This window comes from Eptesicus fuscus, chromosome 22 (genome assembly GCF_027574615.1).
Source record: "Eptesicus fuscus isolate TK198812 chromosome 22, DD_ASM_mEF_20220401, whole genome shotgun sequence".
Classification (NCBI taxonomy): Eukaryota; Metazoa; Chordata; class Mammalia; order Chiroptera; family Vespertilionidae; genus Eptesicus; species Eptesicus fuscus.
In genome coordinates, this window is record NC_072494.1 from 6,512,566 (window position 1) to 6,582,925 (window position 70,360).

Below are 70,360 nucleotides of genomic sequence, written 5' to 3' on the forward strand. Positions count from 1 at the left end.
TTAAAGGACGGGGTCGAAAACCAATAAAAGGGATGAGGAGGTGGGATCATTGCTTTCCGTAGCCAGAAGTACCGTTACAGGGCACACTTTTTGTCCAATCAACGCCTCCAGACTTTGGCTCAGGTGACCACAGAGTGCGCGGGGCGGAGCTACAGCCTGGCGCGAGGAACCGTTAAGACGGACAACGAATGTAACCAATGAGGTACTCCGACTGAGGCGTTGGGAACCCAATAACAGCGGCCGGGCGGGCGCCTTCCCGGAGCGCGGGGAGATGTAAAGACAGACAAGTAGTTTTCCCAATGAGACTGTAGAAGAGGGGAGCTACTTGACCAATGGAGGCTGCGGGGCGGGATCCTTTGCAGCGGCGGAGCCCAAGATGGCGGCATGCGGTTCCGCTGTGTGAAACCAGCGCGGGGCGGCGGGTTCCTCAGCTCCGCGGAGACGACCTCCGACGACCCGCAACAATGAAGGGGAAAGAGCGCTCTCCAGTCAAATCCAAACGCTCCCGCGGTGGTGAGGATTCGACTTCTCGTGGGGAGCGGAGCAAGAAGTTAGGGGGCTCTGGCGGCAGCAATGGGAGCAGCAGCGCTAAGACGGACGGCGGCGGCGGGTCGCGGCGCAGCCTTCACCTCGACAAGTCCAGCAGCCGAGGCGGCAGCCGCGAGTATGACACCGGCGGGGGCAGCTCCAGTAGCCGCTTGCACAGTTACAGCTCCCCGAGCGCTAAAAATTCCTCGGGCGGGGGCGAGTCGCGCAGCAGCTCCCGAGGTGGAGGCGGGGAGTCACGTTCCTCGGGGGCCGCCTCCTCCGCTGCTGACGGCGGGGAGTACAAGACGCTGAAGATCAGCGAGTTGGGGTCCCAGCTGAGTGACGAAGCGGTGGAGGACGGACTGTTTCACGAGTTCAAGCGCTTCGGTGATGTAAGTGTCAAAATCAGCCACCTCTCGGGCTCTGGCGGCGGGGATGAGCGCGTAGCCTTTGTGAACTTCCGGCGGTCAGAGGACGCGCGGGCGGCCAAGCATGCCAGAGGCCGCCTGGTGCTCTATGACCGGCCGCTGAAGATAGAAGCCGTGTATGTGAGCCGGCGCCGCAGCCGCTCCCCTTTAGACAAAGATTCTTATCCTCCGTCATCCAGCGTGGTCGGGGCCTCTGTAGGCGGGCACCGGCACGCTCCTGGAGGAGGTGGAGGCCAGAGATCACTTTCCCCTGGTGGGGCGGCCTTGGGATACCGAGACTACCGATTGCAGCAGTTGGCTCTGGGCCGCCTGCCCCCTCCCCCGCCGCCACCATTGCCCCGGGACCTGGAGAGAGAGCGAGACTACCCGTTCTACGAGAGAGTGCGCCCAGCATACAATCTGGAGCCCCGGGTGGGAGCTGGAGCAGGTGCTGCTCCTTTCCGAGAAGTGGATGAGATCTCACCGGAGGATGATCAGCGAGCTAACAGGACGCTTTTCTTGGGCAACCTAGACATCACTGTGACCGAGAGCGATCTAAGAAGGGCTTTTGATCGCTTTGGAGTCATCACAGAAGTGGACATCAAGAGGCCTTCTCGGGGCCAGACCAGTACCTATGGTTTTCTCAAATTTGAGAACCTAGACATGTCTCACCGAGCCAAACTAGCAATGTCTGGCAAGATTATAATTCGGAATCCTATCAAAATTGGTTATGGTAAAGCTACACCCACCACCCGCCTCTGGGTAGGTGGCCTGGGACCTTGGGTGCCTCTTGCTGCCCTGGCACGAGAATTTGACCGATTTGGCACCATACGCACCATAGACTACCGCAAAGGTGATAGTTGGGCCTATATCCAGTATGAAAGCCTAGATGCCGCTCATGCTGCCTGGACCCATATGCGGGGCTTTCCACTTGGTGGTCCAGATCGTCGCCTTAGAGTAGACTTTGCAGACACAGAGCATCGGTACCACCAGCAGTATCTGCAGCCTCTGCCCTTGACTCATTATGACCTGGTGACAGATGCTTTTGGACATCGGGCACCTGACCCTTTGAGGGGTGCGAGGGATAGGACACCACCCTTACTATACAGAGATCGTGATCGGGACCTTTATGCTGACTCTGATTGGGTGCCACCCCCACCCCCAGTCCGGGAACGCAGCACTCGGACTGCCCCTACTTCTGTGTCTGCTTATGAGCCACTGGATAGCCTGGATCGCAGGCGGGATGGCTGGTCCTTGGACCGGGACAGAGGTGATCGAGATCTGCCCAGCAGCCGAGACCAGCCTAGGAAGCGAAGGCTGCCTGAGGACAGTGGGGGACGGCATCTGGATAGGTCCCCTGAGAGTGACCGTCCTCGGAAACGTCACTGCGTTCCCTCTCCTGATCGCAGTCCAGACTTGAGCAGTAGCCGGGATCGCTACAACAGTGACAATGATCGATCTTCTCGTCTTCTTCTCTTGGAAAGGCCCTCTCCAATCAAAGACAGGCGAGGTAGTTTGGAGAAAAGCCAGGGTGACAAGCGAGACCGCAAAAACTCTGCATCGGTTGAACGTGATAGGAAGCATCGGACTGCTGCTCCCACTGAGGGCAAAAGCCCTCTGAAAAAAGAAGACCGGTCTGACGGGAATGCAGCCAGCACCAGCACTGTTTCTGCAAAGCTGAAGTCCCCTTCCCAGAAACAGGACGGTGGGACAGCCCCTGCTGCGGCAGCCTCTCCCAAGCTCTGTTTGGCCTGGCAGGGCATGCTTCTGTTGAAGAACAGCAACTTTCCTTCCAACATGCATCTGTTGCAGGGCGACCTCCAAGTGGCTAGCAGTCTTCTCGTGGAGGGCTCCAGTGGAGGCAAAGTTGCCCAGCTCAAGATCACTCAGCGTCTTCGTTTGGACCAGCCCAAGTTGGATGAAGTAACTCGACGCATCAAAGTGGCAGGGCCCAATGGTTATGCCATTCTTCTGGCTGTGCCTGGAAGTTCTGACGGCAGATCCTCTTCCTCCGCCACATCAGATACTGCCACCTCTACGCAGAGGCCACTTAGGAACCTGGTGTCCTATTTAAAGCAAAAGCAGGCTGCTGGGGTGATCAGCCTCCCCGTGGGGGGCAACAAAGACAAGGAAAACACCGGGGTCCTTCATGCCTTCCCACCCTGTGAGTTCTCCCAGCAGTTCCTGGATTCTCCTGCCAAGGCACTGGCCAAATCTGAAGAAGATTACCTGGTCATGATCATTGTCCGTGGTGCGTCCTAAAGTCCATGTGTAACTTGTATTTACTACTTTGACATGGTTCCTGTTTTGTGATGTATAATGGGATACAGCATTAGGTGAAATTTGCTTTTTAATTAGTTGTTTAGTTGTAGCCTTTTTCTTTTTTATATTTTTATAAACCTTATAGAAGTCAGGATAGTTTAGTTATTAAGTGAAAGGGATGCCCTGAAGGTAGCAGGCAGATGGATTTACTTTAATTAGCAGTTCCCACTCTTATGAGTAACTTTTTTCCTCCTCTTTGGTTTTTTTTCTTTTTTAACCTTGAGCTTAAAAAAAAATCCTCAAAGTTACAAAACCAAAATTTTGAAGTCAAAAGCTGGAGGAAAAAGCCCATTGGTTATATAAAGATATACACCGAAATATGGCTTGATTGGTATGTAGGTACATAATTTCTGTACCAGAAATATTTGTATGAAAAACTTTGATCAGGGACCTCAAAAAGTATAAGCTGGTAAATTGTATAGCTATGTAATTATTTTAATCAGGTATTTGAGTATTTCTCTTAAAATACACGGTTTATTCCCAGAGAGTTTGCTTTAACATAATGCATCTTTATCATTAATTCTTGAGTTCTGTATCCCGTATATGCACTTTTGGTTTGTAGCTGTAACTGTTCAGTAAAAATTGAGGAGTATGTTACAAACCATATGTCTTATGCTTACACTAGTATGCAAGTGAGTAGGTGCTTTTAAACTCAGAATTCTTTGGTCAGTTATTGGTGTGTGGGTTGTTTTTACTGATTTTTTTAGAGAGGTGTAGCAGGTACATTTCTAATTGTGCATATTTCAAAACTCAAGTGTTTTTCATCAAAGATGAGTTTTTGTATTCATTCAAATTCCTGATTTCAATAATAGAAAGAAGAGTTGTCTGCAGGCTCATAAGTCATCTTTTGTTTCTATGGGCATTAATCAGCCATGTCTAGATTGCAGAATTTTTTAGTCATCGTGAAATGCCTTTGACATGCTCTTAAAATTTTGCTTGTATTCTTATTTTCATATTTAAACAGTAGCGATGACATTACATTATGGAAAATGTTTGGACTGTCTTTGAAATCTTGGGCTTAATATTTGCACTGGTGTCCAACCACAGAGAATTAAAATGTCAGTGTAAGGAAAACTTTATTGTTTTATTTTCCCAGACATCTGGAATTAATTCAAAATAACCCACCCTCACGGTTTTTTTTTAAAGTTGAAGATTATATTGACTTCTGGTTCTTAACAAGGGCTTTTGCTGCTTAGCAGTAATGGATGATTTTTGGGGTCTTTTTTTTTTTTTTTTTTCATCTATTCCTTAGCCCCCAATTCTAGTTTCTCAGGTCATTAGTATATCCACTCCTCCCCCTGCCTCCCCTCCCCCAGGCCCCCGATTTAAATACTGAGAACTTTGGCTAAGGCCCTTGATATTTAACTATGATTAGAAACTTTAGGACCTTTTGGTTCATGGTCATGCTTCTATTCTGTGAAAGTGACTTATTGAAAGCCTGGCAGAACCCAACTGTTTTCTTTCTGTTATCAAAGCTGGTAGTTTAAAATAGCACCAATAATAACCCAGGGAAGTGTCATGTAATTTTTTGTTTTTCATTATGACAGGTCTCTAATGCATGTCAGCATGAAAGCCTCACCACTGCTGTGTCTGTTTTGTTTGGTTTGGTTTTCATTATGCATTCATAAATATTCTTTTTAGGTTTAGAGATTTGTTTGTTTGTTTGTTTTTAAACTGGAAAGACTAGTCATTTTGAGGAAAGGAAAGTACTAGGCTATGAACACAAACGTCCTTGGTTAGCCTGTAGGGAAAATACCTACAGTCCTACAATTAAAGCTTTGGGTGATTTTTGCCCCCCCCCCCCCTTTTTTTTTTTAAATATTTTTATTGATTTCAGAGGGGGAGGGAGGGAGAGAGAGAGAAAGAAAAACATCAATGATGAGAGAGAATCATTGATTGCCTGCCTTTTGCATGCCCCCCACCGGGGACCCAGCCTGCTACCCTGGGCATGCACGCTGACCAGGAACATGCCCTAATAGGGGATTCAAACCGCAACCTCCTAAGTTCATAGGAGGTTGGCGCTCAACCACTGAGCCATGCCTGCTGGGCTGCTTTTTGCTTTTAAAAGGCCAAGTGTGGCATGGTAATATGGCATAGACACCTGTTCAGAAACTAATGCAAGTGTGCAGTCTGTGCATACATGGGGTCAAAGTACAGTTTGGCTAGATACATTTTTCCAGTTTAAATCTCACTAACCATTAACTTTTGGATATCTTGTGATAAGATGGCTGGACAAATAATTTTGCTCCTTTAGGGAGTGAAGTCCATGACATCTAATTTTATGATAATCCAAAGTGTGTGTGTGCTTCTCTCTCTCTCTCTCTCTCTCTCTCTCTCTTTTGTGCTTGCTCCATGTTTGTGTGAATTTTTATTTGACATTTCAGCTTTTGTTAAATCTGGGAAATTTGTGCTTCAATGTTTTAGGAACAATGGCTCGATATCATTTCTAAACGTATGTATTGTAAATACCTAATTATGTTTTGTTCGGTGCTTACCTACAGAGTGCCATCATTCAGATGAATCTCTTATTTGTGATGCCCATTCTCGTGCAGTTTTATAATATTGGTGAACTATTGACTTAAATCTTCAGAATGGAATGAAAGCAAAAGTCTAAAACTGTCTGGTCTGATGCTGATTGGTCAGAATTTCATTATCTCAGCATTGGGTGTTCTTTGTAACAACCAATTTTTTTCTATTTATATACTTAAAAAAAATACTTGTTTAGTTGATGTTTCTGGAATTCGGTTCAAATGAATGGAAAGAAAATTTCTTCAGTGTATCACTTAATGACTTATTAAGTATTACTGGTGAAAACATCAAGCTAATTAAGACTTTTTGGATCACCACTTCAAAGTTTATGGAAAATTAAGCGTTCAGCTCCTAGCCAGTTTTTTAATATTATTTTGTTGGTTGTAACTGGGATTCTTAGAGTTTTCCACACAAAAAATTAAATTCCTGGTTTAAGATGTATACTTTGACTTTTAACTGAGCATAGATAGACTCCCTTTAAAGATTACATCTTAAAATGTCCATCCTCTGGCTTGTATAAGTTTTTGACACATTTTGAAGGTAATATGTTTTGGCCCTTCTCTTAACTAGATCATTTGAGGTACAGTAGTAAAAGTAAGGTGTGTGTTCATTGCTTTCAGAGTCAAACACGGTTTAGGTTTATTTTAAAACTTATGAGTAGGTTTTCACTGACATTACCTTTTTTTTTTTTTTTTTTTAATTTTAAATCCACTGTTTTTAGACAGTGAAATTGCTCATTATATAGGTGTAGCTTGAATTGCAGTTTGGAACCATTCACCAAATACTCTGTGGTAACAGAATTAGGAAATCCTCTTGAGAAGAGGGCCTTTATGACTTTTCATGTGAAAAAAATTTTTGGAGAGAATTTCTGGACATGTTTTTCTGTCTCTGCCACAATGCATGGTTTTGAGATAGATAGAAAGTTACGTATTAGAACAAGCAGAGGAGACGTGGATGTGACCCTGTTAACATTCTGGTTATAGTGATGTCGCTAAGGGAGGGGAGAAAAAGATTCAGGTAACCACAGTGAGCTGTCCATCTTAATAAAAAGTTTTATGTGTGATTTAAACAGCACTGAAAAGTAAAAGTCCTAAAATGTTCTTGGCTGTTTAGCAATGGGTTTATGTGAGTGTTTTTCTTAAAGTAACAGCTGCTGTCTTTGGTAACACAGATGAAGGTGGATTTTTAAACGGTTTTGTATCTTGACCCCTTTCTATAATAACGGAGCAGTTCTGTATTGCTCCATATAAATTACAGAATGAAAATAGAGGGGGTAAAAGTTTAAACTTTACCGTTTTACACTTTCATGTTTTAAGTTATATGTAGAATATATTGATTATAAACTTGCTGTCTTCTGAAATTTTTTTCAGTATGTTTTACTCAGTTACATGAGTATAAAGGATACTTTCAGTCCTATAATCCTCACTTAATTGCAGTCTTTAAAAAAAAAATCCACCCTATTCTACTTGTTATTTGTCTGTTCATACAGTAAATTCGTTTCAAGGTTTGTGCCAATGGGTATTATTGGTGCTTTTTGAGGTCAAGGTGGACTATCCAGGAAGGGCTTGTTAACGATGTGTTCATCTATGATGGCATAGGGAAAATATATATATTTTTAATATTGTAAACATTTTTACTGAATAACCTTTTTTTCCCTCCTGCAAGCAAAGCTGGTGAACAGTGGATGAAGATACGGAAATCAAAGCTCTAATGGACCTTTTCGAAGAGAAGTTGTGGCTTGTGTGGAGTTTACATGGGCCTCTTGATGGAAGAAAGCTAATCTGTTTAGTATTTGTGCATTTTACTAAAATGGCAGCTTAAAGTTGTGTATCTGCTATTGTGATGCCAATGCCGGTGTTTTAAGTGGAAAAAAAAAATGACCTCTTGCTTTGTGCTGTGTACACAAGATTTCTGGAAAAGTAAAGAAAAACCCTTTTTATGGCTCACACAGCTTAAAAGTAGCTGTCACTCAAACGTGCGCTCACAGTTGAGCTGCTTTTGTTTTATTCTAAATAAATTGTTTCTTTTGAGGAAAATGTTTTTCTGCCTGGAAGTGAATTGACGGCAAACCTTTGACCCCTTTGTTTGCAGCCGAGGCGTTACTTGCTGCTGCTCAGATCTTGTCTGTCTTGAGCAAGAAGCAGGGAGACCATCATTTTGACTTATCGCGGTGTGTCAATTCTGAAGGATCACTAGTGTTACTGTGACCCCCTTTGTTTGCAGCGAAGGGGATCGTTTGCTTCTCGGTCCTCAACTTGATGAGGAAATGGTGCTGTTGGCTGGCACGCAAGAAGCCGGGGCAAGCACCGTAAGCCTCACCACAGTGCACGAGTCGGGGGCTTTGCTGGTTTGAAGAGCCGGAGTTGCTGAAATTTAAGTTTTGATTTATTTTGTTCACCTGTCACGTTTGGCCTTAGTTTCATTTTTAATTTGAAGAGAAGTTTGCAATTGCTTTATCTTGCACTTAACATTTGCACCAAATTGCCAAAAGAAGGAGAATGCTCCGTTTGCTTTTTAAATGTTAATGATGATGTTAATAAAGCCTTTCCTGACACATTTGAGGAGCTCCTTCGTCTCCAGGGGCTTCTCACCAGAGGTATGCAGTGATGGGTTTAGTTCTGAATGGATGAAGAGTTCCTGAGAGCTAGCGTTTGTAATTAGAACCGTCACTTGGTATCTGTGCCTTACTTGACCTGTGGTTCCACATGCCTTGGATGTGCATGCACCGTGACGGTTTCATAGGTACGAACGCACACTCAGGCCCAGACACCTCGGTTGGTAGTACAGATGGTGAGGAAAAAATGGAGGCATCCTTAAGGAGGAAAAAGTGTTTGCCTTTAGTTCCTGCATTATCCTGCACAGGGGGTCCTGAGCTTTGGAAGCTGTTCCCAGTACAGGAGAACAACTCCCCTCTTTGCAGCAGGAGACTTCGGTGCACAGTGACAACGCTGGAGCTCAAGAGGAAGCCAGCAGTGCTGCACCATTGGCCTCAGACACCATTGTTGTTTGCCAGTTGTAAACCTAACTAGTTGCAGACGAAGACCACCTTGAAATGCAGGCTTGCTGGGCTTGTTTTGAATTTTAACCTCGGATGGAAGAGCCTAGTGCTGTCTGTCTCCATGCGGGATGATGATTACTTAGGCAACAGGTGATTACCAACAAAGGATGCCACGCTTATACTCTGCAAGGTGGTGTTCCAGTGGCAAACAGCTGTCTAGACTCTTGTAAACAGGTAAGAGGGTTTTTAGAGGTCGAAATGCATTATAATTAATAGGGTGAGGGATTTTAATGTTGGGGGTATGCTTCTCTGGAAATCTTCAGGCACTGCCTCCCCGTCACCAAAGTATTGTGTTTGTAAAATTCCAGGCCAGAACTTTTGTTCTACTGGTATTTTTATTTAAAAAAAAATTATTGTGGGAGCCAAACCATTGAAATCTTGGTTATGGATTTGGGGCCTGCAGCCTTGATATCCTTTAAAATGTTGACATTTTCCATTAGCCACGACCTTCACCCTTAGTGGTGATTTACTGGTGCTGGAAGAATTTCCTGCTGTAAACCTCCAAGTTAACAAAGTTATAGTATGTAGCAACAACAACAAAGAAATGTGTACCATCAGACTAGGAATGATAGATAATTTAGCCAAAAAGGTTAGTTTTTTGTGTTTTCTTCCTTGTCCTACAAAGATTAATTATAAAATTTGGCCACTACAACTTGAGGGGAGTGAATAGACAATGTTGACAAGGCTATTACATCATTTTCATGGTCCATTTAGTCTTCCCAGCCTTCTGAACCCTTCCAGCTCCTCCCCCCAACATTAATCAAGTGTGGGATTTTGGCAACTTAACACAAGCACAATAGTTTCATGTATAATACAATTTAGGTTTTCTTGATTTATTTAAAATGGGATAAAAATTTTGAGCATTTTTTTAAATGAAATTTTTGTTTATCTCTTACAAAGGGGAAAGGTGTTTTCTTTTTCTTTTTTTTTTTTTTTTTTCAGGTTTTCAGTGTGCCTTACAAGAGTTGTTTAAACATCTGCTTATGAGTTGGCTGCCATCTAAAGCTTTGCTAAATGATTGCTTACCTACATGTCTAAAGGTTTTTATACCTGTTAGGAATGTCAATTTCCAGTGCATTTTCTTTCTCTGGCTAGTTCATACTGAAAGCCCATTAAGTAATTTTTCCAGTTATTAAACAAGTATTTTAAATTAGTATAGCAATTTGAGGAAGATTATGTTACACTCTACATATTTCTGCATATTTGGTATCTTTCTAAGATCTCAGGGTTCCTTTCTCAGGAATAAGAAGAAATGTTACACCGAGGCATTTGCTTATTTGTATATGAAACTATATGCAAAATGGAAAGGTACACAGTATGGCAATTTTGAAATTAGTTAAGTTTTATTGCCAGCTACACTGGGAAAGAAAAATTAATTAGGTCGACTGTTAGATCTAGGGTTCTGGTTTTATACATTGGAAACCGCCCTTTTGGAATACTGGTGTGGTTTCTCAATGTCTTTCATATGATCTAAATTTAGGGTTCTACTCTAAAGGAAATAGTTCCATGACCATCTCTGAATTGATTTGTGCTCATGTTGGGAAGCCTGGCTGTGAGTGTAAAATTGAAAATAGGGATCACCCTGACTTTGGTAAATCAACCTTGATTTTATTAATTGCCACTTCTGTAGGTTAAGTTATATTGTTGTTTCCAAATTGTTTATCTTAGGCAATAAATTTAGTACTTATGACTTGTATAGCATCTATTTTCTTTGTGCAATAGGATATCTGATTATGGCTTGTCTGACCACCACCTTTATCTCCCATCTTACTCTCTTTAAGCTTCCCTGGTTAAAAGACCCTTTTACTTAATAACTGGAATTATAACCTAGTTTTAAATTGTTAGCAGAGGAATTTATTGAATAATAAAATTCCTTAAAACCTCAGACAAGATTGTACTTAGCAAGTAAGAAGAGATTTTGACCTTGAAGTAAAATGACATAACCATAAACAGGTAAATAGTTAAATATCAGGGGAAAAGTTCACAGTTTAAAACAACTATAGGAGAGATGTCACGATATTTGAGTTGGTTTACTAATGAATTTTCACAGGTGATATGGGTATATGAATGAGTAGATGAAGTTTAAGGTTACTTTAAGCTAGAATGGTCATAAGCCTTACAAAAGAGTTTGTTAGTTGGAGAAGGATGTGGAATGGGGGAGGGAGGTTGGGATTGAGATATCAGGAGGACAAGCATGAATCACAATCTAGCAGCCTGTTGATTGATGGAAAAGATGCAGGCGGAAGCTTGGAAAAGGAGTAAAATGGTTGGGTCAACAAAAGCAGAATCCTGAGGGTAAGCCAGTTTGAGGAAGGCAGGGAGTGAGGATGCATAACCAGTTGAAACGTTGATAAAAAGTAACAGTATTAATAATAGCAATCACTTATCAAATACCCCCTTCAGGCCAACATTCTGCCAAGTTCTATTACACATTGTCTCATGTCTCACCACAGACCATAATGTGATAGCTAGTAAGTGATAGAACCAGGATTCTAACCAGGCCTTTATTGTCACTGTACTGTCACACTTCGCTACTCTCTGCGGGCTGGGATGGGGTTGAAGCTATAAACTTAAGCATATGGGCAATAGATTTCAAGCTATGGAGTGTATCAACATTCGTAGTTCTTGGGAAACATACAGGCCCTTGACTCCAATCCCAGACATTCAGGGATTTGTTAGGGCCAGCACGGCCCAGGAGTCTGTTCTTTCCCAAGCTCCCGGGTGAACTCTGCTGTAGCCTGTGGTCAGTGGCCACGTGTTGAGCAGCACTGTCCCACAGTGGAGTGCTGAAGAATGTACATACTTAAGACATGGGAAGGGAACATAGTGCTGGGAAAGAAGCCCCGTAGGAGAGCCAGAATCTACTGTTCTGTCTCTGAAGCTGAGACGAGGCACTTCCAGATGATGAATTAAAGTGTTGCAGAGACAAGCAGAATGAAACGACAAATGCCATGGAATTTATCACTAAAAGTGTCACTTAAATAACAGTCTTATAGTCACATAATTCTTTCTCCAAGGAATTCAATCTTGCTTAGTGTTTAATTTTGCCTTATAACAGTCTGTGAAGAAGGGCCACGGTTTAGTTTATGATATGCTAAAGGGATACCAGAAAAGGTTGTGACTTGGCTAAGGGATAAACAGCCAGGAAAGGATTGAGATATCCTTGAGTTTTCAGATGTTAATCTAAAAATAACGTGACTATAGTCTAACTTAAATTAAAATTGCAGGTGACTCTAGGATTGCATGTGTATGTACACATATAAGTTATTTTCCATGAATGAACATCACCTGTCAACTACCTTCTAACTAGGTTACCAATAGGATGGAGACAATGGAATTATAGGTAAAGTTGAGTGTATCTTTGACTTGTGAATAGTTGAAAGATTTCCTATTTTGAATTATGTATACTGGGTTGTCTTCAATTAATGTAGCTAATTCTTCAAATATTTAGTTACCTATTTTATAGCAGGCGTTATTCTAGATCTTGCGGCGGCGGGGGGGGGGGGGAGTGTATTGATAAAGAAAACAGACAAGTTTCTCTTTTCTCATGGAACGTACTTTCTGATGGAAGAAGGGAGATAGTAAACCATGTTAGGGCCTTGTTGCCAAGGACAAAGGGTTTGGATTATTTTAGTTTAAGGGCTGAGTGCAATGGAAAGTTATTGGAGGTTTTAAGCAGGAGTGATGTGATTTGATCAAGATTTGACTACCTGTCTCAGGAAAGTAACACAAATTTCCTTATATTATTTCCAAGATCAAGAATAACGCCTGACATATAATAGGTGGCCAAATATTTGAAGAATTAATTAACTAGCTATACAAATTGAAGATAAACCAGTATAGGTAATTCAAAATAGGAACTCCTTAAAACATTTACAAGTCAAATTTCCTTCAAAGATAAATTAGCATTTCAGATTTTCTGTAAGACTGTGTTCTTCAGAGATCCGCAGTGTTCCATATTTAAATACCATAATAGAGATTTTATTTCTTCAGGTTCCTAATTGTTGGCCACCTCGAGGTTTCAGAGCCTTCTTTCTTCTCGTATCTCATTTTCTCATCATGTTATTTCTTACTCTATCTGCTTTCATCAGACTCATGACAGTTTCAGCCGTAGGCATACGTAGTCATATGTAATTTCTGCTATAACACATGGACCATGCTTTCTATATTTCATAACTTGCCATTTCTCCAGCAGTATCAAACCAAACTTCCTTACTAAAAGTCAGTTTAGAGGGTCTTTCTGTAGAATGGCTGTCATCCTATGCAAACCAGATACATGTGTTTATACAATTTTTTTTTATATATATTTTGATTTTTTACAGAGAGGAAGAGAGAGAGATAGAGAGTTAGAAACATCGATGAGAGAGAAACATCAATCAGCTACCTCTTGCACACCCCCTACTGGGGATGTGCCCGCACCAAGGTACATGCCCTTGACCGGAATCGAACCTGGGACCCTTCAGTCCGCAGGCCGACGCTCTATCCACTGAGCCAAACCGGTTTTGGCTGTTTATACAATTTTTAAGTGCTGAATTGGTATCTGATCTTTCCCAGATGACCAACAGATTTCCTTTTACCCAGGAAAAGGACTTCATACATTTATGTTCAGATTAGAACTGCGATCACAGGCAAAATTAACACTTTGAGGTGCTACATACATACATATTTTAAGGCATCTTGGGAAAATTGCTCCATATAATTTTTATTTCAGCAAATAGAAACTGACAACAGTTTTACTTTGCTCTCAAGATAAGCATCTAGTGTGTGTATATTCTTTATATACAGAAACACCTCAATAAATTAGGTACCTTAATTAGAATTTTTCTGAGTTCTGTATAGCAGAGGTCTTAAACCTGGCTCCACGTTAGAGTCAACTTTTTAATACCAATGGCTGGGACAGTTGCTCAGAGCTTCATAAAAATTGATCCTCCGTCAAGTGGGTCTCTGCCAAGTTCCCAGTATTTGTTTTGTTTTCAGTGCCCCAGGTGACTATGTAGCCAGGGTTGAACACCACTGCTCCAGAAACAAATGTTAAACATGGGTTCAGTACAGCAGGGATATTGCTTAGTCTTCTACAATCCCTGCTATTAAGTGTGTGGTCCAGCAGCATTAGCGTCACTTGGAAGTTGGTTAGAAAGACAGAATTGCAGAGCCTCACCCCAAACCTGTTGAATGGACCCACATCCCCAGGCAATTGGTATGTATCGTACTTGAAAGATTGAGAAGCACTGCTTAAGATGTAGATACATAAATATTCTGTGTAATAAAAATAGACGATTAAACTCTTATCCCTTACAAGTAAGATTCTCAGATTTGTGCATTAGTCAGTGACATTTACTTTAAAGAATTTTAAAAAGATTTTTCAACAAGAAAAGTAGGCACAAAAGAGTTCTTAGTGAGCTTCTGGCGACCAGAGACCAGTGGTCTCTGCCACCAAGACGGGGGAGGGGTTACCATGGCCCCTCCTACTTGGTTCTTGATTATTTTATGTTTATGTCTTTTTTCTGTCTTTCCTGGTGTGTTCTAGTCCACTCTTTTCATTATGAGGTAGAACATGTTACTTTTTATAGGTACAGATGAGGTTATTTGAGACTGTTTGATGATAGGTGTCCCCTAATTTAGAAAATTTGGTCGAGGTAGGTTGAGCTTTCAGTGGGGAGATGGATATGGACAGGACTGGGGAGTGGTTCCTAAGGGCCTTTCTGTTTTAATTTTAATACAGTAACTTCATAAGTGAGCTGATTTTTCTCACATAGCAATAAGAATAAAAAATCTAATTTATATTCAATTCATCTTAAAGTTCACAATAACAAATAATGTAACAAATGTTAAATTTAAAATTCACACATGCTAACAGGAGTGGTCCAGTATGAATGTTCAAAGAATAAATTGCAACGTATCAGTTTAGACACAGGAATGATATTTTTAATGTGTTCATTTTTACGATTAAAGACACTGAAATACATTTGTCAAGCAACCATGTCGATACCAAATGAAAAACTGACGTATGTGGTTTTTTTGTCACGCACAGCACTGTCAGCATCTCTAGAAACCTTTTCTAGGGTTTATTTGTGACTTACAGATTTCTCCTGAGACCTGAAAGGTTCGTTCTTAGGGGAGACTTACCTATTTCTCCTGAGAAATTTCATTTGTGAAATTTACCCTCTGCAGTGTTACAATCTCACTGAAAATTCATTTTACAAAAGGAATGAATTCATCTGAACTTTAAAGTTTGGTGATTGAAAATATTTCTGTGACACATGAGTGGGTTTTGCTTTAATGTGTTGGTTTAAAGGTATTTTGAACCTTCAAAGACACTTTTGCTTCTGTTTGCTGCTTCTGAAGTTTAGAGATATCTGAAGGTCTAATATAATTTTTTAAAATACATATAGTATTGGATCTACCTCCTCTACTTTAATAGCCAAGTTTAAAGGAGGGAGCATTTCTAAGTACAGTAATTGGTTAAATGTCTTTTTTTTCCTCCTGGGTTTCTTTTTTAGGAACTACTGAGAATCAAAAACCTATAGCCGATTTTGGGATATGGCTTTATTATTCAGCAGCTAAAAGATGAGTTCTAATTGGCAGACTTCTGGCATTGGCACTTGTCCTCCTGTTTCTATAGAAACGGTTGGAAGTCAGAGCTGCACAAGGGAAAGGGTAAGTGTCTTTTAAACTCCATATTTATAAACCCATATGTTATTGACTGTGGCATGGTGTCATCTTCCACATAAAGATCCCCATCAAGGAACTAGAACTTAAATATGAACTACTGATTTTCACTTGAGTGGAAACTGACATCAAGTCATTAAATATCAAGAGGGTTTAAATATGGATTTATTTTTCTCGTGACTCTGACTTCAAGTTTCTTGAAGCAGTTAACTCAGTATAATTTGCATGTTCCGTTATTTCTAATTTAGGGGGTCATAAAATTGATTTTTATCCTTTTAGATCTAATTCTGTTGTACTTTTCAGTAAGTGAACATTGGAATATAAAATGTACAGAGGACATTTTAAAGGTCCACATGAATTATAAGTCTCTTCTTTGGAACAGACTTATTTTTTAATATATTTTTATTGATTTCAGAGAGTAAGGGAGAGGGAGAGATAGAAACATCAATGATGAGAGAGAATTGATTGGCTGCCTTTTGCATGCCTCCCACTGGGGGTCGAGCCCGCAACCCGGGAATGTGCCCTTGACCGGAATCGTACCCGGGACTGTCAGTCTGCAGGCCTAAGTTATATCCACTGAGCCAAACCAGCTAGGGCCAAAGTCTGATTCTTTACATGTATAACAAGTACTGTACTGCTGACCAGTTTTTCAGCCTCTCTCTCTCTCTTATCCAAGCAGGAAGGGGTCATCTGCTGGGCACAAACATTTGTTCTCATCCAGGCAGGCTCCCATTATTCGTAGAACCTAAGACAGCTGCCAGTTGGTGAGTCATCTTATAGCTGTGGCTTCAGAGGGCTGTGTGCATAGCTGGGGCATGTAGGCTTGAAATTGTTTACTAAGTGTGAAAAACTGATCTACAGGTTGGTGTATATAGTGATTTACACTAAACTGACTCGTTTTGAGATATTGGAAGATAGTATTAGCTCATGTCCTTTAAAACATACTGTCTCATTTCCTTGATCCTGACATGCTACTCTCAAGTATATTGTCATAGACTTCTCTTTTCCCTGCTAAATGAGCATTAATGTTGGTTGACACAAACCACAGAATGGGACATCTTGGCTTTATTTCAACTCAAATAGTCAGTTATGTAAAAATAGCATAAGAAGTGAAAGTTGGACGTTTTTCAGTGGGAAAGTGAATTCACTTTTAAAAATTTCACTTCATCAGTTAATGCCTGAAAATAGATTCTTACAAAAAAATGTACACGTCTCTTCCTTAACTACTGTGTATCCTGTTCATGTCTCTTTGCTCACTGTGGCTTGAATGAGGCAAAAATAGAATTGAATTTGTGATTTTTGAAGGGAAAGTGATTAGAAAAAATTTAGTTTTTGTCTGTGTGCTGTCCAGTATCTAGAAGGGGTTCTTTGGTCCTTAGTGTCAGGGTGGCTAACTCATCCTGGTTTTAAAACTGGAAGTCAGAGTTCCAGGAGCTCCCTCATTGTCAGCCAAACCCAGATCTTGGTCACTCGATCTTAGTTTATTCTCTGCGTCCCTGAAAAGGCCTCTCTAGGTGTTATTGATCATTTTGGAGATTTCACAATATACTGGCTTCCATCAGAATGTACCAGGGATTAGGTTCTTTTTTAGAAATTATTGTCATATTTGTTTCAGTAATACTAGGTAATGCCAGCTTACCTCTCATAGAAATAATACATACATTTTAAACTGATTTATTTAAAAGTGGATTTTGAGGACTTTAATTATTTTTTTGTATATGTTAAGACCATCTATATATATAAAAGGCTGATATGCAAAATGTCCCCTTGGGAGTTCGACCGGGAGTTCAATTGCTCACTATGACATGCGCTGACCACCAGGGGGGCTGCGTGGACCAGCGGCAGGGCACTGAGAGAAGAAGGAGGTGGGGAGGCAGGGGGAGGGGGAGGAACCGTGAGGATGGTGAGGGAAAGAGGAGGCTGGGAGGCAGGGAACCCTGATTGCCAGCCAGGCCTAGGGACGAATTTCCTTTACCGGGCCTCTAGTAAGTGATCAATGTGAAGACAACTGGGTAGGTATTTGTGGCAAATGTAGCCAAGTGAGGCAAATAAGTAGACAGAAAGCCTCATAGAAGTTAGTTCTGGCTTAAGAAATGGTTAGGGGTAGAAATATTAATCATGCTGTGTTAACCACAATTGTGTTCTGATTAGAGAAAGTGCATTCTAACCTGGCTGAGAGTTGTACCTGCCTGGGACTTGGGAGCGAACCTGGATTGGGTCCATTCTCCTTACCTGAGAACTGCCTTTTATCACGGAACGAGGTGCCTGCCCTTTGTAACCCTCTTGCCCATGTTGCCTGTGACCTGTAACCATTATATCCATCCTTACTCCCTTTGCCTACCCCATGCCATCTTTGTCCTTCTACCCGAAATAAGCAGCTGGTTTATGGGGCGGAGAGGCAGAGGGTAGAGTAGATTTTTGTGGATGATCTGCCGCTTTCCCATACTGCCAGCATTATTGCGATAAACGCTGATATTCGACTCAACCCTATCTCTGCTTAATTGGCTCAAGCAGTGACAGGCATCCGGACCCAATGGTCATCCCATTTCAAAACTACGCAAAGGTTTTTAAAAAATATTGAGCTTTGGTTTTATATTGAGGTAGTAGAGAAACCACTGTCCACGTTTTGTATTGTGTCTCTCTTAAAAACAGTTAAAATCCAATATTAATAGACTGTGTTTTTTCTCCTATGGAAAAAGCTGATTTTACCGTTAGGAATATTTATTCACTAAGGAGCTAATTTTTTTTTAAATGGTGTCATTCAGATTTAGACATCCATTTTCTTTTTTTAAATATATTTTTATTGATTTCAGAGAGGAAGGGAGAGAGAGAGAAAAACATTAATGATGAGAGAGAATCATTGAACGGCTGCCTCCTGCATGCCCCCAAACGCGGATCGAGCCTAAAACCCGGGCATGTGCCTTTGATGACTGGAATCGAACCTGGGAACCTTCAGTCTGCAGGCCGACGCTCTGTCCACTGAGACAAACCAGCTAGGGCAAGGAGCTAACTTTGTGTAAAGAAAGCATCATATATTAATATGCCTAGATTATTTGAAAAGATCACAAAATTACCACTAGTCCACGTAAGTATAATTGTTGCTTTTATTGAATTTTAAACGAGAGAATCATTAAAGAAGAGAAACCAAGGGCCATGGTCTAACGAACACTGGTAATCAGGTTTCAGAATTGGCTCTCTCCAGGACTTTAGGCAAATGACTTGGTTTTCATTTGCTTTTGTGCCTTATTTATAAAATAGAAATAATGATACATTTCTGGCTTCCTCACAGGATTGGCATGATGATAATGAGGTGATAGGTGGGAAAGAACTTACATTTAAAAGTACTGTAAGGTAGGTTAGTATTAGAAATAGTATTTAATGACCTATATAGAAAATTCTTCAGCAGTGATGGTATGACAGTGAGCCAATTAAGCAGAGACAGGGTTGAATCTTGTATGAATGTTGACTGCCCGCAGTATGGGAGAGCAAGTAGGTCATTCACAAAATCTGCTCTGCAAGCCCCATAAGCCAGCTCCTAGTAGAGGGTGGGACAGGATTACGTGGGGGAGTAGGAGGCTAGGGTGGGACTCCATTGTTTGGGCAACAAGGTTGTTAATCTTGCCATGACAATAGGGCAGTGGTCGGCAAACTCATTCGTCCACAGAGCCAAATACCAACAGTACAACGATTGACATTTCTTTTGAGAGCCAAATTTTTTAAACTTAAACTTCCTCTAACGCCACTTCTTCAAAATAGACTCGCCCAGGCCGTGGTATTTTGTGGAAGAGCCACACTCAAGGGGCCAAAGAGCCGCATGTGGCTCGAGAGCCACGGTTTGCCAACACTGCAATAGGCAGTTAGTTGAGGAATGAGAATGGTTCCAAGGTTGACTCCCAGGTCCTGGGGGCATACAACTCCCAGCCAGGTCAGAATGCCATTTCTTTAACCAATACAAGGCAATCGTGGTTAACAGAGCAAAGTTAGTATTTCCCATAACCATAGCTAGTCCCCAGTATTCTGTTTTTGCCCCTAACAATTTGAGTTAGAACAAACTTATTGAAAGATAACTGCTTTCAATTAAATTAGCTTCATAAACTCACGGTAATGCCAAGAAGCCAGGGTGATCTAGAGAGGAAAGAAAGTGAAACCGGACAAGAAATGGGTCCGGGCTGCCTATCACTACTGGAGCCAGTTAAGCAGAGACAGCGTTGAATCATGTGAGTGTTTATTCCAATACTGCTGGCAGTTTGGGAGAACAGCAGGTCACCCATGAAAATCTGCTCTGCCCTCTCCCTCCCCCCCATGAACCAGCTGCTTATATTGGGTAGAAGGACAAAGATTACATGGCGAAGTAGGTAAGCGGAATAAGAATGTATGCAAAAGGAATAAATGGGTATTACAGGCATGGGAAAGTAGGCAAAAGGAATAAGAATGGGTAAAATGGTTACAGATTACAGCAATGCTGGAGGTTGCAAGAGCATTGTTAATCGGCAACAATTAACCTTTCCGAGAGGACAGGCAGTTCTTGGAGAAGGAGAAGGAGAATGGACAGAATTGAAAGGTTGACTCCCAGGGCCCGGGGCGTACAGCTCCCAGCCAGATTAGAATGTGCTTTCTTTATCAGAACAGAGCGATCACAATTAGAGTGTGATTAATATTTCTTATAACTATAGCTAGTCCCCACTATTCTATTTCTGACTCTAACAAAAGCATAGGGTTTTGTGTCCAGTGTGTTTGAATTGTGACTCCATCACTTACTGGGTGTTTACTTTCTTGATCCATTTGTTCATTTGTAAAATGGGCATTTCAGTGTCTGCTGAAGATTAAGTAAGATAATATATAAAATGTGCCTATCTCAGTGATTAGTATGTATTAGATGTTGAAATAAAGTTATTCACCAGTCTACCACTCCAAACACACTGTTATAACCAAAGTCTAATATTTGTTTTCCTCTTTGTCCCCTAGGGATCTCTTGAGGGGCAAGACTGGAAATCAGTTTATTATTTTGCTTTTCTTGAAACAGACCTGGGGTAGTGTTTCTAGATTGTGGATTAGAAGTGTGTCGACATCTTATAATATTGTCCAAGAAAAGTAGTAAAAGAACAGGAACATGATCAGTTCATTATAATGTCTGTATTAGCGATAGTCCTATAGTCTGCACATTATTCAGATTTTTCTTAGTCCACACCACCCAGATTTAGGGGGACTATTCCCATTGAGTAGGATGAAAACAGCTCTGTTGCATAAGATTCATAAATCAATTCAACTAGGAGTTCTTTAGTTGGTTCTGCTTAAAATGTATGGTCTGCTGTCATAGGAGGAAAGCAGAGGTACCCTGGGTAGTTAGAGGCTCTTTTGAAAACAGTTATCGTTCAAAAGGGAAGGGGCATGGAGGAAAATGGTTTCTAATAATTTATTGATTTCTTTTATTTTCTCTTTTGATATATAAAGCAAAGAAAGGAAATTAGAAGGTCCTATATATGAGGGCTTTTTTTTGGCTTGGTACCAGTATATTTTCCCTTAACCCACACAATATACCTGTGAGGTAGGTTGGTGATATCCTGGTTTACAGAAGAGGAAATTGGTATTTAGAGAGGTGGAGAAACATATCAGGTCACCTGGTAACAAGTGGCAGAGCTGGGATTGAATATTAACTATGTTTGCTGTTTGTGTGTGTGAGAGGAGTGGTGTTTCTGGTGGGTTTTTAAGAATATATATCTAAAATTAAAAAAAGAAGTTAGATATTTACATTTAAAGGTAAACCCTAAACATTTTAAATAGGGCCAACTACTGTTTTTAAGATAACTGAGATTCCAACCCAGATTAATTTGGTCCAAAGTTTCTGCTGGGCCTTGGGGAATGCAAAGGTGAATAAAACATTATCCACCTGGTTGATCTTTCAGACTGACGGCGGTGGTTGACATGCAGGCTCACATGGCACTCTGTTAAAATTTAGATGGGGTTCCAGGTGAGAGAATGCTTTCATGCCAAGAAAGTTTTTCAGAGGAGTGGCCTTTGAGTGAATCAGATTGGGAAGGATACCTGAGCCTGTAGGATTGTAGCTGGTAGCAAACCTTGCACAAAGGTGTCCACAGGGAGTGAGAGGGTGTGACACTTTGGAGCTAAAACCAAGCTTTCAGTTTAGGATTTTTCTCTGTAGGAGATCAATAGCTATTTTAAAGCAGAAAAGGATGGAAAGATGTAATAATAATAACAATGACAACAGTAATAGTTAAAGGAGCATTCTGAAGGAGATGCTAAAGGAGGTTGGTGTTAGTGAGAACTCTAGGTGTTTTTTTCCTTCTTAAAATCACCAAGTAATGAAGGGCTCTCTATTGACATGTAATTTCTTAGTCTAAGTGGCATTGTTAATTAGTTAACATAATTTTTCCATATGTAAGAAGAATCTTTTCGTTTAAGGATATCTCCCATTAAAAGCCACCTATTTAATTTTCATGTAAAACTTGTAGGTCTCAAGAACCATTTAGATAATTAGCTTGAATATTTCAGATAATTAGATGTAGGGAAAAAGTAATATTGTTTGGATGGGCAGGAATGCTATGTAAATGAACTTGAAATAAAGGGTATTTTTTTTAACAAAATTTTTTTTATTACATAGCAATACATGTTTATCAAAGAAAATTTAAGAAACAAAACAATGCAAAGAAATAAAAAATGCCTCTAATCAATAAGCAAAGATAAACTTTTTGGGGTATATAATATTATACTCACTAAATATTCAGATTTCAGACTTCTAGTCAACCAATGGATATATTTAATACCTTAAATTAAGGAAAATGGTTTCTGCCTTCACTTACTTTATTGACTGAATTACAATGCACAGTTGAGAGTTTGGTTATTATTACAGTACATTCTGATTTTCATTTAATAACTAAGGTGGCTGCTTTATCTGATTAAAATGATAACCTATTAAGTACTAACAAATGGCATGCTTTCAATGGCTACTACCCCTTTCTTACCACCAATCATTCTTAGGAATGGCAAAGGAAAAGGGAACCTTAAAAACTATTTGGTTTGCCTTCTTATTTTACAAATGAGGAAACTGTTCTTCTGAGTTTTTGTGGTGGTAACTTATTCCTGTAGGTTTTCTTTTGTTTCTAATGACTTACTAATTTAGCTTTTCTTTTGCTAAGCTTGTACTTGATTGCAGTCCTCTCTCCTTCCAGTCAGACTCTGCTTTTCCATCGTTCAGCCAGTGGTACAAAGAAAAGGGAAACTGAAGAGAGGAGGTAGCATGTGCCAGAGAAGTAGAAGGAGCCTGCGTATGTCTGGGTGTAATCATATAACCAGCCTGGAAGGAAGGAATGGTTTCTGTTAGCCAAGCAAACCTTCCCGATAGTCATTCTCAGCCATGAACCTAACCAGTCTGTGTTGTGACCTCTTAGAAAGTTAGTCCAGCTCCTTACCTGTCTTATTTCTAGTGACGGAGTTACTTACCTCAGTTTCACTTGGTTTAGGGACTCAACCCATGGAGACAGTCATTGTGGACCCAGAACTCATCTCTGGTCTTAGAATAGAAGTTGGGGAAAATGAGGGACACCTACCATTTCATTTTCTGATGAATTTTATTAGAAGGCACCATTCTTAACAAAGAAAATAATTGTAAATTCCTAATGTTTTCCAAAGAAAAAAATTAAGAGAACTGATTCCCCCTACCCCCCCTCACTGAACAAATGTTTGAGTAATTACTATGTTCCCAGCAATGTGCTAGGGGTTGAGGATACAATAATGACCCAAAAGAGACACGGTCCCGGCTCTCGCAGACTGTACAGTTTAGTCGGGGGTTAGGTGTTAACCCCATAAATTGCAAGTGATAAGGGCTTTGAAGGGAAGGTTCAGGACACCCTGAGAGCATATGAAAAGGAACTATTTGGTCAAGTGAGTTAATGATGGCTGTAATTCTCCCTGACATGCTCTTTCAAAGCATGAATGGGGAGGGGTCCTCGAAATCCTTAGGCTAGTGGCACATACTAGAACTTAAGTGAAACCCCTTTTAAAAAACAAAACAGTTCTGACCTCACAGACTCCCTGAAAAGGTCTCTGGGGAGTCCACTGACCACACTGGACAGCCCCTTTTCTAGAGAGTGTATGCATTTCATGTTTGTAAAAGCAAACTTACATTATGGCTTTTATATTTAAAATCCAAAACACTTAGAGAGTTAAAGCTGTTATTCTCATCATTTATTAAAAATTGTTGGTGCTGTACGCTGGCACGGTTCTGGGGATGTTCCCAGGAACAAAGATGGACGTCTGCCCTCGGGGAACTTACGTTGTGTCTTTTGATTTTTGTTTATATCTTGGAACATGATTTCTCACTGGAAGGGTAGAGTATGCCCTGTCCTCTTTGTTCTCTTATTTGGCTCTGAAATAGACGTCATGTTTTTAGTTATGTTTCATTCGCTGTATGTTTCTTGTTCGTAATGTAATGAGTGAATGGAATGTTTTATCGCCTCTTAAATTCAGCTAACTTTAAGTTGCTTTTTACCTATTGACTCCTTTTGATCAGTGACCACAAGTGCTTCTTGGAGTTAAGCAAAAGAGTGGGTGAAACCTACCAGGACAAGTCCTTGATGATTGTGATTGACCTTTATATTATATACCTGAAAAATAGCTGACCAATCTCTCAACTTCTAGAAATTTCTAGGAAGGAGGGAGTGTGAAAAGCAACCACACTCCCTTTTATCTCTTGTCATTGTTGCCTTAGTCCAGTGGTCGGCAAACTCATTAGTCAACAGAGCCAAATACCAACAGTACAACGATTGAAATTTCTTTTGAGAGCCAAATTTTTTAAACTTAAACTTCTTCTAACGCCACTTCTTCAAAATACACTCGCCCAGGCCGTGGTATTTTGTGGAAGAGCCACACTCAAGGGGCCAAAGAGCCGCATGTGGCTCGCGAGCCGCTGTTTGCCGACCACTGCCTTAGTCCCACCAGTACAGCAAATTTACCAGTATATATATAACCTGTGAATTATGAGACAGCAGTATTAGAAGTAATACTCTGGGAAAAGACTAGAAATTCTTGGGTATGGCGATAAACAGTGTTGCTAAAGGTCAGGAGAGCACAGCTAAAGGTAGTGAAATGAGTTGTTTTTTTAAGAAATCCAGAGATCCTAAAACATTTTCAGAGAAAATGCTTATAAGCCTTAATTTCACCCACATACACACATTGAAAGTTAGAATGTTGCTTTAGAAACATGAAAGATTAATGAAATAATTGGTTTTAAATCTGTTTTTCGTCTTTATACTTGATAATTGAGATGTTAGTATATATGTTTTTTTATCCTATCTCTATGACCCAGTTGCCATTCAGTAGGATTATAATGTACAGTTGAGTATTTAGTTTTAGGAGTCTATTTATAATAGCAAATATGAGGTGAAATGTAGGATGCATTATTGATTGACTATGAAAGTATTAGTTGTCATAATCAGCTTAGCTTTACGTGGCTGCTAGGTAAGTTAAATTCAGAACTTGGTTAACATTGAAATATTTACTTTATTTGGTTGGAATAAGTAGCCTTTCTCCACCACTGAAAAATAAAAGAACGCTGTATAATTGGTCAGATTTTATCAGATCTCTGTACTTTTTAAAGAATAGTATGAAAAATCTGTATAAGAGTGCACTTTCAACTCTACACAGTTTAATGCTTCTAAATATATATTTTTAAAAGAAATTATTGTTGGTAGTTCAAAAGCCACTGTTTTAAATGGAAACACACACATGGTTGACATTCAAAAGTCTGGGTTCCTTTGTGGCTGAAGCAAAAGCATGTGAATGGCAGAGAAAGTCTTGAATAGATACCAGCCACAATTCAGGAAAGTGTGTGTATGTCTGTCTGTCCACTCCATGTGAGGCCACCCCTGAGGTACGCCAGCAACTTCCTAAGCTGCTGTCCCCCAGTGTCTCCAGACACCCGAGATGCATGTTAATCGCTCATTGGTTCCCCGAAAGGGTACATCCTGGCTGGTGCCCAGTTGATTCTTAGGCACAAAAACTTGTTCTCCAAATCACTTCCTTTATCTGTAGCTCTATAACCCATGTTTTGGGCAGGAATGTCTAATGTTTCCTATGATCATTTAAAACAACTAAGAAGATAGGGCTCAGCTTCCTTCATTAGTTTTGCAAACCAGTTTCTTAACAGTGAACACAGAAGGGATTAGAATAATATGTCAAGTTTGATTTGTAATCTAGGGTTTTAAATTCATTTAATAAAATGTCAATGTTTTAAAACTATTTAATGTTATGGGTTAAGCCATGCATGTTTATGAAAGATGAAACAGAGGGCCGGAGACCGTGGGATACCAGGACACAGGCTTTATTGGAGATCGATCACCCTGCCGGCCGCCTTCCAGAGGGGAAAAAGGGAAGAGAGAGAGAGAGAGAGAGAGCGAGAGAGCGAGCGCGAGCTTGCCGGGGTGAGAGTGCCTTTTAAGGGGAGGAAAAGAGGGGACGGGGCTTAGGGCACTCAGCACACGCTGATAGGTGGTTTCATGTAAGGTACATGGTTAGGGGCCTATGGATTTAGGAATTGGGGGCTTAGGGTATATGGCAGGTGCTGATTGGTGGTTCAATGTACAGTCCATATAAGGTGTTCAGGAATGTCCGGCCGCAGGTGGAGTTTATGTCATACTCCGTCCATCAGTTGGAGGAAGGGAGGATCTATCGGTTTAAAGATGAGTTTAACAACCTGTCTAAAAAGTATTCATACCTATAATATCTTAGAACTTGATTGAGCTCAGTTATTCATCTTTTTTATTAGGATTAGTACTATGAGGTTTACTGTTGGTCACCTTGTGAAAACTTGAAATATACCCAGAAGGTCCTTAATTCCAAAGTTCCTTGATGCTAGTTCAAGTTAGTGGTTGAGAATTCTCTAAGTGACTAGCCGGTGTTGAACCAGAACTTGCAGCTGATGGGCTGCAGCACAGCATCCAGCTTCCAAGGGTGTACTGAGACAGTGATCTCTCATCCCCAGGTCACCGGAGCTGCTGGCTGGCCGTCAGCAGCTTTATTGTATTCGGGTATACTATAACGTATTTTGTATAAGTGCCATGATGGGAAAATACATAGATGTTTTCAATAATCTTGGGAAGTGTGGTTTAGCACCACATTTCAACCTCAGTGTCTTTTAAGACCATAATTCTCCAAACGCCTTATGATAGAAACTTGCAGTAAGATTTATTGGGTGAGCTTTGGGCATTGGCTCTGTGCTGTGGGTTTTACTAAAATGATTGTGGTCTGTGTTAGGATTTTGAAGCTTGAATCCATGGTCTTGCAAAGGAATATATTTGCAAGGGAAGGACTAACCCTCCTCCTCTTTTTAAACCACACTAAAGAACTATTTGGGATTCTTTTTTTTTTTATGTTTTTTTACGGAGTCATCCATCCTGGAAATACAGAATCAAAATAAAATTTCCATGGGCATTGTTTGTGGGTAAATCACTGGATAAAGAGATGATTTACATGGTTTTCCTTTGCCTCTTCAGGTTATAATATATCCCTCCGGATTTAGAGGACAGACAAGCTTTCTCTGCTTTCTCACTTGTCCCCCACTTTCTCCACCCTCCAGGGATTTATAGCAGACCGAAAGGTTGAGTTGTTTTGTTTGTTTGTTTTTCAAATACCGTTTCAGGCCATGGAGAAATTCCCAACTGATAGGCCAAGATGACTTATAAATGTGGAGCGAATGCTTGATAACAGATGGAGTGAGGACTGGGCGTAATATTTGCTTAATATTGTATCTGAAGTGAGGAAGGAAGAGACATAGGAAATGACCTATTATTTCATGAGGAGGTGAACTTATCTGTGTTAGTGGGGCAGAGGCAAACTTGGATGAATTTTCATCTAGCCACTGTCTTTTCTTATAAAACACAGATGAAGAGTTAGTGCAGAATTACCAATTTCACTCCATGGTATTTTTTGTAATAGTACGAGAGAGATGTACTTCTCCTTTAGGAACTAGTTAATTTGAACTTGTGCTGGTGTACAATCAACTTATAATTATTTGGCCTTAGAAATAATTTTTTGAGTTTGTTGAAAAAAACAACAAACACTTTTGTGAGGTACCCGCTGGATTGAGTGATGGCCATTCTTTCTATACCACAGCTCAGAAAGTCTTCATTTAAAGGTAGGAAAATGGAGACATGGCTTAACCTAAATTTTCTGTTCATGAAGTGGAAGAAGAATGCACATTGTATTCTCAGTGTTAGAGGTTTCAGATTGCTGGTTTTATTTTTATTTTAAATTTTTAAAAAATATATATTTTTATTGATTTCAGAGAGGAAGGAAGAGGGAGAGAGAGATAGAAACATCAATGATGAGAGAGAATCACCAATCGGCTGCCTCCTGCACGTCCCCTACTGGGGATCGAGCCCACAACCTGGGCACCGGAATCGAACCCGTGACTCTTCAGTCCCCAGGCCAATACTCTATCCACTGAGCCAAACCAGCCAGGGCCAGATTGCTGGTTTTAGGATTGGGTCCTGTCTGTGTATGTGCCATTACTCAGTGAACAATGGAGGAGCATTAAGAAAAGATTGTCTTCTCTGTATCCCACGGAACAGCTAGCAGAGAGCTGTGCTAATAAGGGGCTTGGTAATTATTGAATGAATACTGAGCTATCAAATAATTGTTTCTGGTATTTTAAGGGAGTTTTCAGAAGATAATTGGGATTGATGTAAATATATATTAGCATAGTATGTACACTCATCAGTTGGGAATGGGCGGGTATATGGAAGAGAGGGAAAGTATATTCAATTCTGTTTTATAGGCAGCCAATAGGGGCCCTTGGTTTTATTTTTACATGAAACTGAGCCTTTAACATTTTGAGCTCACACATCAAATGCCTTTGGATAGAAGATTAGGAATTTCACATAAGCAGCTTACATTTGACTGGTATGTTGGAGAATATGACTATATACTTGATTTATTTATTTACTTATTTACTTATTTATTTTTGCCCAAGGCACTATTTTTGTTTTTATATTGCTGTCTAAAGGCCTACATTTTTTAACAGGGTGTACTAGAAATATAATAATGCTTTAAAATAGCAGTGCTTTTTATTTTCCCACAACTTTCCAAGGCTTCCATCTTGGTGCCAGCATGTAGATCTGGATGCAGCTTCCAGCAAAAACAGCAGTTGGGCCTGGCTGAGTTAGGACATTGGCCTATACGGAGGTCTGCTGAGCACCCTAGGTCAGAACACCCCCTAACGCTGGCCTAGTCTGCAGCAGGCCACATTATTAACCAGGAATTTGTCACTAAGTATTGGAAAGGAACAGGAGGGGCGGGCTGTGGGGTGCAGTGGGCAGGGGCGTGGCTTGTGGAGGAGGTGTGTTGTTAGGGAGTAATTTTAAACTTCTCTCCTTTTCGGTCCCTATTGATAAAAGAATTTTGTTGCTACTATATTATCATAATCATGGTTTTAAAGTTGTATAAATAATTTTTTTGCCAAATGCTCTATTTACATTTTTAAAAGAAAAAAAGTGTGTTTTTAAGAAACTCAAGTATGATTCATATGGGTTTTCTTTCTGTGTTTTATTAAAATATGCTGTATATGACTAACTTGCTTTTCTTTTTCATTTCCACACAGGAAAGAGAAAAATATTGTTCAGATAACCGATGTAACCATTATTAACTAGTGTTTGGGGATTCTGTGGAGTTTTACTGTTTGCTAGAGTCCTAATTTCAAATGCCTGTAATCTTTTATAGGAATTTCAACTTTTGCGATTTGGTAATAACAGATCTAACAGGTAAGTAAAAAAAATGAGAATCTCATACAATTTGAAGATCTAAGTTTGGTTGAGAATTTAATATTTTGTAACCAGAAAGCCTGTTGATTTATTTAAAGCTAAAGACAGTAATGGAACTGCCCAGTCGTGTTGAGAACTGAGTGAATCTTTAAGGCAGCATTTCTGATGTTTCTTTGGTAGTTGCTGTTGAAGTCAGAATTTAGGAACAAACCTAATGGCCTTTGTCAAGTCCTCTGTCATCTCACAGAGGAATGAGTTACAGAGACAAAGACTTGCTGAAGTTTCTCCTTCCCACCGAGTGCGCAGTGCAGCGTTGCGGTCAGGGAGAGGTCCTGGTTTAGAGAAGGACATTTAACCACTTCTATGTCAATTATCGTCATCTTGTTAAGGTACTGCGAGCCACTCTCAGACCAAAAAATCTATACATAAGCTTTCAGCAGCAGCCTTAACACTTTCTTTGACTTTTTTTTTTTTTTTTAACTTATAAAATATATAGTTGCCTAAATAACATGCTCAGAATTAGCAGGTAGAAATTTCACCATGAGCTTCCTTTCTCCTCACAGCTGGGGCATTGTGGACTTTGGGTAATAAAAGGCTCGTAATTTTTTTTTTTTTTATTCACTGATAGCAAGAAACGTACTTTGTATCACATATACTTATAATACATAGGTATGTGTGTAAAATAAAAGTTTCCCAATAAAGTGATGCACTGTTTTCTAATCTGCTCTGTTGTAGTCTATCCTTTTTCATTCAAAGATAAATGAAAAGATCATGACCCAAGACATTGATTTCAAGACCCACACACACATCTGCAACTTTTCCTTTTCAGGTAGTGGTCCTCACAAAACATGCCTTGTCTTCTCACATACGGACCTCTGAATATTTTAAGATGTGTACAAAAACTGGAATGTAAAATCTCTAAACATGTCGTATGTAGTTCAGTTACTTGCCTTTCTCAGTTGCATGAGATGCTCTGTGCACTGGAATTGGTTACTGCCCTATGCTTTTGGCCTGCTAGGCTGAGAGTTCCAGGCATCATTGGACCCAGTGAAGAGGGATCAAGATGGAAAGAAATGCATGAGCAAACTGTACTTGGGCTGTTTTCTGAACCTCACTGACCTGGGCGCTGGCCATAAAGTAGTTCTGCCAGGTGTCTCTGGTGTTTGGTTTTCTTTTACCAGTTCCTAGAGAACAATTCTGGCTTGACTCTTATATCCTAGCCTGCTCTCCAGGTATGAAGTATAGACTGAGTTGGACAACATGGGAAGATGTGTGTTCATACGTGCAAATAAGGATTTGGTTGTATATTTGTACCAATTTTAAGAATGATAGTGGGCAAGATCAGATCCTTTTTCTGCCTCACTTCAGGACTAAAGGTGGCAAAAGTAAGTTTTCAGTTGAATTCCTTTTTGTGGGTGTTTGGAAATGCTGTAGTAATTTCTACATTCCAATATATTGAGAACTATAGTTTGGAAAATACTGAAGTCTGTTCCCTATAAGTAGTTAGACTTTTAATAGTCTTGGATTAAATGTCCAGTTAGGTAGAAAGCGAGTAAAAAAACCAACACACTTCAGTCTTAAAGCTAACTTACATGATCAGAACTCCCCCAGATTTTACTCTGCTTGTGTTTAATGTTCACCAGCGGTCCCACAAAGCATCTCCACAGAGATTGTGGCCTTCAGGCCTAGTATCCTCCCACCTTTGGTACAGACACAAAGTGAAGGGCCTCCATCCCTCTTTGACCATCAGAGATGTTGAGCCCTAGCCAGTTTGGCTCAGTAGATAGAGCGTCGACCTGGGGACTGAAGGGTCTTGGGTTCGATCCCAGTCAAGGGCACATGCCCAGGCTGTGGGCTCAATCCCTAGTAGGGGGTGTGCAGGAGGCAGCCAATCAGTGATTCTCTCTCATCAATGTTTCTATCTCTCCTCCCTTCCTCTCTGAAATAAAATATATTTTTAAAAAAAGATGTTGAGAAGAGTTGCAGTTTCAAGCTCTATAAAAGTGACTCCTGTTTAGGTAAAAATGGTAGTGGTTCTTTTTCTTTTAAGCATCATAGGTCTTTGAAAATTTGGTAAAACTGTATTGTCTTCCCAAATAAGGAGACATACGTACAATCTCTGCTCTAAGACGCCCAGGAGGCTATAAGAACCTGCTTACTGCACATCTGCTGAATTCACCCTCAGTTCTCCTGGACTGGCGATGGAGTGGGAGGGTTGGTACAGGAACAGCACAGATTCCATCCGTTTCTGTTAGCCTGATGTTGTCATTACATGTTCCTGTTAATCATGAGTCGGCATTTTCTTTCATTTGCTCAGAACATGGCTAAACGGTTACCTGCTATCGGTGGTCCAGAAAGGACAGCTATCCCAGCGAAGAAACTGGCAAGTCCCATAAACCTGTGGACTGCAGAATTCCCAGACAGGTCAACCTGTAGGGATTAGAATTCATTGTTCGCCAGATAGAGGGTGAGATTCTGTGCAGACCTGTGCCTACCAGGGGACACATACTGCTGGTCATCTCAAACTGAACCGTTGGCTTCTGGGGTGATGTGGGTGGCCCTGTGCTCCGAATTGTGAAAGAGCTGAGGCAAATGGGGACCAGAAGTCTCGCTAGGCAGGTAGTGTTTCCCCTTAATGAGTAAGGAACGTTGGTTTTTGTTAAGTCTTTTTGGGGGCTTGGGTACCTTTTCCCCTGAACCTCGCTGCTCTTCTCTGTTAGGAAATAACATTTACAATCTAGCTGACAGTGGGATTCTTGAATCCACCTGAGACTGAGCACCAACCATTGGTTTGTAAGCAATCAGACATTATGCGGAGTTGATTCAACTTGAGAAAGTTTGGCTTTTGCCTAAGCCTCGTGTATTTCCCGCAGCACTTAGTAAGCTAATGTGGCCGTGAGGCCAGAACTCGCCCAGGGATTGTGTTCTGGCACATTGGGGACTTGGTGCTAAGGAGAACCCAGAAGTTTGTATGTCGGTTCCACTTGGGTCCAGGACTTGAAGTCGATTGGGGGTAAAAATGGAGAAGAGTGTTGTTGTTTTTTTAAATGCCTCTGTTGAAATACAGAGCTCTCTCAACAAGAGAGAAGCCACACTGGTCAGGAAGGCCCTTTTCTCTCAGGAACTCTTCAGGGTTGTGTCTTAGAGGGAGCCAAGGAAGTTTCCGGAGCTGAAGGAAAGAAGTGAACAGAAGCCTGACCTGGGAAACTGGTCAGCAAAATGGAATCCTGCTGCTCCCTTATTGGTTTCCATTTCTTTCTTGTTCCCTGTGGACAGTCCTCCCATCATTCCAACCCCGAGGTAAGATGAGTAAATGGATTAGGGCAGGCGTCCTCAAACTACGGCCCGCGGGCCACATGCGGGTGTTTTTGCCGTTTTGTTTTTTTACTTCAAAATAAGATATGTGCAGTGTGCATAGGAATTTGTTTATAGTTTTTTTTTTTTTTTAACTATAGTCCGGCCCTCCAATGGTCTGAGGGACAGTGAACTGGCCCCCTGTTTAAAAAGTTTGAGGACCCCTGGATTAGGATATAGCTACAGGGTTTCTGAGGCCTTGGCTGTGTGTAATGTTTTTTGTAGTTGCAAAATTAATACAAAATATGTATTCTCTTTGGGCAAGATTATTATTCATCCTTGCTTTTACTAAATGGTTTAACAATGTTAATGAGTGTGTCTACTCACCAGAACAGGAAGTATCAATGCCAGGTAACCACCGGAGAAAATGGCAAAGATGACAGTGTAGGTCATCAGTAGTGGGAAGGTGGTGGCTAACGGAGCAAGCAGGTTAGTAACGCCGCAGAGTGCGAGGTAAGACTTGTGGTAATGGTACTTGCTGGTCCAGTTTTGATCAGCAATCCATCCAGAGAGAATCTGACTGACTACCTCAGTGATACCTAGAAGAAGTTTGAAAGGTCTTATGAAATCCTAATTCCATTTTTCCCAGCCCCTTTGAAGAATGTAAATGCCTAAGGCATCTTTTCCTAAGTAATATGACTTCATCCTTAGGCTAGGACACACGAGAAAAAAATGGTTTCATTTGCCTATCAGTAGATTATATCATTTACTTAAGTACTCCAGACACATCTGATAAATTACCAGAAAGTTCATACCACTGAGCTGGGAGTCCCTGGTTACAGAGGACCCGGGCTCAGGGAGCCTTCCTCAAAAAGGAAGTGTGGGTTTGTAAAGACTAGTGGGCCTTCCGGTTGTGTCCTGGGGAAGTCAGAGGGTGGATGATGAGTATAAATAATAAAGCCTTATGTTTACAAAAAGAAAAAGGAGGTGGGAGTCTGTTATAATTGCATATGAGGATTTGAAAATTAAGTCCTTCTCCAAAGGTTGTTATGCTTAACTTGAAAATATGTAGGAAGTCTGGAAATGGGAGGTCATATTTTGAACACTGGAGCTAAGATGTAACTTGAACAAAATGTAAGAACCACAATTTCGCTCAATTTCATAACAAAAATTCTTAACCTTTATCCTATTAGAAGCTAATGTAGCAGTTAAATACCAAGAGATTTTACCCAAGAGTAGCATGAGCTGTGGTGGTTTTATGTTTCAAATCTTTCCTACAGTTCAAACATAAATTGCTCCTCACACACACATTAAAAGGAAATAAAAATACAGAATACTACCATTTCTGTATTTTTACAGTTATTTCCTAGGATACATACTGAGTTTATGTTACGTTCTTTTGTTCCATTATATAGCCCTAATCTGATCTAAATTGATGCTACTAGACATTTTAGTGAGAACGTCTGTTGAGCTATGTATCTTTTGTGTGTGTGTGTACATACATTTTATTTGACTGAGAGTACCTTTGTAGTTGGAGGCGGAGTGCAGTCAGTTTTGTAAGGCTTGGTAAATAGTCTTGCAAGAGGAAAGTCACTGTGAGCTACCGAGACTTTCCAGATAACTAGAGCTAACCAGTTCCATTTAATCCCTTCTCATTTTTAAAATATCAGCCAATCCATTAGTGACTAGCCTCAACAGGCATATATATGTCTTAACTATGAGTTCAAGTGGAAAACGATTAGCTACAAATATTAGTAGACATGATTGCATGCTTACAATGGGCCAAGCATAATCTTAAACCTCTCATACGTTACTTTTTTAATCATAACCTTATCAGGGTAGGTAGGTACTATTAGCCCTATATTACAGATGAGGACATTGAGGCACAGAGAAAGCACATAACTTGCCCAAGGTCATACAGCTCGGAAATACAGAGCACAAACTTGAACCCGGAAAGTCTAGCTCCAGAATCAAACCTTTCAACCAGTGCACTATGCTATCTACCTGGGATTTGTTTTGCTCATCGGGTGGTGGTTGCCACTAAGCACCAGCTTTTAAAAACACTGTATTTTCCAACAAATACTTTATGTCTACTGTGTCAGACACCAATGAAAAACTAACCAGACCTTCCTGTTTGCTTGTCTGAGTGTGAGGTTGCAGTAGGCTTTCTTACCAGCCACAGAAACGAGGTAGGAGGCATCCATCATGTCGATCCCCAGTGTTCTGGCTCTGGCTACCAGGTGGAAGGTAGGGATCAAATATGCCAGCTGACTGAAGAGAAGAGACCAGGTAAATATGCAGAAGAAAGGGTTCTTTAAGAGAGAACTATCACAGAGGTTTTGTTTACAGCCCCACGAATTAGCCTTCTGCTGGAAACGTGTGTCTTTAGGTGTCAGGAGCAGTCTGTTCCCGCGTGGCCCGTTGACCTCTTCGTTTTGGTGTTGGGAGTCTATGAAACTTGCACCGGCGTGTCCAACCTTCTGCATAGTCCTGTCCCTGGTGGGGAGCTCTGGTGTCTCGCTGCAGTGTGACGTGTCGGTCCCACGCCCTGCCTCTGGACCACTGGCAGACAGACGGCTACCTTTATCTTTCCTGCCAGAGTTGCTCCCGCCTGTGCTGTGGATGGCTCTCAAGAGCATACTCGAAGGCACCAAGTTCAGGATGATCGCTCCAAATACCATAAGGGCACCTACGGAGAGAGAAATCGCCAAGTTGTTAAAAATTACCCCTCTCGTTTCACAGTGCTCTGTTCTCGGGCTCAGAACATTCACAGTGTTGCTAAATACTCATAGTGCGGTAATTCCTTGAGATACTACTTTGTCTCCTGATTTTAACTGGAAGTATTGGAATCTGATGACTTCACCATGTGAGCCGCACACACTGCCGTATCCTTGTGAAACGGTGGCCTTTTGCAGATAGGATATCAGAAAGCTGGCCTGGAAGGGGAGTTATTTGTGCTAAAGGAAAAGAGAACAAGGGTTTCCTTGGAGGAGCCGGGGGAGCTATTTCAAATGTTAGAACATTACATGGTGTTTTGAAGAGGGACGTGAAATGTTCTGAAGTGGGTGTAAATTTTGAAAGAAGGCAGGTGCCAGTTTTGCCTCTGAAGCCGAGTAGGTAGGTCTTGATTTCTGCGTGACTGAAGCTGAGGGGTGTGAGTTGCTCCGAGAGACAGGGCTGGCCGCAGGTCCCGCCATCCTGTCCTGGATTTGTCAGCTGGGCCTGTTCGTGAGACTCCTGCACAACTGCTCTGTGAATTTATGTCTCTTTCTGTAGAAGTAGACATATATATACATATGTGCATATCATGTTCCCAGGAATGTAAGATGATTTAATCCAGATATTTTCTGTAAGGCACAAAGAAAATGGTGAAGTGAATGATTTTCATTCATTTGTGTAAAAATATTAAGGAACATAATCTTTTTACCTTTTTTTTCTCTTTTCTTTTTTTGGTTCTGGTTTAGTGAGTGTAATGGAGGAGGCATGTTTTAATGCAGATGTTTTTCTTAAAGGGAGAATTTGGAAAGAATGCTTTGGTGGTGGCAGGAGAGGGTGCCCTTGTCTCCCGAGCGGTATTGCTGTCCCTGCAGGGTGTTTCCAGCCCACAGAGGCGCTCTCTGCCCCAGACAGGACCCTGGGCTGAACGCGGAGCTGCTGGTGTGGCTGGCAGAGCCTGCAAGTAGTTCAAGACCTCGCTGCTGTGTATTCCCCAAGAAGGAGCATGATTCTTTAGAAATCATTTCTGCTCTGGCTCCATACACCTTCACCTCCAGTCCTCAAGGGGAAAAACTGAACTTGAAGTCTTGCAGAGTTGATAGGTCAGAAACTTAGAATGACTCACCTGACCAGTCATATAGATCTATCAGGACTTTTGCAAAAGGTGCCAAGAGAAATGTCAGTCCCATCCCTGAACGGGCAATAGCTGTAGAAAGCGCTAATCGTTTTTTGAAGTATTTGCTCATCACCACCATGGCTCCTTGGTACAAGAAAGCGGAACCCAAACCTAAAAAGAAAACCAGAATAGGTTGGAGTCACTTACATGAGGTGCCCTGTACCAGCCCAGATATTCTCCCGGACCGAGATCATGAAACTGGGCCTTTTGGACACGTGGCCAGTAAGAGGGAAGGTGCCTAGTTCCCATTTTCTAACCTTTTTACAGTGGACTCACCAGGTAAAACTCCCATCGTCACACACAGAAAGGGGATGCTCGTGGCCCAGCTGCTGATCACATATCCACCAGAAACGAGGAGGGCCCCAAGCACGGAGGCAGCCTTTTCTCCGTATGTGTCACAGATAACGGCAACCAGGGGGCCTTGGGGAGAAAGAAAAGCTGGTGCTAGGTGAGTGCTCAGCGTCCCTTATCCTGGCGTCCGTTGAAATGAGCGGCTTTAGGAAGACACTCCGGAGTGTTGTGTGTCCTTCACAAAAGTACCTGTGTTGGGTTTTCCTAGTCCCAGTCCACACTATTTGCTTTGTTTTTTAAGGAGAAAATTCTAAATAAGCAGGTTTGGAGGTGAAGCTTACTGAAAAAGCATTGCAAAACCTCCACACAGTGAGAGTGCGTCTGGTGGCCTATGACTAGAACAAGTTTGCTCCTTAACCTCTGCACCACGCTAGGCTCCAGACAGAACTGCGGGAAGCGGAATTGGTTCCCAACGTGTTCTGCGAATGCTTAGGTGATCAGGTCAGAACTCCGAGGTCTGACTTCCCAGCGGCCAGGGTGGCTCACTGAACCCAGGGGAAGGCACTGGAAAGAAGCAGGGCATGCGGAGCCATGCAGTTAGGTGTTGGACCCCCTCTCTCTGTTTGAACTGGGTGGTTTTCCCAGTTTCACCAAGTCAGGTGGAGGCTACACCGCAGGCTTTTCCTCCTCTCGGCCGCCGGTATTGATAAACGGCCTGAGGGTGGCCGCGCTTTGCCCTCTGGGCCTTTTCCTTGGCCAGCCGGCGAGCTTATCCCTGGCCTTCATACCTGCGGAAAAGCTGAGGGAGGACATGATGGAGCCAATCCAGCCAGTTTGCTCTGAGGTGCCTTCAAATTCTTCTTGAAAAACCACGAAGAAAATTGCAAAAGTCTTGGTCATCCCCAGCACAAACATGTTGACCTAAATGAAAGCAGAGAGTCCAAGTCAGGGTGCAACAAAGGGGTTACAGCTGCTCGGGGTTCGGTTCCCCAGCTTGCCACCACTTAACCGTTCATACATTTTGTGTTTTATGGGGTGGTCATCCCTGAAGAGCTGCTCTAAGCACTTGACATGAGTGTCCCCTTGAATCATCAAGGCTGGGGAGTAGGTGTCACGATTGTGCTAGTGATCAGGAGATGGGGGTTTAAAGAAGTTGCTGAAGATGGGGGTGCTGGGGCTGAGATTTGAACCCAAATCAACCCCTACTCTACTGTTCTATGACATTAGCATCTGTTAAGCACAGCCGAGTCCAGTTACCTTTGTGAGAGATGCGTGTTGGTCCAAAAGATGAATTGTTCCTATCAGTTCCTGGGTTAGCTTTGCTTTAACTCTGCTCTTGAGCTGAGTACCATTCATCACCTGATATATAAGTAGGATGGCCATATAGTAATTTATCCAAATTGAAACACTTTTGAGAGCAAAAGGGAGCACTGTTAATTGTGCCAGGACAAGAGTAAGCCAGGTCACCTGGTTGGGTCACATGGCCACTAGGAGGCGCTCTCCTTTGAGGTCAGGTTTTCTTTCTGTGGTGTGCTAGTATATACTAATATGCCCATAGACAGTCACTCTCCCAGTTTTAGCTGCCACCCACGTACTCATGGTGAGTAGTTAAGTGCCTGTCTGCACAGTCAGCCTCCTTGGCCTGAGTCCTGGCTCAGCTTCCTACTAGGGGTGTGAGCTTGGGCAAACTATTTCTGAAATAATCCAGCTGGGGGTAGAGTTAAGCTTCGTACATTTTATATTTCACAGAAGTTAAGCTTCCTCTTTTGTAAAGTGAGATGAAGTCAATGTTAGCTAGCTCACAGGACTGTGAAGATTGAGAAAGTTCTGGCAAAGTACTTAATACAGATGTTTCTCAACTTGTGCTGGGGTTACACCTCGATAAACCCATCATGAGTTGAAAATATTCTTAGTTGAAAATGCATTTAATACACCTGCCCTACTGAACATTATTGCATAGCCTACCTCAAAGATGCTCAGAACACTTACAATAGCCTACTAAGTTGGGCAGAGTCATCCAACAGACGATTTTACAATAAAGCATTGAATATCTCATGTAATTTATCACTTTTGCACCATTGAAAAGTTGAACAATCGTTTAGTCAAACCATCAATTCAGGGGCCATTAAGTAGCATTTAATACTCAAATTATTAACTATGATTTTGTTATCTTTAACCGTTAATATAAGAGTTTCAAACTTGTTTATATAACTGTCTACCATGTCTAACTCATGTCAACTCATCCAAAACGGAAGTCTTTCCCTTTCCAATGCCCACTTTTCCTTCTCATTTCCCTTTTATTGCTACCATCTACCCACTCAGCCTAGTCAGAGCCTGCCTTCTCGTTCCCTCAGCCCCACCTGCTAGAGAATCAAGCTGGACTCGCATTTCAGAAGTCTCTCCTGTCTGGAGAAAGTACTAAACCAGTGGTGGTGCTCCGAGGTTGCAAAAGTTGGGGGTGGTGAGGAGGTCCCTTAATAGGTTTTTCCCATTTTGACTTGATAGAAGCTACTGATTTTTCATTATTTACAGTGAACAATGCTATGGACGCCAGGGCTCTATACTTAAAAGTGAAAACTATTTTATCAGGCCCTCATTAGGACACTTTGCCAACAGAATGTACCTAGAGGTGTTTCTATCAGGAAGTGGGGCTACAGAACATGCAAGAACCTCCAACGACCCAGACTTGTTTCTGGTGGTGATTGCGCCCTGTCATGAGCAAGGACACAGGGAGGCATCATTCTGGAAAACATCCTTCCTCTTAAACCATGTTTTCTGTGCTGGCATCTAAAGGACGTGGGTCCTGTGCTGGCATCTAAAGGATGCTGACCTCTGTCTCCTGAATTTGGCTAGCTACTGGTCTCCCAGTTCGGAACCTGGCCTCTGGTCCATCTTTGACGTCTGGGAAAAGCCGTAGTGAGTAACTATGACTTGTATTTAATCACTGAGTTTGCGTCTTCCCCTGTGGATATCAACAAGGCCAAGGTCAGCCTTTGCGTCTACTGTGCCTCCCTTCCTTAACTTGTAACCTTCCAACTTTGTTTCTGTTCTCCCCACCCCCTCCCTCAGAGAATGCTTATTAAAGCTGGGAACCGTGAAACAGTCACGGTTCCCAGAACCGTGAGGCCTAGGATAGAAGCAGCAGCAGAAGAGAGATCAGGCGGGGAAATGGGCCTCGCTGGGCTGCTGTGGCTCACTAAGGAGTCAGAGGAAGGGGCCTGTGGACAGTTCAGAGGGTTTGCCCAGGACGAGCTGCCGCTGCCCATCGCTCGCTGGGCAAGTCCCATGGGGCCCTTTGGAGTTTCGGAGGTGCACGCCTGTGGGGAGGAAGGGGAAGGGAATGGTAAGGGTGTGCTCCCTGGACGGGGAGCACGCCTGCTTTTCTTGGGACTCAGACATTAGAAGTCTTTTCCCCAAGCCTGATTTCCGCTTCGGTAAGCGGACTGGACAAATCTGATTTCATCCCATGCTTTGGGCCAAGGTGGCTGGGTTTCAGTCCTGTCTGGGTCCACATCAGACATTGTCAATGGGCTCACCCCAAAACAAAAGCCTTTGAAATCTTCCCGTGGCTGATCCAGCACCGTCATTTCCTTTTTATCTTTAAGGGCACAACCCTACCCCATAAGAACTTCCTCATCCAGATCCTTTTAATTAGAATATTGTCTTGGGGCTGGTTCAGCCACAGTGGCCCCTTTTGAATAAAGAGCATCAGGCTTTGTTAGAAATTACTGTTTAATAGCAAGTTTCCTCTACCTTAGATACCCCTCTAGCATCCCCTTGCTCTTCCTGACCTTCACAGACAAAAGAAAGAAGAGTCTGTTGGGTTATCTGCACTTCCTCTGTCTCAGCACCCACTGTACAGGCTCGTATCGAGGTTATCAGAGACTTCCCTGTTGCTACACCAACAGCCCATTGTCATTTCTGTGACATCTGACTTCTCAGCAGCTTCTGCTCCTCACTTGCTCCTGGACGTTTCTGCCTTCGCTTAGGGGGCGCTGCATGTCTGGACCACTGACCTCTGACTGTTTCCCCTGCGGGCAGTTCCACCAGTTCCCTAGGTCTCCATTCCCCCAGGACTAATTGCTCTTGCTTGCTCCTCCCTCTCCCTGGCGTTTTGACCCACCCGTTCCATTGTTCCAACCCCCACGGATGCTGGTGACTCAGAAATTTCAGGGTGCAGACCCCGTGCTCCACATGCACATAGGCTGCTGACCACATTGGTTATGCCGCACGCCCCTCAGACTGTCCAAAGTCAAACCGTCCAAGCCATCCGCACATTCCCCCCTTCCCTCGTCCCCCAGCTCACTGAGTGGCATATATCAGCCTCCACGTTGCCCGAGGCAACCCAGGACTCAGACTCTCTCCCTGAACTGCAGTTACTCTCCCAGTCTTACAGGTCTGCCTCCTCAGTATAGCTCACATCTGTATTCTCTCCATCCCCACTGCTGCGCCAGAACTTAGGGCCTTACTGTGTTTTCACCTGGATCATTGCAACATCCCTCCAATGGATGCCCCTGTGTAGGCCTAGCCCCCAGCAATCCATATCCACCCTGCAGCCGGAGCTATTTTCCTGGCATGCAGATCTGATCCCATCACTCCTGCTTCATTTCTTTTTTTTTTTTTTTTTTTTTTTAATATATTTTTATTGATTTTTTACAGAGAGGAAGGGAGAGGGATAGAGAGTTAGAAACATCAATGAGAGAGAAACATCAGTCAGCTGCCTCCTGCACACCTCCTACTGGGGATGTGCCCGCAACCAAGGTACATGCCCTTGACCGGAATCGAACCTGGGACCTTTCAGTCCTCAGGCCGACGCTCTATCCACTGAGCCAAACCGGTTAGGGCTCTTTTTTCTTTTTTTAACTAGCTCTCAGAGCCTCAAGATAAAAACCAAGATTCCTAACATGTCATACAAGTCCCCTGCCCATCTACAATTTCAGCATTTACCACCTTCTTGTTTAGTCAGAAGTCTGCCCATCAGTAGGTACATCCACCCACCAACAGGTATTTCTTACATGCCTGCTATGTTCCAGGCTATTTCTAGGGTCTGGGCTTACAGCAGTGAGCAAACACATGGTCCCTGTCCTCATGGAACATCAGCCAGTGAGGCAGACTGAATGTTGGCAGTCATGCCAATATGTAAAGTGTGGCAGCTTAGGATGAGTCCTTTTTTAAAAGCCAGGAGCTCCCGGAGAACATGTCGTGGGCGGCTTTTTCCCTCACCTCTTCGGGAGCTCGTCTGTTGCAGAAAAGCACTTGGACCCCAGCAGTCACCAAAGCAGGCTCTAACCGGCCTCATCACTGCAGGCGATGAGCCGGAGTTCCTTGGTAACATTTTGGGACCTAATATATCTTACGCTTTTGTAAGCAGCATCACCCCCCGCCCCTTGCCCCCAAAAGCAGGACATTGTTTATTAACCTGGTTATGAGGCAGTTTTTCTTACCAGCAACTACATTGGTTAAATAACTTCCTATCCTGAGGATACTGTAGGCAAAGCAGGGTGGTTGTTGGGGGGAAAGGGGAGAACCAGACAGATCATCAACAGTGCCATCCTGCAAAGCCTGCGTTTGGGGAGGTGGCCCAGCCACAGGAAGGGCTCTCAGACCTTAGCGTGGTTTCTAGTAACACAGATCCCACGTTCTTTGGTAACGAGGCCCATGTCTCACAAGTGGTTGTCTGTTAGGGAGTTTGTATTACACAAGTCCTGGCCGAGGACCTCTGCTCCTTACTTTCCCTTCTCTCTCACCAGGGAGGAGGCCTGCGCTGTCGGGCTGTGGGAGGAGGGAGGGTCGGGAGGGAAGGGGTGTCTGTGAGTAAGCTGATCTGGGGACCCGAGGAGCTTTGGAGCTAGTGCCCATGTGTAGGGGTGTTTGGGGCTTAGCTGTGATAGGATGCACCGATATTCTAGAATGACTATGCTGACATTCAGATCAGGGTGAGGGGGAGAGGAGATCATTAAGAAGTGCCCAGTCCAGTTGCTTATGGATGAAGGAGAAAAAACGGGCTCCCCTCTCCAGACATCAGAGATACACACGGGCCCGATTCTAGCTCGTGTGGCTGGTGGGGAAGGGTTGCAAATCGGCAGCAGGCAGGACGGAGGAAATGTCCCCATCCCCTGTGAGTGAAGGAGGTCGCTGCCAGCAATTATGTCTACGCTGGGCTGAGTGCGGACCCCACCCAAAAACGCTTTAGCCCTTGCCAGTGCTACTTCCGGGGTGGTTAATTGTGTGATTGTCCCCAAAACTAACTGTCGTGTAGCCAGGGCAGGACTGTTGATGGTGACTGGAGCGTTCTGTGGTGCAGGGATGGGAGGGAGGAGGAGGACGAGACCAGAGGGGAATGCTTTTGCTTTTGCTCAAGGTGGACGGTTTCAACCTGGGTCCATTGTGGGCCGCTGACTTGAGCAACCACTGGCAGTTTCTGGCCTGGCTCTGCCCCCTTCCCATTCAAATGCCAAGGGTTTCATAAGGGATCTCGGCCTCCAGAGGCCGCCTTTCAGGCGGGAGGAGGGAAAGGAAATCCTTACCAGGAAGAAGTGAAGCACAATCATCCATCCCCAACCTCCATCCAGGGCCTGGGTGTAGGGTGGGGCCTTCCCCGCCCTCCGCATGGTGCAGGTCCCTGGGACAAACCCAAGACATAGTTTATTCCATTGACAAGAAACAGATCTAAACTTTTAAAAAATATATATTTTATTGATTTTTTTACAGAGAGGAAGGGAGAGGGATAGAGAGTTAGAAACATCAACGAGAGAGGAACATCGACCAGCTCCTCCTGCACACCCCCTACTGGGGATGTGCCCGCCACCAAGGTACATGCCCTTGACCGGAATCGAACCTGGGGCATTTCATTCCGCAGGCTGATGCTCTATCCACTGAGACAAACCGGTTAGGGCCAGATCTAAACTTTTAAACTTTTCTCTGCAGTGTAAAACCACTTGTAATTTTGTTTTTTAGCCCAACTCTTTAAAAATGGATGATTTCCTCTTGTTTCTGAAGCTGTTTATAGACTGATTTTCACCTCCAAACGCAAGCAGGACTTTGTACAACTTTGGGACTGGCCTGCAGGCTGCTTCCGGCTCCCGCTGGCCGCTCACAGGGCCAGACAGCTCCTGAAGCGTGTCCGAGTCACGTGTAAAGGCTGCCTGACTTTAATGCCCCGTCCCTGGTTTTCCTGTAGTCACGATCCAGGCAGAATCATGGGAGAAGGAAGGAAAGCTAATGACAGGCTGTGATTTGAGGGATTTCAAAGCCAATGCAGAGAAATCTCTTGTCACCAGTTTGAATGGCACTAAGATGGCCACTCAGTTTATTTCAGGCAGGAATTTCAAAGGAGTTAACTGCAAAGCTCGACCTTAGTGGTGGCGGCTCCTAGCACTGTCCTCGGTGTCTTCCCCCAGCTCTGCACGCCAGATCCTAGGGGAAGCTCTGCACTGCCCTCGGTGAGCTTTAGAGAAATTTAAAAGAAGGGCGGGTTGCCTTGGGCTAGGAATTCCATTTACAAAGCCCTCGCTAAAATGAGAATATTCTAAGGGGCTAATCAGGGTTGGGGAACCTTTTTAAAACTGCCGTAAGCCATTTGGATATTTATAACATCATTTGCAGGCCGTACAAAAATATCAGCTTAAAAATGAGCCTGCTATATTTGGTCAAACTCACCCCTAATGCCCTGGCAGGACCTGATGCTCCCCACCCCTGGGCTAAGTATCCGTGACAACGAAATGCAGTAACTGTTCCTGGAGTGGACCCCGGGCCGGGAACGGTGAAGAGCTGGGGAGGTCAGCTGGAGGAGCTGGATTGTGGGCTGTGAGCAAAGTCACGCCTCTCGGGTGTGATGTGGTCTTGTCCTGCAGGAGAACACGCTGAATGGCATTCAGGAGCGAAGTGTCATAACTGCTACCGCCTCCCAAATGGTACAAAGAGAAATAGCAAGAAAGAGAATGGCTGTGTCCTGGGGAAGGGGTCCAGCATGCTTCACTTCCCACTGTCAGGTCCGCAGGCAGACTGTTCCTTACTGGGACGAGGATCCACGGCCGGGCATGCGCAATGGCCGGGTGGTGAGCAGCTGGGCTGGGAGAGAAGCCCGTGGGTCATTCAAAACATGATAGGAAACCAACCCCGATGCACAATCCTATTCTCGTCTTACCTTGGACGTGGTGTGCAGCAAAGGAATCCTCCACAGGTGAGACACTCCGGGAAGAGAAATAAACTCTAGTTTTCTAGAATATTACTCTTTTTCCAAGGGAGTTCGTCACGTTGTGCTGTGAGAACAAGTGAGCATGTGAGAGAGGACCTCAGAGCCGATGTGGGCTCCCGGCCAGTGGACTTTACCTCCTGAGGAGCGGAGGCAGACTATGATCTGACACCACCCATCCTGGCTCTGAAGGGAGAGTTTCACCGTAGGCGCAACAGCAAGCACCGGAGTAAACCAAGTAGAAAATCTTCCTGGTAACTGCCGCTGAATTAGTTAAACAAGCTCAGTCCAGAGGTGGCTCTGGGGCTGCAGTGGCTACATGAGCAAACCCAAGTCAAGGCCTGCAGACGCATCAGGGTGAAGGAATGAAATCCCAAGGACAACCATCACCAGCAGCCCATCAGGCCTTCAGTGAGAGCCAGTCGTTTCCCTGCTTTGCTTTTGCCTTTTCTCTACCGTCTGTCCCCAAGCTGCTGTTGGTGGAATATTCCTACCTACTTCGGGTTCAGTGCTGCCTGATTCAAATGGATTTTTGCTCAGATTCTTACTGTTTTAATATGCCTCAGCTTCCCGTTTAACGCTATGCTCAGGGCAAAGAATGAGGCCCCAGGACTCTGAGAGCCGTGCCCCGGCCATTCCTTCCAGGGGTCATTGGGACTTATTTTACAGAAGACACCCACCTCTCCCAGGGTTGGGAGGTCCATTTCCTGGGTTACAGATGGCAAAGCTCAGGAAGTTCAGCCCATGTGTGTGACCTTACATGTATTGACTAAATCCGGGCAGTAACGTGGGGTTCCAGACGCCATTTTAATTGCTGGTTTTCATACTTGATTACCTTACCACCAAACACCTCCCAGAGAAAGGTGTACACTTGAATTTTAATGCAACTTTTTTCTTCTTGCATTTTGGAAATGGTTAAGGCTGAATCTCCTAGAAAATTACTGGGATGATCCAGCTTGCTTATTCCATTTCCTTTCTGTTCCATCCTCCACCTCAAAGAAAACCCCAGTCAACAGGAAATGGCCTTTCATCTCCCCAACATCCCAGGTTTCAAACGAGAATGTATGTTAGGCTAATGTGTGTTTTTCTTGTTTTAGCTGGAAAATCTGCACATATTTACGCATGTTCCTTTTTAAAAAGTAAGTGGCTTCTCAGGCTCTTAAAAACCAAACTAATACTTTGAGATGAACGTGCTAGCAGGATCCCAGTGGTTTGGGAAACGCCTTGTGAGTAGTGATAGGATAATAGTTACGTGATGCTGGTGCTAACGAACAAACCTCCAGCAGAAGGCAGACCCCCGAGAGAAGGTGAGTACTCTTCAGTGTTTGTCCTCATGAAATACCCGGAAAGCGTGGTCTAGTAAACATCGATAGGACTGGTTTTGGGTGGGAGTGTGTCGCTCTTAGCAGGGCGACCTGTGATTCTGATCGCAGGATGAGACGAGGCCAGGCTTCAGGCTGATGGAGAGCTCTGCCGGAGGCCGAGGCCGGGGCAGACTTGCAGTGTGGCAGCAGCGTCAGGCTGGGAGGCTGCAGAGGCCTGAGATGAACCCCTGGCACAGCCTTCATAGAGGGCGCTGTTGGGTGTAGAGGGAAATGGATTGCAGCTTGGTATCTCCTAAGTCACTATTACCCTCACTCCACTGAGTATGCGGTGAAGACTAGACACGAATGTCCCTACTTTCCAAAGAATGAGAATTAAATGAGTTCCTGGCATATAGTACTAGTAAGTGCTTAATGATATTAGCCATTATATTTTTATTATGAGTAGGAATATGCTTGATTTGTTTTAATGCCCATGGATACTTCTGTGAGGATATATGTATTTGAAGAAGCTTCTGAAAGAGAAGAGAATAATTTGGAACAAAGACCTTTGAAACAATTTTCAGTTTGGTAATTGAAAAAATGAACATTTGGTAAGAGTTAGGATGAGGTTGGGCGTGTCCAGGGTGGGATGGCCATAGACTGATGAGTTTAAAGAATCCCGAAAAGATCAAGCTTTCCTCCAACCAGATTTATTGAACACAACAGAATTCTATATACAAAGTCACCTAGACCTGCTGCTGCAAAGCAAGGTCCTTTCTTACTAATATTTTGGTAAGTCAGTCCACAGAGTGTCCAAAAGCAGCTTAGCCCAAATTAATACAAAAGTGCCCAAAGCACACTGGGTGACAGGCCTGGCCACTGACACTAACAGTGTAAGGCCAGGAGCAGACGCTGCCGGAGAACATGGGCGCCATCAGGAGGCCATCTTGTGCACGGCCACTGTGATGCCGTCGTGTTTCTGGATCATAATGTTCCTGGAAGGCAAAGCGGAAGACCTTCAGTAAAACGTCCCACGTGGGAGGCAGTGTGACGTTAATGGTTTAGGACACAATGAAAAAACATTTTCCTATGTGTATATAAGCAATATATGAACACAACAGAACATCTGGGAAATACAGAAAAGTATTAACTATAAAAATGAGATGACTCCTATCCCCCTAGCACTCTGACAACCAGTTACTATTTCCCTGGTTTTATGTGCAGGTCTCCCGTGACACCTTCTCTCTACAAGCTGTGATGATACTGTAGTTTGTCCTCTGCTTGTGTCCGTTATTCAGAGGACACTCCTTGGAAGACCTTTAGTACTTCTATTACAGAAGCAGTTTCTGTTCTCTCATTGGTCTTCCTCTACTTGACTTTCTTTTTCCTGACAGACTGATAGTTCATGACAGTGCTTCCTCTTCGTTTAAATGCCACTGTGGTCTGAAAGCCCGTGAGCTTGAGTCAGTCTCTGCGCCTGCGGTCCAAAGGGCGAAGAACCCCCTTAGAGCCCTTTGATGAAGAACCACCAAGGAACTCAGGGCAGGCCCGTCACTCTCCTAAATCTTTCTAAATAAAAAGGGAAGGAAGGGACCTGCTGCCTTCGACTCACCCATTATCTGACTCCAGACACACCACAGGAGTATCAGTGGGGTCTGAGGTTAGCTTAGCCGCTTGCTGGGCTAGAACAGAGATCACCCCGGCGTGCTCATCTGACAGGGTCCCACGGCCTGGAAGACACAGATGATATCATGTTGCCCGACTGTCTTAAAAAGGAGCGGAGAGCTGTAGTAGTACCTCATGAATTATTCATGAGAGTTCAGTTCCTGGTCTCTTAGGTTAGTTACTGACATGAAATGGTTTTGCTCTGCTGTACTCAGCTGGGTGCCTCAGTGAGAACGCCACACACCAGTTCCTGAATCAATAAAGCCATAACAGACACTCAGTTTTCAGTCATTCCCATCACCATCTTTAAACACCAGCTCAAGCATACAAGGAAGCTGTAATTTCAAGTCGCTCTGAAAGTCATAAATCCATTCCACAGGAACCTTGCTGAAAGCAACAAGAAATTTGGAGGTGAGATCGACAAACGGCAGGAAGGACAAGAGACCTGCTGAAACTTATTCCTCAGAGGAAATCTGATTTCCTTCACTGAGCTCCACCTCAAAGGGTATGAAGTTTTTTCGGGAGCTCAGCTGTAAGTCCACCTTGACAGCATATGTGGACATTCTGTGCGCTATTCACCCCGTTACAATAAGCTGGCTGTTTCCCAATACCAACAGAATTGGCTTTTGTTTTGGCCTGTAGATAATTAAATCTTGGGTGGCAGGCAAAAAAGTAATTGCTAAGTTTACAATATTTTTGCGCATGTAAGGACAATGCAAGCATATCTGCTAAATCAGATAACAGACATGCTACTGCAACAGAGCTATTGGGTTGACTATTGTTATACAGAACATTAACTGCACAGACAGTGCAGTCTTGTGGGCCTTGAAGGTTTAGGAACAAATTTTGTTTAATATTTCCTTGAATTTCCATTAGTGAGCCTGGAAAGTGTCCCCATTCCCTTGGCCTTTTCTCTTCCAATTCACTTTGTGTGTAACTTCCCAGCAAAAGTTCAGAGCTTTAAAAGGCCCCACAGTAAAGAGTCCAGGGCTTATTGGTGCTGATGTTAATCAGCCAAATGTTTCAGTTACTTATTTCTTCATCTGTAATTGTTACCATTTATTGAGCATTATGTCTGGGTTATGTGTTGTGTTTTACACATATCATCTTCTAGTATTGTGATTAAGAGACTTTGGAGCCAGACTCAAATCCCAGCTAGACCACTTAATTCTTTAATCCTCACCCGAGGATATGTTTTTATTGATTTTGGAGGGAGAGGGAGGATGAGAAACATCGATGTGAGAGAGAAACACTGAGTGGTTGCCTCCCATAGCTCTCCAACTGGGAATCAAACCTCCAACCTTCAGTGCACAACACTCCGACCAACTGAGCCACACCGGCCAGGGCTACCACTTAATTTCTTTATCTATCTCATGTTTTGAGGACTAAATGACTTAGTATATGTAGAACACTTAGAATGGTGCCTGGGACACAGTAAAAACTCAATAAATGTAATTCAATAATAATTATTAAACAACCCAGTAAAGAAACAGGCTCAGAAAGGTTCTTTCTGGTCCAAGCAAACAGAAGAGCAGGCAGTTGAACCCAGGTGTGTCCAACTCTGGAGCCTCATTTTTACTGCCTCCTCACTGTTAAGTGCAGACTAAAAAAATAGCATCTTGCAGGAATAATGTGAAAATTAGAAGATCTGTATGCGAAGCCTAGCAGTCCAAGCAGATGGCACACATTCAATGTTAACTGAAGGCTTTCCTCAACCCACTTTTTAAAATGGGGCAAATACTATTTCAGTAGAAATACCTGTAGTGCAAGGAACGTTTCTACCTTCATAAATACCAAGTGAAAAAGTCAATCTTCTAATCTCATTATTGGGAGACAATCTCTGCTTACGGAAGTAGCTAGAAAGTGGCAGCGTAACAGCACACTGACTCGCAGTCAACTTCAAACGCTGTGCAACCCACCCAAGGGTTGTGGGAGGTACTTACAGCCCAGGTTAAGTCCTTGTGAGTCTGTGCACAGGACTCCAACAATGGATGGATTCTTCATTCTATTTCCAGGAACAGATGATGTGAGAAAAGGAACTTAAAACATTACACCACTACACATGGGCATTATACTTACCAGGTAGGCACTGTTGCAAGTGCTTTAAATTAGTGTTTCTCAACTTTATTTTTATCACCCCCCCCCCCACGATAAAAACAATAGATGAGTTTCTCTGATGACAGAAAAGACTGCGTCCAGGAGCTTAGGAAGGCCACAGACATTGCAGTACCTAGGATTCTGTGTCCCTCGTTAAAAACGCGTGCTTTAGTGTTCCAACTTAAAACTACGGACAACTCAAGTAACACGGGCGCCTCCTGGTGGTGGGGGGGGGAGGGGACGGCGGGGAACTGGGAAGCTGAGGGGCATCGGTGCGAAGGAGGTGCTTCCCCGTCCACTTACTTCGGATTCTACGTAGATATTCCGCGTTGGAAAACTGAGGGGATGAATTTCATTTTAATCACCAAGTAACTGGTGGGGGTGGGGTGTGTGCGTTTTACATAAGCAGGACTAGTCTACATGGTGGCACGTCCTTCCCCCGAATTAACCCAGTTCCTGAAACTCGAAAAGGCGGGCCCAGTGCAGAGACCATTTCGGCAGGACGGGCGGTTCAGGGCTCGGGCCGCGGAGCAACGTTCGGGAGTGTGCGGGGCCCCGCGGGCGGGAACTTTAATTCCGGGTCACCGGCCGCCTGCGGGCCCGGGACCAGCTCACCGCCTGACTCGCGCCCGGGGGTCGCGCGGCGTCCCCGAGCCACGCGGCCGGCCCTCGCAGCTCGCGCAGTTTGTCCCGATCAAGGGCCCGCGCCACTCACGTGTCCTCCAAGTGCTGCTCCAAAGTCGCCTCCATCCCGTTGGCCCGGCCGCCCACCCCGACCCAAGCCCCGCAGCGCGCCGCTTCCGCCTCCAGGAGGCTCCTGGATCACGTGACACGAGCGGCCTGGACGGCGTCTCCGGAGGGACAAACTTCGCGGCGGCGCCTCCGCGTTGTGTACAGGGAGCGTTCACCCCGCCCAGTTGCTGACGCCGCAGCGGTGACAGGTGCTTCAGCAGCAGGCGGCGCGGCTGTCCCGCGGGAGAGAGGTCCGTAGCCTGTACTCAGGGTGTCGATTCCTGGGCGGTCACTTTGTGTCAGGGATGGAACCTTGGGCTTTTGATTCAGCCGACTGCGGAAGGTCGGCCAGACCTGTGTTTGTTTTACCATAACGCGGTGGTCAGGCAGGTCAGCTCCAGGCAGGGGGTCAGGACCCAGAGGAGACGCAGGACCCCGTGCAGAGCTCCACTGGCCTGGAGGGGAGACGACATGCACACGGCGCTAGAGGACGAGGCGTGCCAAGGTGCAAACCCCAGCTGGGTATTGGGAAGTGCCGGGATGTTAACGAAGACACTGGTTCTTTCTTTAGCAAAGGCTCAGGACAGATTGGGAAAGACAGTGGCATTAGAAAAGAAGAATGGGTAGGACGACTTAAAAATAACTTTAAAAAATTAATTATAATGCAGTTGCAAAAATAAGGAAGGAAGGCCACCCGTAGTCTGTCCAGAGATGATTGTTAATGTCTTGGGCAGTGTCCTTTCAGCCCATCCTCTGCCAATGCATGCTTTTAATGTTTTTTCTTTTCAGTTTTACAATTGACATACATACTGGGCATACAACTCTGTAGCTGGGCTTTTTTCACAGAATTTTGCATAAATGTATTTCCGTGTTAATAATAATTCACTTACGTCCTTTGTAATACTTACAAAATATTCCATATTATAGCTGTACCTTAATTCATTTCACCAGCCCCTCAATGTGCAGTTGGGTCGCTTATAGTTTGTGCCTGTAGTTCTTCCCTAGCTGTGATAGTGAAACTTGCAGCTTCCTTAAAATTCCAGTCTTGAATATTGTAATTCAGGAGTTTGGAACTCCGAGAGAAATTACTATTTATGCTTCTTATTTTTATTATTTAACTCGGGGAAAACATAATATGGACCATTTAAACTTTAGAAAAAGCAATTTAAACTACCCTTAAAAGCCTTAGAATAAATGTTAGGAGCCAGACCGGTTCCCGCTAACCTCCTGCCCCAGGCAGCTCAGCGCTGCAGCACTGCCCCCTTGTGGTCCCAGGTAACGCTTTGCTGGGCTAGTGCTTCCCAACTGGCTTTTTAACCTCCAGGGCAGTGACGTCCAATAAAAATATGTGAGTCACTTTTATGATTTTATTTTATATTTTTAAAATATATATTTTTTATTTCAGAGAGGAAGGGAGAGGGAGAGAGAAACATCAATGATGAGAGAGAATCATTAATTGGATGCCTCCTGCACACCCCCTACTGGGGATTGAGCCTGCAACCTGAGCATGTGCCCTTGACCAGAATCAAACCTGGGACCCTTCAGTCTGCAGGCCGATGCTCTAACCACTGAGCAAAACCAGCTAGGGCTATTTGATGATTCTTGAGTCTCGATTTTGAGTGCTGATAACCGTTTCTGGGATGACAGGCAAAGTCCCATGACGGCCATGTTGGAGGTCTTACCTCATTGCATTGTAATTTAAAAAAATATATTTTTTATTGATTTGTAGGGAGAGAGGAAGGGAGAGGGAGAAAGAGAAACATCGATGTGAGAGTGAACCCTCGATTGGCTGCCTCCTGTACACCCCCCCCCCCCCCCCCCCCGGAATCAAGCCCAAAACCTGGGTATGTGCCCTGACTGGGAATGGAACCTGCAAGCTTCCAGTGCACGGGATGGGGCCCAAACCCTGAGCCCCACCGGCCAGGGTACCGCACTGTAATTTTTTATGTTTTCTTTTCAAAGACGGGAAGAGCATCTTCTCCCTTTCCTCGTGTGAGCATTGGGGGACACAGTAGGAATCCAGCCCATATTTACTGAAGAAACTTGATGATCTTTTGGGAGTGGCCTCTGTGTAAGGTAAAGAGCCTTTAAATACCAAACTTTAACCACCTTTATCTTCTCCTTTCTCTCCTCCTCCAAAAAACAGAGGACGAAGCCGGTCATCTACAAGCCAAGGAGAGAGGCCCTGACAGCCGCAGAAGGAACCCACCCCGCCAACACCGTGATTGTGGACTTCCCGCCTCCAGAACTGTGAGGCAGTACATTTCTGTTGTTTAAGCCGCTCGCTTTATGGTATGTTGTTATGAACGCCCTGAGAAGCCAATATACACGAATATTAATAAATCTTTCCAGTCAGAGTCACTGTCTGTGATGCCCCCAGCATTTGGCAGCCCTTATGTGATAGGAAAACCTCCCAGAGGCAAGAGGATAGAGCAGATCATCTTCCCAGCATGCTCCCAACCTTGATACTTGGCTAAGCTATGTTTCTTGCATTGGCCAGCAGTGGTGGCATGATCCATGTGACTGTGACTTGAGTCTGTTTTATACCCCGGAGCCTGGCCTGTAAGGTGCTCACTGAGTGTGTGGAGAGGGAGTGAGCGGGGAATACACCCCTGGCCTCTCTGACCCGAGCCGCTCTAAGCAGTGAGCTGGGCTGTCCGTCGATGGCAGCGAGGTTGGCACTGTCTCCGAGAGCTTACAGCCAAGCCCGGTTCTGGGAGACACAAGCCAAGCGTATCTGAGGTGACTCAGGGTTGGCTAGAGAGGTTCCGGCGCGAGAGGCCTTTTCCTGCTGCTTCGTTCACTTTGCTGCCGAGGATAAATGCGATCAGACTTCCATGTCTGCGTCTCCATTAGCTGCCCGGTTAATGCAGCCTTGACAAATCGGAACGAAGCCCTTATGAATAAAAAAAAATGATCAACCCAGCAGAGAAAATTGTAGACCAGAGAAAAGAAAATTTAGAGGAGCTGATAAGATACCTCATTCTTAATGAGGCTGTCTGCATCCCACGTCACATCAGCCTTAATGCGAAGATTCATTGGCCTCGGAATTATGCAAATCAAATAAGTGCTTGACATGCAGGCAGAGGGATTTCCTGTGTTAGCATGTGTGGGCGAGGCAGGCCTGCGCCCTGAGGTGCTTGCTGCGCCGTGTGCCGTGTGCCGCTGCCCGTCCCCTCGGCCCTGGTGGCTCCAGAGAAGACGCTTGTGGAGTGACAATGCCTCCACTGTCAGTCACCTCTGCCATTGTCCCGGGAAGCCCTCGGACAGGCAGATCTCTCTGTTCCTTCACCAGCTGTGAACCTGGGAGGGTGTCGCTGGCCCTCAGGACCCGCCACAGGTCGCCCATCCTGCCACAGACGCCTCACGGCGGCTCCCACAGCCCGGCCTGTCCCCTGCTGCCTCCGTCTCTCTTGGAATCAGGTGGAGCTTCAAGAGCTCGTCTACGCACAACACTGAGTTACCCTCTTTTCATTTTATTTTATTATCTTTAAAAATATGTTTTTATTGATTTCAGAGAGGAAGGGAGAGAGAGAGAGAGAAACATCAGTGAAGAGAGAGAATCACTGATCAGCTGCCTCCTGCACGCCCCCTCCTGGGCTCATAGGTCTCCAACGGAGCCTCAAGTCCCCAATCCCTTAATGGCTCCATTTTCCCTACGGTGAATGGGGGGTGAGGATTCCATGAGACTGTACACAGCGCCCGTGGCACCGTCCCTGGGCCCCTGGGCTCCGGACAAATGGCAGCTGTTGTTGTTGCTGCCAGGACTCCAAGAAATGACCCCTCAGGCAAACTTGAATGAGACTATCATTGAGGGTTTTTGGAAGCCACCTCTGCCATAGACTAGGAAAGGGGGTTTTAAAAAGACACTGGGGAGCTCATGGTTACCCAGATTGTTGGGGGGCGGGGGGATCTGGAGAACTCAGTCTAAGTTTCCAGTGACAAAGCCCCCAGCCCCCAGTAGGAAAACACCCCCGCCTCCACCCCCACCAGCTGGAGCGCGCCCACACAGCTTGCAGCCCGCGTCACTACTGCAGAGGAACCCAGTCCTGCCACCCTGCCCCCTGCTCGGCGGCGCCTGAGCCAGCAGGTGGCATCTCCCCAGAGCCTGGGAACGGCAGTCCCGGGTGAGGGCCAGCAGTGGGCCTGGGTCACGTGCCAGGCTTTAGTCGCCAAGCAAGCCCGGGAGGAGCAGGCCGCTTCTGTGTGTGTTTGTTGGGAAAGCGCCCCGGACGTGGCAGAGGCCTTCCCTGGAGCTTCCCAGTGTCCTCTGCCAGAGGAGAGGCTCTGAGGTCGGCACCCCAGCCCCTGGGCACCGGCCCCTCCCTGGCAGAGGAGGGGAGTGCCCTCTTTCTGCCCGCGGGTAGATATGGCATTCAGAGCTGCTCAGAGCCCGCTTGTCCGCCAGCTTCGTGCGGGGCCATGTCCTCCTTCTCCCTCCTGGTTCCCCAGATCCTAGGCGAGGAGCCACCGTAAACGGGGCAGAACCCCCCCAGTCCCAGCGCTGAGTTTTAGAGGTGACTAAGCTAGAGATCATGGGAAAAACCCAGGTTTGTTTTGGATTAGAGAAGGGCCTGGCCGGGAACAACCTGTGTGTTTGGCGCTCCCACAGCCTGGGCCTGCGCTGCTGCCTTCTCCGGCACCAGATTTTAACGAGGGGGTGGGGGGGGGGGGAGGGGCTGCGTTGGCAGGGTCCCTCCCCACGCCTTTTAGGGAGGGAGCTGCTTCTGGGGAAAGACTAGAGGGAGGGGCAGGAGAATAAAAAGAGAAACACCAGACCCTCGGGGTCCAGGCCTCTTCAGAATGTGAGTGTGTTGTCTGTACCCCGCAAGGCGCCCAGAAAGGCCTCTGGCTCTCCCACGGGCTCTCTCCCGGGCTGTCCTATTAGAGGAGGCCCCTGTGGGACCCGCCGAGGAAACTGACCCTCTGCACCCTTCCTCTACGTGGCATTCCAGCTCCCCAGGAACCGGGAGAATCGGGCCGTCACGCGTGTCAACAGCAGCGGGGCGGGGGCAGGGGACAGTCTCCTGATCGACTGCTGTGGGTGTCACCTCCAGAGGCCTGCGTTTTCGTATCTGCAAACTTGGCCGGTTGCTCACTCAAGAACATTGACTTACTCTTGAGTTTAAAGATGAAAATTTTACCAATTGTATCCATTCACACAAATCATCTCTTTTAAAAAAAATCTTTTTTTAAATTGATTTCAGAGAGGAAGGGAGAGAGGGAGAGAGATAGAAACATCAATGATGAGAGAGAATTATTATTTTTTTAAATTTCTTTATTGATTAAGGTGTCACATATTTGTCCTCATCCCCCCATTCCCATCCCGCACCCCTCCCCACGGATGCCCCAACCCCCTGTTGAACTTAACCATTGGTTAGGCTCATATGCATGGAGAGAGAATTATTGACCGGCTGCCTCCTGCCCCCTCCTGGGGATGGAGCTTGCAACCCAGGCATGTGCCCTGACTGGGAATCAAACGGTGACCTCCTGGTTCATAGGTCATGGCTCAACCACTGAGCCACGCCGGCCGGGCCAAATCATCTCATTTGAATCGCACAGTCATCCTTTGAGGAATCTCTGTCCCACATTGTGGATGCAGTAACTGAGGTCTGGAGAGGTCAACTCTCTGGTCAAGGTCACAGAACTTGAAAGTGTCCATGGTCTTGGGACTTTCAAGACCAAGGCGAGCCAGTCTCCAGGGCGCAGGTCCTGGATGAGCCAGCCCCGCTGCAGCTGGCCTCTCCCCCAGGTTGACGGCACGGGCCTGTGAGTCGGTCCCATGCAGGTCCCAAGGGCTGCCTTCTCCTCTCCCCTCCCAGCAGTGGGAGGACCGGGCCTCCTGCCTGTAGACACCAGCACTAGTAAATCAGCTGCCACATTCATTCTGGACCCTCAGCATCCCCTGCCCCGCCCGCCTCCACCCGGAGACAGTCTGAGGCACAGGCATGGAGACTCATGTCTCATTGATCTTCTCAGTTGCCGAAGGGGTAGGAAGAGGAATCCAATCCCATCTGTCACAGGGAAGGGCGATCTGAAGGCAGCACAGATGACTTTAAGCAGATAACGGTTCATCACTCTCTGGACAAGCGAAGATGAAATTGGGACTAACCTCCGCTCTGCGTTGATGGAAACATCCATCAGCAAAGAGAATATCTAGGGAAACGAGCAAGTTCTCCGGCAAACTACCATCCTTTCCCTAACACTTTGTTTTCATATGGACACACATCCACACAAACAGGACGAAGTCCACCTCCACCCACAAGCAAGAAACATTTGCTGAGGATTGATGATGGCCAGGGGCTGTACTAAGTGTTTTATGGTTATGCCAGAGGCCCGGTGCCCGACATTCGGTGCCCTCTTGCAGTCCGGGACCCCCAGGGGTCCTTAGCGCTGCCACAGGGGCAGGAGAGGCTCCCGCCACCGCCGCTGCGCTTGCCAGCTGTGAGCCGGGCTTCTGGCTGAGCGGCGCTCACCCTGTGGGAGCACACTGACCACCAGGGGCCAGCTCCTGCATTGAGCGTCTGCCCCCTGGTGGTCAGCGCACATCATAGCGACCAGTCGTTCTGCCGTTCGGTCGATTTGCATATTAGCCTTTTATTATATAGGATCCAGCAGCTTTCTGAGGTGTTCTTATTAGCACCATTTTACAGATGTGCAAATTGGGGCTCAGAGGTGTTGAGTGGCTTGCGCAAGGCTGCTCAGCTCTGCAGGTGAAGTGAGATGCAGCCTGGCTGACCCTGAGCCTGCCTGCCCTCGACCGCACCCAGTATGTGCACATCATTGAGCCTGAGAAGCAGCAGGTGGCTCTGCTCTGAGACCCCTGCGCCTGTCTCCACTCCGCTCACTCCTTCCTCGGTCTCCCTGCTGGCCCCCAGGAGATGTGTCCTCTACACGGTAGAGGCTGAGCCAGGCCGAGGGGCTGGACCGCCAGGCGGCCTCAGTCGGGGCGTCTGGGCCGCCGAGGCGGGAGGAGGGATGGAGGAGTGGGCAGCGGGCGCGTTGGGGCTCAGCGCCCAGGGCTCAGGCTCCCCGAGGCTCCCTTGGTTACTCCTTCCTGTGCTTGGATGGCCCGCCGAGGAGCGGCGAGGGCAGCGAGTCTCAGCCAGTCAGAACTGGGGCATCTGGACTGTCCAGCCGTGATGCAGGCTGCTGTGGCCACGGAGAGCCCCAGAAAGGTCATGTCCACGGGTCAGGAGGTTCGGACTGGGGAAGCCTGGAGACCACAGCAACGTGATTTCAAAAACGCGGAGGACTGTGCGCGCCTGAGGTCCTCAGAGCGCATTCAGCGTTGCGTGCGGATTCTTTGCTTCAACCGGGACAGAAGCACCCCCAGAGTCACGAGCCCCACGGGAAGGCTCGCCCCCGGCTTGTGGCCCGAAGGCTGCAGCTTCGCCCTGTGTGGTGTGGCCAGGAATATGTTCCCGATGAGTCCCACGCTGGATCCGCCCGAGGCTGCTCCGTCTCAGGCTTGTGGGCGGTGTGTCCGGCGATGGATGCTGGTAACATCTCGAGCCTGTCGGGGAGGTAGCTCATGGACCCCCCCGTGACGGGAGGGAGTCCGCCAGGAAGTGCGATTCCCTCGTTAAGGCAGAATCAGATGAAGCGCGTGTTGAAGGAAAGGCCCGGGTTTGCTTAGCCTCTCGCGAGGTAGAGGGGGGCGGTGTGGGGCCGGTGGGGGCATGGGAGGTGGTGGCCTTCCCTGGAGCTGCAGGGGGACCCGTGTGAAGGGCCGAGAAGAGAAATAGAGAAGAGAAATAGCAGATGAGAGGCAGGAGGGTTTCTCCCTAGGCTTTGTCATGTAAAAGCATCACCCGGTGTACTGAGGGTTTACTAAGACACACGGGAAAGAAGCAAATAAAGCCAGCAAGCATTCTTCTTGCCATTTCTGGGGTTCGAAATGTGTGCCCCAAACCTTTTCTGCCTACCAGAAGTCCACTCATTGACCATAAGGCGGACCTCAAAGGTGAAAAGGCTTTTGAATCCCCCAGCTGGACGTGGTCTTCACCCTGACACCTACACCTTTGTACGTTACTGTGAAAGCACGATGTCCAAACATTTCAAAACACGGCTTTCGTAACCTGTGGACTGGACAGGTGTCAACGATTTGGTAACTCCTGGATGAGAGAACCGGTAAGAGGGTAACGCTGGTTCAGGAGCATTTTGAGGAACTGGATATGGATAAACATTTAAAGGGAAATGTGTGAGTAAAATTTCTAGGTTAAAAAACAACACTGGCACTGGTTGCCCTCATGTGTATGGGCAAATGATTTAAAAAATATATATATTTTATTGATTTTTTTACAGAGAGGAAGGGAGAGGGAAAGAGAGCTAGAAACATCGATGAGAGAGAAACATCCATCAGCCGCCTCCTGCACACCTCCAAAGGGGATGTGCCCGCAACCAAGGTACATGCCCCCGACCGGAATCGAACCTGGGACCCTTCAGTCCGCAGGCTGACGCTCTATCCACTGAGCCAAACTGGTTTTGGCAAGGGCAAATGATTTTTGACAAGAGTGCCAAGATCATTTAATGAGGAAAAGACAGCGTTTTCAACAAAAGGTGCTGGGAAAATGGAACACCCACCTGCAATAGAATGAAGTTGGGCTCTACCTTAGACCATATAAAAAATTAACTCAAAGTGGATCAAAGACCTAAAGGTAAGAGCTGCAACTATAGAACTCTTAGAAGAAAACAAAGAAACATCTCCACACATAGGCTTTGGCAATGATTTCTTACATTTGACACCAAAAGCACAATAGATACATTGGGCTACATCAAAATTAAAAACTTTAATCACAGGACACTATCAACAGAGTGAAAAGACAACCCACAAAATGGAAGAAAACCTTTGCAAATCATGTATCTGGTAAAGCAGGCGTCCTCAAACTACGGCCCGCGGGCCACATGCGGGTGTTTTTGCCGTTTTGTTTTTTTTACTTCAAAATAATGTATGTGCAGTGTGCATAGGAATTTGTTCATAGTGTTTTTTAAACTATAGTCCGGCCCTCCAACGGTCTGAGGGACTGTGAACTGGCCCCCTGTTTAAAAAGTTTGAGGACCCCTGCGGTAAAGGGTTAATGTTCAGAATATATAAAGAACTCCTACAAGTCAACAACAAAAATGTTGAACGACCTGATTTAAAAAAATGGGCAAAGAACTTGAATATGCATTTCTCCAAAGAAGATCTATAAATGGCCAGTAAGCGTATGAAAAGATGCTCAACGTCACTAGTCTTAGAGAAATGCAAATGAAAACCACAATGAGATACCACCTCACCCCCATTAAGATCAATACAGTAAAAAATAACAAGCGTTAGAGAGGATATGGAGGAATTGGAACCCTTGTGCACTATCGTGGGGATGTAAAATGGTTAGGCCGCTGTGGAAGACAGTATGGTGACTCCTCAAAGACTTAAACAGAATTATATAACCTACCAATTCCACCTGCGGGTATGTATCCAAAAGAAAGGAAATCAGTGTCTCCAGAGATACTTGTACACCTATATGTATAGCGACATTGTTCCCCATAGCCAAGAGGTGGAAGCAACTCTAGTGTCCATCAGTAGATGAATGGCTAAGCCAGATGTGGTACATGCACACATCAGAATATTATTCAGCCTTAAAAAAGGGAAGGAATTCGGACACATGCTACATCATGGATGAACTGTAAGGACATCATGCTCAGTGAAATGAACCAGTCACGAAGACAAAGGCTGCGTGATTCCATGTACACGAGGTACCTGGAGAGCCAGGCTCTCAGGGACAGGAAGTGGAATGGTGGTGGCCGGGGCTGGGGCAGGAGGGACGGGAGTTCGTGGTGGTGAGGACAGGGATTGTGGAGATGAAAAGCGTTCTGAAGATGGGTGTGGTGACGGTTGCACAACAGCGTGAATGTGCTTAACGCCACTGGACTGGACACTTAGAAATGGTTACGGCAGTAAAATGTTATAGTATGTGTATTTCACCACAATTGAAAAATGAAACAAAACTGGTTATTGTCCTACAGGGCAATGAACGAATCAATCTTCGGTGTTACCTTGTCTATTGGATTCACATTGTGTGTGTCTTTACGGGACTTGATCCCCATCCATGTCACTCTGTAACTTCACAGAGTCTGAATGAATGGTACACAGCCAAGGCGCAGAGACACACTCCCCCGGGTCCCTAAGCGATCCTTGGGTGGGCTTGGGAAACAATGGCCAACTGACGTCAAAGCCCTCGCCTGGCCTTATTTCCAGGATTGGGATGGTTGGTATTCTTTTCTAACATCACAGTCATTTAGGTCCTTTTTTCTCCAACTGGTCCCTTGTGGGCAGGGGCTCTGTCTCGCTGGTCTTTGCCGCCTCTCTTTGTCTGGTGTGTTGAATAGAACGGGCAGGAGGGGCGAGGCGGTAGGGCCAGGGGGGAGCAGCGGACCAGGCTCCCATGGTGCCTGTGACCACGACCAGTCCTGGGATTTCCCGATGTTCTCACCCATCCGACGGGGACCCTGCCCCCAGGCCCTGGGCTCCGTGCTGGGCACTGGGGGTGCTGTCTAATCGGGTTTCCTTCCCGCTCCAAATGCTTGGCTTCCCGTTTGGTCTAACCAGCCACACAAGAGAGGCGTTCCTCAGACTCACTGATGCAGACACATGACGAAGAAATGCAGAACCTCTTGCAGGCCCATTGCACAGGCAGAAGCAGCGTGCTGCTGGCTTTTCTCGGAAGAGCCGCTCTCGATGCCTTGTGACCCCTGTGGGCCCGGCTCGGGGCTGAGGACGGGCTGTTTGCAGCTCTACTAGAGAGGGAACAGCTGTTGTCCGCTGGTGGCGAGAGCATCTCCTCCCGGGACGGGACCGGGTGGGAGGGGGCGGTCAGCCGGCCCCGGAGGGAAAGCTCACAGACGCCAAGTCTGCCCTGGAGAGAGGAGCCAGTTACTGTCTTATTACGCTTTCTTTCACGAGGCTCTTGTTGCTGCTTTCAATTAATTTCCTGACAGCTCTGCTCCTCCTCTCCTGTTCCTGAGGACGGAGGGGAGGCCCCGGGTGACCCGGGGGAAGGTGGCAGATGCTCCCCGTTGGGAGCTGTGGCTGGAATTAGCTCCGTGCTTTGGAGCGAGATCTACACGGCAGGCCCGGGCCAGGGTGGCCTCTTTTGCAGGCGCTGCATGTTGCCATAATTTTCCCCACGGGGTGCAATGTCCCCCAAAGCCTTGGGAGCCATCCATGCTCAGTCCCATCCCAGCGTCCCTCTGTCCCTCCACTGTGGGTCTCACCACCTTGTAGGCGAACCCATCTCCCCGCCCCCTCCCACGTGAGTCCCGGCCACCGGTGGGGCGCATCTTGCTGACTGGCGTCCCGGAGGTACTGGAGGTGCTGGGTGTCCCCCACTCCCTGCGCCCGGGTGGGAGGCGCTTCTGGGCACTTGGGCGGCGAGTGTGGGCGCCTCCCAGCTGTGCCATCTCATGTCCCCTCCACGTCCTCAGTTTCAGCAGAACCTCTTCCTAGCACCACAACCATCTGCTGCTGGCTGCTAAGCACCCTCGCTCCGAAAATGCTCTAACCACCACACAAAGGCCTGGCTTTTGCCTACGCATGTCCCGGCGATGGAGGGAGAGGAGACAGGTGCCCGGGGGAGAGAAGTCGCTTGTCCAGGGGCACCAGCCAGAGGAGAGAAGGAGGGTCCGGCTGGGCATGATTCTAAGTCATCCCCAGACTCAAGTTCTTTTTGCTGATTTTTCCTTCTCCACTCTTTTTATAAGTATTTAAAAGTTACATTTATTTCGTTTCCTATGACAAAAAGAATGCAGGCTCAAAGAGAAAGCTTCGAAAATGCACCAACGTATGAAGACAAATGAGCCACCAAAACAAACAGCACCAAACCCACGGCCACGAGCAATTCCTCCTGGCCGGGATGAAACGGGAGCGTCCGAGCTCCTTTCTTTTCAATCCCTTTCTCTCTGAGTGGGTGCGCACACACATGTGCGGAATGGAGAAATGGAATCACGCTGTCCATTCTCTTCTGTTCCCAGCTTTCCCCCGCTGGGCAGTGAATGTTAACATCTCCCCACAGCAGAACGCGAGCTGCAGTCCCAGGCGCCTTGACGCTCCCATCCCCGCGGGTTCTGCCCAGCTCTGTTCTCTTTTGTGTCAGTCACAGGCCTCCGTTCTGGGGACCCTGACGTCCTTTCCAGCCCACGGACGGAGCTGGTTTGTTCCCAAGGGACTTGCTTTGTATGTGGCACATACCCCCTTTGTCTGTGAATGTGCCGAAGGCTATTCAGGGCGGGCCTGTTAGCTCAGTCACAGCTCATCCCTGAGAGAGAGGGACGGGGAAGGAGTGGTTGAGGCTGCTCACCCAGGATAGATGCTCCCCAGGAGGATGCTCCCTGAGGCAGAGTGGCCTTTGGGGAACAATTTTCAAAGCAATGTTTCATGGGAGCCAGTGACCTTGTGACCTCGAGGCCTCAGGTGCTCGGCCTGTGGATGTGTCACAGCCTCTGCCCAGGATGCCGGGCGGGGGGACCCCCCCCTCCCCAGAAAGGAATGGCACCTCCAGGAGGCAGGGTCTCTGGGGTTCAGCCCTGGCTTCTTTGCCAAAAGGTTTTTTAAAAAGCAGGTAATTCCATGAACAGTAGGGATGGAGAAGCATGGCGGGTTGTAACCCTGTTCCCATCACCCACAACCATAGCTCTCGCAGGGAGGACTCTGGGTGACCCGGCCGCCTGGCCCGAGACTGGAGTCATCGCTAGAGTTCACTAACGCCGGTGGTCTTGATCCAGCATCTAGAAGGGTTCAGACATCTGGAGAAGGCGCTGTGGGTAAATTAAATAAGAGTCCAGAGACGAAACATAATTTTGGAAGGCATTATAGGGAGTCAGAGAAGACTTAGCTAAAGGAACTAAGTTCTCCTCGTCTCAGGACCCCTTGCTTTTTATTAACACAATTTGTCCTAAGGCGAGGTAGATACACACATCAAAGGGTAGGGCTCCTGTACAGAATCCATTGTCAGAATGTAAGAATTACCTACGGCTGTTCAGGTGTTTGGCCAGGAGGAGGCAATAACATGTAGATTAAGATGCCCTGAGCTGTCTGCAGTAAACCATCAATTTATGCATCCCTTTCAGGTTTGGGGAAATGCCTTTAGCCATTCCGAACAGGCGATAACATGTGTGACTCAGCCCTTGTTGAGTCCCCAAGTTCCATCAACCTTTCGATGAAACTCTTGCAATTATGACATGCTGGAACTGGCTTCCGGAAGTTCACTTCTGTGGTGGAGGCAGGAACAGTCCGGGGCCTCCGCCTGAGGTGGAACTCCCCGGACCCTGAGCCTGTGATTGTCTCCATGACGTTTCCTGTGGAAGCGGATGGTTAGAACACACACAGCTCGAGGGCCACCCCGTCCCACCTGGGCTGTGGCAGACACCGGTCAGCATGGGCGCCCTTTCCCACGGAGCCCAGAGATGGCTTTTCAGACGCAGCACAGGTCTCTGGCGGCCCTGCCGGTCGGTCCCAGTGGCCTGGGGGAGGAAAGCCCTCGCCTTCCCTGGGTTAGCTCAGCATCACCGGGAGGGACTGGGCACCGCGTGCCATCGCATTGAACGTGTGCTGGGCCGGTGGGGTGGATGGAGGAAGGTGGGCTGAGAGAGCCGAGGGGTCTTTGTCTGGCCCCACCAGTTTTTGGTTTAAGACTATTGTTGTCTCTCACACACGGTCACAGGCAGCCCCACTCCTGCCAGTTCCTAACCCGGCCTGGGTCTTTCCCCCTCCGGCAGGGCAGCTGGGAGGGGGCCTGGGGTGCCCTTCCTCCCGAGGGCGGGCGAGGGCAGAGCCCTGTCGCTGTGCCGCACAGCTGGCCCGTGCCCTCGGCCATGTGTCCCCTGGCCCCCCTGCTTCCCAGGGCCTCCTGCCTTACAGCATCCAGCTGCCGCTCCAAACCTGCTGGCCTCGTTCCCCAAGAAAAGACCTGCTTAGTCGTTAAATCCTGCGTGGAGGGTTGGGAGGGGGGGGCGTGTGGAGAAGGAAGTAGTAAGTGTCTGGATGCTGGAGACATCGATCAACACCCGGCGGGTTAGCTCACTGAGTTAGCCAATCTGCCACCAAGAGAATTATTTGTTTTTAATTTAATTGCTCTTATTTATTTTAATGAAATATTTCAAATGCACAGAAGTGCACGGATTAAAGATCACCATTAAAGCCACCACCGCGTACTCTGCAGCCTCAGAAATGGAAGGATTGCCCCTTAATGAGAAGAGCGATGGGCCGCTGCGGGAGGCCAGGGCTCCGGGGCCGGCAGGAGGCAGCGGCCGGATTCAGTGGGAAACGGGCTGCAGAGCTGTCCTCAGCTGTGAGCATTCCCACTGCGGCTTCCGATTATTGCCTGGTTCAGCCCACACCCCGGGAATACGCCCCTTCCCGTGGGGGAGCCCTGGCTCGGGGGCCTGACTGCGGGGGCGGCTCTCACAGCTCCTTCGCTCTGACCACCCTGAAATTTCTTCCCACGTGTCTCCCAGGTTCGTCCTGCGCGAGGGACTGTGGAGCTCAGCGGCTCAGGGACCCGCCAACAACCGCCTGCTTCCTGGTGGCTGCTCACAGGCCAGGTCCCGGGGAAATCTTGGGGTTTGTAACAGCAGGGCCCCGAGGGCGCGGGAGGGCGGCCCAGGCCTCCTGCTTACACAGCTTTTCCCCGGGGAGGGGGCGGGGGGGGGGTAGGGCGCGAGGATGGGCTCCTCGGGTGAGAAGACAGCGGCTGCGTTTCCCGAGATGCCAGGCTGGGCTGGCTCTCGGGGGGTGAGCTGACCGAGGGACCTGCCCCCAGCGACCTGGGTTAGCCCCACGGCTTGGCACGCTGGGCCTGGGGCCTGCTTGCAAGTTGGCCAGCTGCCCTGGAAGAAGCAGGTCACAGTAACGATGGAGCCGCCTCCCAGTGTCTTCCTTTCCGCTGGTGACCCCTACGTCTTCAGGCCAACCGCCCTCGGAGGCTCAGAGAGGTTGAGTGACTTGGCCAAGGCCACACAGCAAGGAGCAGCAGAGGAGGGTCTCTGGCACTGCTGCACCCTCCACAGCTGCTCCGTGCCCCTCAGGCCCGCCCTCTCTCTGCCCCGCTGTGTCCCGGAGGCTGCCTAAGGGATGGCACCGGCGGGCCCTGTGCTGGCCGCCCTCCGCTGGGCTTGGCTGGGGGGGCCCTCTCAGAAGACGGGGGAAGGAGGACAGGGAAACGAGGCACTCACTCCCCTGGCGTGTTCCCAGCCAGCTCACCCGGTTGGCCGTCCCTCGGCCAAAGGGTCACAGCTCCTCTGGGGAGACCCCTCTCTGCAGGACTCTCTCCTCCTGGTCCCGGTGGCTGGTCTCTCCTCTCCTGGCCTGGATCCTAGAAGCTCCTCCGCTCTGCTGTTTCCGGCCCCAGGTTCCTGCACTGGCCCTTGTGCCCACCCTAGGCCATGCCCACCCTATGCCATGCCCACCCTACGCCATGCCCACCCTAGGCCATGCCCACCCTACGCCATGCCCACCCTATGCCATGCCCACCCTTCACCATGCCCACCCTATGCCATGCCCACCCTAGGCCATGCCCACCCTAGGCCATGCCCACCCTATGCCATGCCCACCCTATGCCATGCCCACCCTAGGCCATGCCCACCCTACGCCATGCCCACCCTAGGCCATGCCCACCCTAGGCCATGCCCACCCTACACCATGCCCACTCTTTGCCATGCCCACCCTACGCCATGCCCACCCTACGCCATGCCCACCCTACGCCATGCCCACCCTACGCCATGCCCACTCTTTGCATTGCCCACCCTACGCCATGCCCACCCTACGCCATGCCCACCCTACGCCATGCCACACCTTTGTGAAGAAACCCTCCATGCGTTACCTCCATTCAAATGGGCTTCCTTGCCCTCCTACCCTGGCGCCTTCCAGCTCAGCCCGGACTCGTTAGACTCCCTCTGATCGGGAAGCTCCCTGCCCGCCCCGGTTATGGCCTCGGCCACTTCAGAGACATCGCTGGGCTCCCATGGAGGGGACGGCTTTGACATTCACGGGGAACCAGCGAGTTAATGAACCAGAGGGATTTCTGGTGCCTGGGAATCCTCTTACGGGAAGAAGAATCCATCCCAGACAGGAAGGTCCCGAGATGCACTGGGAATATCCAGCCAAGGGCACACACTCACCCTGGGCTTCTTTACGTCGCGATCCCATAACCGGACGGACGGAGGCTCCTTGTGCGTCCCTGGAGGGGAGGCCTCGTCACACCGCCTCCCTCCCTGAGCAGGTGAGCCCGGGGGACTGGCTCTCCTTTCCGGAACCAGTCACAGCACAAGTCCTGAAAAGGTGACCTCCGTGACGCCAGCCTGTGACAGCTGAGGCGGGCTTGTCTGTGGGGACAGGTGCGGCGCCCTCTGCTGGCGAGACAGGTGCGGCGCCCTCTGCTGGCGAGACAAGTGCGGCGCCCTGGCTGGGCCTCACTGGCCGGGAAGTCCCCTTCCTGCAGGTCAGTCCCAGGGGCTCAGCGCCAGACAGCTCTGACTTTGTAGAGGAGGGAGATGGAGCCCCAAGACGCTGAGTGACATCTTGGCTTGGGTGTCTCCGGAAGCTGAGCCCGAGGCAACCTCTTGGGCCGCTGGTGGTTTACTTGGGAGGCGATTCCCGCAAACAGGAGGGGGGAGCGGGGAGAGGGGGCGGGAATGACAATAGGGAGCGGGTCTCTCGGGCCTCCTGGTTGCAGCATTCATGCACTGGTTCCCTTCTCCCTGGTTGAGGGGTCCCCAAGGTGGGACCTGGGAGCTGGTGGGGGGCAGGTGGCATAGGAAATTGTCCTGTCAATCTTCCACCCAGGAAGATGCTAATCGGCCGTGGTGGTGAAGACGGAAGGGGGTGAATCTGAGCCTCGGGGGAGGAGGGTGTTCAAGGGACAGGATTCAATGACGAATGAAAGCAGGCCATTCAGGAATCCAGGAAGCTCCCAGGTTCGGCTCCTGAGTGCCACTAGCCCATGCGCTGTAGCTGCCTGAGAAACCTGAGCCTCTTCCCGGATTCAGCTGGAGTCAGCTTCACCCAGTGCCCTTGCAGGTGGGTGCAGGTGTGACACGCAGACGGGTGCAGGTGTGACGTGGCGGGCCTGCGACCAGACAGCCCGCGTGTGCCTTCCGCAGCGATGAAGCAGCACAGAGAAAGGGGCTCCCCGTGGGGCCTGGATGGCAGCCTCAGATCCGGCCCGGGGAGCCCTCTCCTCGTGGGGCAATTCCGTGGTGAGGCTCCGGGCACTGTGGTTGGACCCTTCGCTCCATCCCGTTTCTCAAGACTCCACACAATTCAGTGAGCTGCGTCATAGTCTTTATTCGTCCCTCTCCTGCGTAGGCCGGCCAGACTGGATCCTGCTGTTTTGCAACTAAGAACCCAGGGCAGTCTGAGTGGGTTTAAGGGGGAGGGAGAGAAGAGGGTAGAGGAGGGGCATGTGCATGGCAGGGGCCAGCGGGGATCAGCCGGTGGCCTGCAGGGGGCTGTGGCTGTGGGGGCCAGGAGCCCGGGGTGCACAGATCTGGGGTCATCAGCATTTAGGTGGCCTGGGGTTCATTTGGGCGCGTGTGGTGGGATAGGAGACGACTGGATGTGTAACCCTGGGGAACGGCCTTGTTTAAGGGATGGAGAGGGGCAGGGGGTCCCTGGAGGAGACCGAGGAGGGGGAGGGGCTGGAGAAGTGACGGCGTGGAGTGAAGGAGAAGAAAGTAGAGGAAGAGCAGGTGTCTGTGTCAACAACGGCAAAGCCAACAGGCTGAGGCTGGAAAGTGACGCGTGGGGGTTGGCATTTAGACGGTCAAGGGCGATGCAGGGAAAGCGGTTTCACTGGTGTGGTGGGACAGAGGGAGCCTGGGGTGGGTGAGGAGGGGAAGGAAGAGGATCGCACTCTATCTTTCTAGAAGCTTCCTGCGTAGGGAAGGAGAGGAATGAGGCGCAAGATGAAGGAGAGAAGCAGGAGCCAGCCAAGGCCTGTGAGCAGAGCTGGGCAGGTCAGAGTCTGCCCCGTGCCCACGAGAGTGGCCCTTGCTCACCACGCACACACATGCACACACATGCACATACGCACATGCACACACATGCAAACAGTCCTGGGAAACGGTGACGCTGGCATAAACTCAGCAGAGAAGCAGGGGCCAGGCCCTTTGCCCAGCACAGCTCACCGGCCTTCTCCTCCCTCCGGGGACGCGAGTGCCTGCTGATCACTGGTCACCAGGCCTTTGCACGCGGCTCCTCAGACAGACAGACCCTCACCCCGTCTCAGGCGTCACCCACTGTCATGCTCTGTCGTTTTCCCTGACTTCACTTTTCATAGCATTCAGCTCCCCCAGCCATTTTATTATGAATCCGTTTGCTTATCGATGACCAAAGTTGCATGGACCCAGGGACCGGTTTTGTTCCTGCTCCATTTCCAGGGCCCAGCGCGGGGCCTCCGATAGAGCAGCCGTAATACACAGTCAGCGGATAAATGCGTAAAGGGACGGAGACTCGCACAGCCTGACGATGCCAGCGCCACGGTGACACCGAGGGGCCCGGGTGCGATGCCGTGACTGCCTGCATCGTGTGATTTGGGAGACTCGGAGCCACTGTCGTTTTTATTGGTTTCGATGGTGATTTGATGTCATTAGGGATTCAGGTCTCATCTTCGCGTCTGAGATCCTCTGAGGAACAGGGTGATGCGGAAGGGAAGGGAGGCACCAGCCTAGCAGGCAGCCTGGGTCGGGGACGGATAAATCCGGGAGGAGGGGGTGGGGGGAGGGCGGAAGCGCCTGGCAGGAGGCTGAGCAGCAGGAAGCCAGAGGCAGCGGAGTGGCCACGTTTTGCTCCACTCGCAGCGACCATGCGGGGTGCCACCCGGCTCTGGGTCCTGCTGCTCCTGGTGACGGCGTCCGACGGTGCCGTGATCACCGGGGTGAGTCGGCTGGCGTTGCCCTGGGGTTCGGGAGGGTGTCAGGGTGTGCGTGGGAGCGAGCCAGGGCGGGATGGGGGGGCGGGGTGGGGGCGTGGGAGGGGAGCGGACCGAGGGGAAGGGGCCGGCCGCCTCCCAGCCCCTCCCAGGCCATTCGTGATCCCCCCCCCCCCCCCCCCCCCCCGAGCCAGCCCTCGCCTGCTGAACGGAGCTGCTTCGGAGGAGCTGCGTGCGAGTCCAGGCCTGTTTCCCGTGCCCAGGGGAGCAGGAAGCATGCGAAGTTGGGAACGTGGGAATGAGGCCTCCTATGCGGGGCAATAGCCTTTACAGAAAGGCTCGGCATCTTCTAACTCACCGTCGGCGTCCATTCGGGTTTCCGTGTTCGGTCTGGTCCACGGGTCACGTTTAACTTGCAGAGCTTGTGGGCTTCATTAAAGGCCGTCACCTTAACGCATCTGCCGGGCGCCGGTCCCCTCTGCGTCCTCTCTGCTCCGCGAGCGCTGTCCTGGAGCTCGCTCTCCCTGAGCGTTTCTGTTTCCACTCTGTGCCCGTCTGATGGGAACGGGGGGGGGGGGGCTCAATCGGCTGAGTCACCCGAAAGCCAGCGTGGGGAACCGGAGAAAGGGGTCGTGGCAGAGGCTGGGGGTGGGGGGGGGGTGGGCACGGGCTCTGCACACGCTCGCTCGTGCGCACCTCCG

The 70,360-nt window shown here is 46.8% G+C and overlaps 4 protein-coding genes across 5 annotated transcripts in view; 2 read left to right on the plus strand and 2 right to left on the minus strand.

Annotated features, from left to right (window-relative positions):
• The window catches only part of RBM15 (RNA binding motif protein 15), a 10,691-nt gene extending 157 nt beyond the window's left edge, over positions 1-10,534 (plus strand). Inside the window, exons 1-3 of one of the 2 annotated variants that reach the window (XM_008147138.3) lie at positions 1-3,186; positions 7,452-9,018; positions 9,787-10,534. The exon at positions 1-3,186 is cut by the window's left edge and continues 157 nt beyond it. In XM_008147138.3, the coding sequence (XP_008145360.2) occupies positions 333-3,186; positions 7,452-7,474 (2,877 nt within the window). In that variant the 5' untranslated portion in view covers positions 1-332 and the 3' untranslated portion in view covers positions 7,475-9,018; positions 9,787-10,534. The remainder of the gene's footprint in view (positions 3,187-7,451; positions 9,019-9,786) is intronic. The other variant, XM_008147137.3, reaches the window with a different exon arrangement.
• A 12,166-nt stretch (positions 10,535-22,700) lies between these two features.
• On the minus strand, positions 22,701-45,043 carry SLC16A4 (solute carrier family 16 member 4). Its single transcript, XM_054711852.1, is given in 10 exon segments — positions 22,701-22,825; positions 31,622-31,715; positions 32,967-33,178; positions 34,753-35,268; positions 36,421-36,582; positions 36,748-36,891; positions 37,551-37,683; positions 43,290-43,384; positions 44,909-44,972; positions 44,975-45,043. Coding segments are annotated over 10 exon segments (1,614 nt in total).
• A 1,911-nt stretch (positions 45,044-46,954) lies between these two features.
• On the minus strand, positions 46,955-50,873 carry LAMTOR5 (late endosomal/lysosomal adaptor, MAPK and MTOR activator 5). The gene is made up of 4 exons (XM_008147140.3): positions 50,738-50,873; positions 49,869-49,930; positions 47,873-47,990; positions 46,955-47,255 (listed from the first exon to the last, which is right to left on the minus strand). Exons 1-4 carry the CDS (start codon positions 50,770-50,772, stop codon positions 47,195-47,197), a joined length of 276 nt encoding a protein of 91 aa, XP_008145362.1. The 5' UTR covers positions 50,773-50,873; the 3' UTR covers positions 46,955-47,194.
• An 18,483-nt stretch (positions 50,874-69,356) lies between these two features.
• Positions 69,357-70,360, plus strand: part of PROK1 (prokineticin 1) — a 2,842-nt gene continuing 1,838 nt past the window's right edge. Inside the window, exons 1-2 of the mRNA XM_054712244.1 lie at positions 69,357-69,363; positions 69,589-69,665. Of these exons, the coding sequence (XP_054568219.1) occupies positions 69,594-69,665 (72 nt within the window). The 5' untranslated portion in view covers positions 69,357-69,363; positions 69,589-69,593. The remainder of the gene's footprint in view (positions 69,364-69,588; positions 69,666-70,360) is intronic.

Bases quoted from the DNA above. Each gene is read 5' to 3' on its own strand.
- LAMTOR5 (XM_008147140.3), bottom strand. From the start codon at position 50,772: ATGGAGGCGACTTTGGAGCAGCACTTGGAGGACAC. The intron at 49,931-50,737 runs GTGAGTGGCGCG...TCCTGGAAATAG, and splicing joins GAGCAGCACTTGGAGGACAC to AATGAAGAATCCATCCATTG. The intron at 47,991-49,868 runs GTAAGTACCTCC...TGTGTCTTCCAG, and splicing joins ACAAGGACTTAACCTGGGCT to GCCGTGGGACCCTGTCAGAT.